Below are 54,265 nucleotides of genomic sequence, written 5' to 3'. Positions count from 1 at the left end.
GTGTCTTCTCCTCAGAGACGAGTACGTGTGGCTCAGTATAAAAATATATGGAACCAGATCATCGTCTCAGTCTCAATAGGCTGTATATTTCGTCTCGAATCTCTCTCCCATTAGTAGTATTATCATGTATCTTTAAGAGGATAATACCAGGTGATAAAACACCGCTTTGACAGAATCTTCATGCCAACTCAAATTTGATAAAATTGGGGCAGAATATGAACAAAATAAGAAATGTTTCAAGCTTCTGAAAAAGTGAATGGAGGATACGTCGAGGTGTTTCAATATGGTAAATATCTTCTGCTGCATCGAAGATATCCGCCACGTGAATCTTGGTCAAACCAAGTAAGTAATGTCACGTGTCCAAGTGAGAACAATGTCAACAACATCGGAACTCCTCGTTATACTAACAAGCAGTAAACACGCCCGACTTCATGTCGTAAAGTTAGGTAGAATGTTTCCTAATGAAATCATTCAGACGACCGTGAAGCTGCACGACGTACGCGGACACAGCTTGTTATACGTTAGGTCGGTTATTGGACATATTGTGTTCATTGATGTGTAATATACATGGGCTTACAACATACCGGATTATATCACAGATCAACACACTGTAGCACTAGTTTGAGCCATTTAATGTGTGATAACAATCAACTCGATAACAATACACAGGTATCCCAGGTAGGTTTACACAGGTATCCCAGGTAGGTTTACACAGGTATCCCAGGTAGGTTTACACAGGTATCCCTGGTAGATAACAATACACAGATATCCCAAGTAGATTTACACAGGTATCCGAGATAGGTTTACACAGGTATCCCAGGTAGGTTTACACAGATATCCCAGTTGGTTTACACAGGTATCCCAGGTAGGTTTACACAGGTATCCCTGGTAGATAACAATACACTGGTATCCCAGGTAGGTTTACACAGGTATCTATGATAGATAACAATACACAGGTATCCCAAGTAGGTTTACAATGGTATCCGAGATAGGTTTACACAGGTATCCCAGGTAGGTTTACACAGGTATCCGAGATAGGTTTACACAGGTATCCCAGGTAGGTTTACACAGGTATCCGAGATAGGTTTACACAGGTATCCCAGGTAGGTTTACACAGGTATCCGAGATAGGTTTACACAGGTATCCCAGATAGGTTTACACAGATATCCCAGGTTGGTTTACACAGGTATCCCAGGTAAGTTTACACAGGTATCCCTGGTAGATAACAATACACAGATATCCCAAGTAGATTTACACAGGTATCCCAGGTAGGTTTACACAGATATCCCAGTTGGTTTACACAGGTATCCCAGGTAGGTTAACACAGGTATCCCAGATAAGTTTAAACAGGTATCCCAGGTAGGTTTACACAGGTATCCCTGGTAGATAACAATACACAGGTACCCCATGTAGGTTAACACGGGTAACCAAGGTAGGTTTACACAGGTACACCAGATAGGTTTAAACAGGTACCCCATGTAGGTTTACACAGGTACACCAGGTATGTTTAAACAGGTATCCCAGGTAGGTTTACACAGGTATCCCTGGTAGATAACAATACACAGGTATCCCAGGTAGATTTACACAGGTATCCTTGGTGGATAACAATACACAGGTACCCCATGTAGGTTAACACAGGTATCCCAGGTAGGTTTACACAGGTATCCCTGGTAGATAACAATACACTGGTACCCCATGTAGGTTAACACAGGTATCCCAGGTAGGTTTAAACAGGTATCCCAGGTAGGTTTACACAGGTATCCCAGGTAGGTTTTCACAGGTATCACAGGTAGTTTTACACGGGTACTCCAGGTAGGTTTAAACAGGTATCCCAGGTAGGTTTAAACAGGTATCCCTGGTAGGTTTACACAGGTACCCCATGTAGGTTAACACAGGTATCCCAGGTAGGTTTACACAGGTATCCCTGGTAGATAACAATACACTGGTACCCCATGTAGGTTAACACAGGTATCCCAGGTAGGTTTAAACAGGTATCCCAGGTAGGTTTACACAGGTATCCCAGGTAGGTTTTCACAGGTATCACAGGTAGTTTTACACAGGTACTCCAGGTAGGTTTAAACAGGTATCCCAGGTAGGTTTAAACAGGTATCCCTGGTAGGTTTACACAGGTACCCCATGTAGGTTAACACAGGTATCCCAGGTAGGTTTACACAGGTATCCCTGGTAGATAACAATACACTGGTACCCCATGTAGGTTAACACAGGTATCCCAGGTAGGTTTTCACAGGTATCCCAGGTAGTTTTACACAGGTACTCCAGGTAGGTTTAAACAGGTATCCCAGGTAGGTTTACACAGGTATCCCTGGTAGATAACAATACACAGGTACCCCAGGTAGGTTTACACAGGTATCCCAGATAAGTTTTACAAAGGTATCCCAGGTTGGTTTACACAGGTACCCCGGGTAGGTTTACACAGGTACCCCAGGTAGGTTTAAACAGGTATCCCAGGTAGGTTTACACAGGTATCCCTGGTAAATAACAATAAACAGGTATTCCAGGTTGGTTTCCACAGGTATCCCAGGTAGGTTTACACAGGTATCCCAGGAGGGTTTACACAGGTACCCCAGGTATGTTTTACACAGGTATCTCAGGTAGGTTTACACAGGTAACCCAGGTAGGTTTAAACAGGTATCCCAGGTAGGTTTACACAGGTATCCCTGGTAGGTTTACACAGGTATCCCTGGTAGATAACAATACACAGGTACCCCAGGTAGGTTTACACAGGTATCCTTGATAAGTGTTACAAAGGTACCCCATGTAGGTTAACACAGGTATCCCAGGTAGGTTTACACAGGTATCCCTGGTAGATAACAATACACAGGTACCCCATGTAGGTTAACACAGGTATCCCAGGTAGGTTTAAACAGGTATCCCAGGTAGGTTTACACAGGTATCCCAGGTAGGTTTTCACAGGTATCCCAGGTAGTTTTACACAGGTACTCCAGGTAGGTTTAAACAGGTATCCCAGGTAGGTTTACACAGGTATCCCTGGTAGGTTTACACAGGTATCACTGGTAGGTTTACACAGGTACCCCAGGTAGGTTTAAACAGGTATCCCAGGTAGGTTTACACAGGTATCCCTGGTAGGTTTACACAGGTATCCCTGGTAGATAACAATACACAGATACCCCAGGTAGGTTTACACAGGTATCCCAGGTGGGTTTACACAGGTACCCCAGGTAGATTTACACAGGTACCCCAGGTAGGTTTAAACAGGTATCCCAGGTAGGTTTACACAGGTATCCCTGGTAGGTTTACACATGTATCCCTGGTAGATAACAATACACAGGTACCCCAGGTAGGTTTACACAGGTATCCCAGATAAGTTTTACAAAGGTATCCCAGGTTGGCTTTCACAGGTATCCCAGGTGGGTTTACACAGGTACCCCAGGTAGGTTTACACTGGTACCCCAGGTAGGTTTAAACAGGTATCCCAGGTAGGTTTACACAGGTATCCCTGGTAGATAACAATACACAGGTACCCCATGTAGGTTAACACAGGTATCCCAGGTAGGTTTAAACAGGTATCCCAGGTAGGTTTTCACAGGTATCCCAGGTAGTTTTACACAGGTACTCCAGGTAGGTTTAAACAGGTATCCCAGGTAGGTTTACACAGGTAACACTGGAAGGTTTACACAGGTACCCCAGGTAGGTTTAAACAGGTATCCCAGGTAGGTTTTCACAGGTATCCCAGGTAGCTTTACACAGGTATCCCAGGTAGGTTTTCATAGGTATCCCAGGTAGGTTTACACAGGTACCCCAGGTAGGTTTAAACAGGTATCCCAGGTAGGTTTACACAGGTATCCCTGGTAGGTTTACACAGGTATCCCTGGTAGATAACAATACACAGGTACCCCAGGTAGGTTTACACAGGTATCCCAGATAAGTTTTACAAAGGTATCCCAGGTTGGTTTACACAGGTATCCCAGGTGGGTTTACACAGGTACCCCAGGTAGATTTACACAGGTACCCCAGGTAGGTTTACACAGGTATCCCAGGTAGGGTTACACAGGTATCCCTGGTAGGTTTACACAGGTATCCCTGGTAGATAACAATACACAGGTAGCCCAGGTAGGTTTACACAGGTATCCCAGATAAGTTTTACAAAGGTATCCTAGGTTGGTTTATACAGGTATGCCAGGTGGGTTTACACAGGTACCCCGGGTAGGTTTACACAGGTACCCCAGGTAGGTTTAAACAGGTATCCCAGGTAGGTTTACACAGGTATCCCTGGTAGATAACAATAAACAGGTATTCCAGGTTGGTTTACACAGGTATCCCAGGTAGGTTTACACAGGTATCCCAGGAGGGTTTACACAGGTACCCCAGGTATGTTTTACACAGTTATCTCAGGTAGGTTTACACTGGTATCCCTGGTAGGTTTACACAGGTACCCCAGGTAGCTTTACTTACTTACAAATATTTATTGTTGTTTATCAGAAAAAAAATCTATTACATCATGAGATCCGCAAAATATTTTCCCAAAGAAAAAATGCTGATTGAAATTACATCACAACATGAATATAGTCAGTTTTTATGAAAAAGTCACACTTTTGTCTATGTTCATGAATGTGTGAACTGCAGCCCAGCATGTTATAGGTGACGGACGAGGCTCGTGTCAGATAATAGTAATGTCGTTTGTAAAGTAAAGGTGAACACTGCTCGGATCAGTGAGATCAGGTCATTAGTTTTCCTCGCTTCGTCTGTGTCGCGTGGGAGCTTAATCTACGCTGCTCTAATATACTACAGTACATAATAACTTCATCAAATTATGGGGCTGAATTCTGGAGTTTTCATAAAGCACCAGATATTGAGAAACTACATGTAGTTATTGTGAAGGATTATTGGGGAATAAAGAAATTTTCTGCAAATTTTATAGTCTACCAAGAACTAGGCAGAGTTCTTCTAATTATCAGAAAAATTCGTATTTTTAAATATTGGATGAAAATTAAGCATTCTCACAACTATATCTGTCTGTTTCCAGGATATGTTAGAAAACGGAAGTAAATGACTGTATGGTGTGAGAGATGAAGTTTTAAGACTTGGTGTGGGGTACAAGTGGCAATATGATTATATTATAAACAATATCAAAACTAGACTGTTCGATATCTTTACACAAGAGAGTAATGAAAAGATAAATTCATATTTCAATTGTTCTCAGTATAAATATATCGGTGATTTTTAATTTTTTTTCAAACTTATCTTACAAAATTTATTCTAATTTGAAGGAAAATAGCAAAAATTATAATGTCATCTCACAAATTGAATATTGAAATTGGGAAGTATGATGATATGGAATAATATAATTTGCACTTTTTGTAACAGCGGTGACATAGTAGATGTATTTCATTTTACAGTATAATGTGAACAATATGCAGATTTTAAGAAACGTTTCATTAAGAAATATTATTGTAATAATATACCTAATATGTTTAAATTTATCCAACTTATGAAAACCTGTGAACCGGAAAGAATGATCAAATCTATCATTATTTGTCACAATGAATAACAAGAAAAGAAATGATTTAATTGCACATGGGTAATATGTTGAATTCCCAGCACACTATGTTAATAACGTGTTTGTGTTTTGGATGAGAATATTTGTGTTGCATTGTTGTTCACACCTGCTTACGTCATCCTGAACTGATGGGCTGTAAGGCTCAAGGTAATAAAGAATTGAATCATGAGTGAAACTAACGTCGATATTTACATCATTACTATACACAATAAGCTTTTACATTTAAGGGATCTTAGTAAATAAAACATATTTATTTCTTATAGCATGCTTTGGAACTTAAATACGCCACTTCTTGATAACTTGAGAGTAATTCTGGGTGAGGATTGTAAGAAGGTTGTAACCAGGGCCCCAATTCTGGTAATCTTCCATAATTGCTACTGTTGGAAGATTTACAATACACGCAAGTGAATAACTCCTTTTCAATATCAGCATAGATAAGATACAGTAGTGTCAGGCAATGAATTTAACTATATCATACAACTGTTTCGTCCTTCTAGGACTCGTCAGTGATGCTACATCATACAGCTGTTTCGTCCTTCTAGGACTCATCAGTAATACTACATCATACAACTGTTTCGTCCTTCTAGGACTTGTCAGTGATACTAAATCATACAACTGTTTCGTTCTTCTAGGACTCGTCAGTAATGCTACATCATACAACTGTTTCGTCCTTCTAGGACTCGTCAGTAATGTTACATCATACAGCTGTTTCGTCCTTCTAGGACTCGTCAGTGATACTACATCATACAACTGTTTCGTCCTTCTAGGACTCGTCAGTAATGTTACATCATACAACTATTTCGTCCTTCTAGGACTCGTCGGTAATGTTACATCATACAACTATTTCGTCCTTCTAGGACTCGTCGGTAATGTTACATCATACAAATGTTTCGTCCTTCTAGGACTTGTGAGTGATACTACATCATACAGCCGTATCGTCCCTCTAGGACTCGTCAGTGATACTACATTATACAAATGTTTCGTCCTTCTAGGACTCGTCAGTGATGCTACATCATACAGCTGTTTCGTCCTTCTAGGACTTGTTAGTGATACTGCATCATACAGCTGTTTCGTCCTTCTAGGACTCGTCAGTGATGCTACATCTTACAGCTGTTTCGTCCTTCTAGGACTCGTCAGTGATGCTACATCATACAGCTGTTTCGTCCTTCTAAGACTTGTTAGTGATACTGCATCATACAGCTGTTTCGTCCTTCTAGGACTCGTCAGTGATGCTATAGGCCTTTATTTTAAACCATGGAGGCGAATGAAGGTAATCCAAAGCGAAGGAAACCACTGTCAAAGTCTTGCAGAGATGCACTAGCTCCATAATTTAGTAAATTTCAAATTTCTGATACTTTTAGGAGAACGTCAATCACATGTGAATATTCTGTACCTTTCCAATAGTCGAATGAATTAAAACATTGAAACACCTTATTGTTGAAAAATAAATAATGACAATGTTTTCATGCCTGTTGACAGTTAACACAGACACACACTAGGCTTTTGATAAATATTAAATATGGTGAATGTTGATGAAACCTGTTTGATAGATAAGAACCAACGATTTAAGGCGTTTTTATACAAAAGTTACAAAGTAAAGAGATTGTGTATCACATTTCCCTTTTCAAAAGTTACGGATTGGTGGCTCTAAGGTTCTGACGACATCAGACAACGATAAAGGAAAAATTACAATCTACAGAAGCTTTGTTTCTAACTATACAGCGTATTAAATAAACTCTATAGACTGCAAAAAAAAAAAAAAAAAAAAACAGGCAACTATAAATTATAAGCCCGGTGTTTGTAATACTTTGAACGATAACCCTTTCCTTTTGTTTTAGAGGCGGACGGACGATTGGAGGTAGTTTTGGAGGCGGACGGACGATTGGGGGTATTTTTGGAGGCGGACGGACGAATGGAGATATTTTTGGAGGCGGACGGACGAATGGAGATAGTTTTGGAGGCGGACGGACGATTGGGGATAGTTTTGGAGGCGGACGGACGATTGGGGACAGTTTTGGAGGCGGACGGACGATTGGGGGTAGTTTTGGAGGCGGACGGACGATTGGGGACAGTTTTGGAGGCGGACGGACAATTGGGGACAGTTTTAGAGGCGAACGAACACAAGGTGAGGACTAGGACAAAGTTTTTGTGTACCGACTAATGCTGATACTGTGGGTGGGAAAATGGCTTTGAGGGGTCCGAGTATGAAGGGGTATATATATGTAGCACACCTTCGGAGAAACAAACAAAAGTACAACGCTTGAACAACCATAAACAAATACTGACATCAGGTGATGGACAGTGACCCGAAGGACGGACAATGGCCGGTAATAAAATATGTTCAATACATTCTGTAATTCTTAGCGATATTCGGCTCTGACGGGAGTTTATCTATTGTACATCTATAAATCAATCCAGTGACTAAGTACAGAGTTAGTTACCCTACCTTCAGTGTGGATATCTCAGCGCCTTGGTCACTCTGGTTTAGCGTCACTATATTATGATAACGGACTTGTGGTTTATATTCTTCTCAGCACCGTCTGAATCAACCAACAGTTCGCCACATCGGGATATCACTAGAGACATTAGTCTGTACTCCGACTTACATGTAGTCCGCGAGACCTAAAGTGTCAATGAAGTGATGGGTTCTTTAACAGGTCCAAAATGTTGAAAGATGACAGAGTTTCTAGGTTTAAATATGTCACGAGTTTACATGATGTGGTTTTATGTTTTGTAGTTCTGCTGTTGTGAAACACGTTCCTTCGGTTGGCATGAGGCGAGCGATTGTGTGTAGTAATAGAAAATTCACAGACGTTTGTGTATCACAGGTCCACCGCTGACATATTCATACATTCCAAATATAACATTCATTCATTTGCATCCTATTCTAAAACAAGGCCAGAACGCCTTCACTGTGACATAACGAGCAGTCAGTGTGTCTGACATTTCATTCCAAGGTCAATATGTGGCTTGCTTATTTTCTAGATGGTATTTCCTTAATGGCAGAACATAATGTATATATGGCTAATAATGCTACAGGTTTTGCTCTCTGGATTCCAGACGTGAACAAGAAACACAATTCCTGACACTGCACAACGAGAAGATGCGACTGCAGTCAGCTCAGAAATGTTTTAAGATATCCGAACGCCAAAACCTTACTTAGAAAATATCGTTGTAACCTTTTTGATAAGTTTAAAATTTACATTCAAAACACGATCAGCTGTTCTCACGCTGATACAGAACTGTTGTGCGTTACTCTTACGACTATGCGTTGTCTTGGTTGAATGTTTTTGCGCTGTCTTGGTAGAATGTTTTTGCGCTGTCTTGGTAGAATGTCTTTGCGCTGTCTTGGTAGAATGTCTTTGCGCTGTCTTGGTAGAATGTTTTTGCGCTGTCTTGGTAGAATGTTTTTGCGTTGCCTCCGTACTATGAATGAATGATACCCACGGTATCATTTTACGTTACATTTTAACAGCATTTTCCGTTGTATAATTTCCATGTATAGTTATAAAGATAATTAGTTACAACACCAGCCTAAACCCAGACATCAGCAAAACGATTACCTTTGGTTGTAGTGGACGGACGGACGGAAGGTCAAAGCGGACGATAATCTCCAGTCTGTCTTGACGGCAGTAAGCGTGAACTGGGACTAGTTTACACAGGCGGTCAGTATAACTGTATCCTTTTCAAACTCTTTCTTGTCTCACAATAAGTACCTGAGGTAGTAAGGACATGGTAGACAAGGCCTGTACGACTGGACACTGGTCAATTCTGACCTTTACTGTTGGAGTTCCGTCCGCCCGCCTGTTAGAACATACTCCACTGCAGTTAGTTCTACAGACAACCAAGGGCGTACTTGTTTGATATACTCTGTGCTTATCCGTGCATGCGTTTCCTATCTGACCCCGTAATCGATCTGTCCTGACCGCTGTTCATCGGTCCAGCACGCCCTCCGGTCTGATCACCTCCCAAATCTACAGTTTTACTTTTAATGCCGTGATTTTGGGTTCAGTATTTAAGTCATGTATCGACAAATCTAAACAACAGAGACGTTCAAAACGTTCAATCATTCACAGACTGAAATTTATGTGTAATTTAAGGTAACTTTTTTTCTCTCTAAAAATCGTGCAGTGTTGAGACAGACATTTAAACTTATAAACAATCAGATTAATATGGACACGCCCGACGAGACAGAGCACGTGTTTTTGATTGATTTTCGGCAGAAAGGACGAGATCAGGGGAACTGACGCCTGAACAAAAGGAACATTCATTTCCATCAATGTTTCTCTAAAAATTTTACTTGTGCGGTTTTCGATTGCCTGTCCGCACGTCATTGTAAAGTTTCCTTTTTTAAAAACCCACGAAAATTTGATTTCCACGAAAACGTTTGATTTTACGGTAAATTTTTAGCATGCTATCAGTTCAGTGCTTTAAGTTCAGTAGCTTTGTCAACTACATTAAGATCGTGACTTGTGGTGGGCATGCTTTAACGTATAGCCAATTATTGTAGCGGGGATGATATTTTCGCTATTTCGCGGAGCATTAACCTGACAGTAGAAAAAATAATAAATAAAATATTGGTGACCACGAAAAGCATTATCTGTGACACATCCAGATCGAGACGTTTAAATTTGTTAAAATATAATTCGATCGTTTATTACAAAGTCGCGAAAAAATTGACCCATGGAAATTACCAGCTATACGACAACATTAATCGCTTTTACTTACGTTTTGTTCGGGGATTCTGTCTTCCATTTTAGATTTTCAATATTTCTGAAATAATCCTACGCCATCTTGTTTAACACTCGACTTAACATCGCATGTGATTAAGAAATCAATTTAAAATCATCATTTTTACCGAAATTCATGCGTGTATTTATACATACATCTACATATATATTACTTATCCATCGTTCACATTTTCTCACGTTTAAACTGAGGTGTACAATTTACTTAAAAAAAATTTTTTTTTGCTATTTTAGTCATCCATCGTTTTTGTCTACTTTGCTTTCAAGCACAAAAAACATTGTTTATTATACTCTATGATAGAAACATGTTTACAGACATGTTTACAGACATGTCTACAAATATGTCTACAAATATGTCTACAAATATGTCTACAAACATGTCTCCTACATGTCTACAAATATGTCTATAGATATGTCTACAAATATGTCCATAGATATGTCTACAAATATGTCTATAGACATGTCTACAAATATGTCTACAAACATGTCTCCTACATGTCTACAAATATGTCTATAGATATGTCTATAGATATGTCTACAAATATGTCTACAACTATGTCTACAAACATGTCTACAAATATGTCTACAAATATGTCTACAAATATGTCTATAGATATGTCTATAGATATGTCTACAAATATGTCTACAAACATGTCTACAAATATGTCTACAAATATGTCTACAGATATGTCTATAGATATGTCTACAAATATGTCTACAACTATGTCTACAAACATGTCTACAAATATGTCTATAGATAGGTCTACAAATATTTCTATAGATATGTCTACAAATATGTCCATAGATATGTCTACAAATATGTCTTTAGATATGTCTACAAATATGTCTACAAATATGTATATAAACATGGCGCTTATGTAGATAAATACTTATAAAATCATGGGTTTAATGTCATTTATGAATGTTCCACATTTATTTTATTTCTTTGTTATGTTGACTAAGTTTATAGATGGAAATATATAATGTTTGTAGTTACGTTATGTGTGAGCGGATGCTGACCGTTTGGAAGGAGGTGATAGGTCTAGGGATGCAGTAATTTGATGCTATTTTTAGCATGCTATATAAGTAAAGGGCACTGACCACCACTGGTCAGAGACCTTTCGGACATTATGGAGGAACAAGGTCAGTAGCATCTTTCATTTAAATGATTTGCTGTCAAAGTTTATTGACATTTAAATTCCTTTTCCCACCTCCTCCCCTGCAGTCCTCCCGTCATCTTAATTAATTGTGTACTTATTTGTCTGTTGTTTTGATCGGCGTTTTTTGATCCCCATCTTAGACTTGTTAAATAATTTTTCATAACATTGTTAACAGGAACATTTGGTATATGATGTACATTCATGAGAGTTTACATATGTACATTTATATATACACGTCGTTAATAAAAACGGCCAATTTCAATTCATATTGAGTCTTTGTTTATTTACAAGTCTAACAGGCTTGCCATGGTAGCTGTTCATAGTGGAATCATTTATAAATGATATTTTTATTCATTCTCATTTGTCTAATTCTGTTCATTCCTTCCACAGTTTGCCTTCCTACTGATTTCGATGGTTTTCTGAATCATGATTTTACATTCTTTAGTCCGTACATCGCGCGTGGAGGATATAGGTATGTTCCTTACTTGTCTTTAATTCCTTATAATAAATAAATTAGTGTATTTTTACTTTATTTCTTACGCTTTGCCCAGACATAATCTTGACTTCCTTTAAAGTTCCTACGTTCATATCCATGGTTATCACTGTTTGGCTGGGTATCCCAGCCTCATTATCATTACATGGTTTTAACGTTGTTGTCTAGTATGTCCTTTTACTTAGCTATCTTATCTATATAAACAGTATATTAAAACCTGGTTTCTGTGTTATGTTCTGTATGTCGGTATATTAAACCTGGTTTCTGTGTGTAATGTTCTGTATGTCGGTATATTAAACCTGGTTTCAGTGTGTTATAATCTGTATGTCGGTATATTAAAACCTGGTTTCTGTGTGTTATGTTCTGTATGTCGGTATATTAAACCTGGTTTCTGTGTGTTATGTTCTGTATGTCGGTATATTAAAACCTGGTTTCAGTGTGTTATAATCTGTATGTCGGTATATTAAAACCTGGTTTCTGTGTGTTATGTTCTGTATGTCGGTATATTAAACCTGGTTTCTGTGTGTTATGTTCTGTATGTCGGTATATTAAACCTGGTTTCTGTGTGTTATGTTCTGTATGTCGGTATATTAAAACCTGGTTTCTGTGTGTTATGTTCTGTATGTCAGTATATTAAAACCTGGTTTCTGTGTGTTATGTTCTGTATGTCTGTATATTAAAACCTGGTTTCTGTGTGTTATGTTCTGTATGTCGGTATATTAAAACCTGGTTTCTGTGTGTTATGTTCTGTATGTCGGTATATTAAAACCTGGTTTCTGTGTGTTATGTTCTGTATGTCGGTATATTAAAACCTGGTTTCTGTGTGTTATGTTCTGTATGTCAGTATATTAAAACCTGGTTTCTGTGTGTTATGTTCTGTATGTCAGTATATTAAAACCTGGTTTCTGTGTGTTATGTTCTGTATGTCAGTATATTAAAACCTGGTTTCTGTGTGTTATGTTCTGTATGTCAGTATATTAAAACCTGGTTTCTGTGTGTTATGTTCTGTATGTCGGTATATTAAAACCTGGTTTCTGTGTGTTATGTTCTGTATGTCGGTATATTAAAACCTGGTTTCTGTATTATGTTCTGTATGTCGGTATATTAAAACCTGGTTTCTGTGTGTTATGTTCTGTATGTCGGTATATTAAACCTGGTTTCTGTGTGTTATGTTCTGTATGTCGGTATATTAAAACCTGGTTTCTGTGTGTTATGTTCTGTATGTCGGTATATTAAACCTGGTTTCTGTGTGTTATGTTCTGTATGTCAGTATATTAAAACCTGTTTTTTGTGTGTTATGTTCTGTATGTCGGTATATTAAAACCTGGTTTCTGTGTGTTATGTTCTGTATGTCGGTATATTAAAACCTGGTTTCTGTGTGTTATGTTCTGTATGTCGGTATATTAAACCTGGTTTCTGTGTGTTATGTTCTGTATGTCGGTATATTAAACCTGGTTTCTGTGTGTTATGTTCTGTATGTCGGTATATTAAAACCTGGTTTCTGTGTGTTATGTTCTGTATGTCGGTATATTAAAACCTGGTTTCTGTGTGTTATGTTCTGTATGTCGGTATATTAAAACCTGGTTTCTGTGTGTTATGTTCTGTATGTCTGTATATTAAAACCTGGTTTCTGTGTGTTATGTTCTGTATGTCGGTATATTAAAACCTGGTTTCTGTGTGTTATGTTCTGTATGTCGGTATATTAAACCTGGTTTCAGTGTGTTATGTTCTGTATGTCGGTATATTAAAACCTGTTTTTTGTGTGTTATGTTCTGTATGTCGGTATATTAAAACCTGGTTTCTGTGTGTTATGTTCTGTATGTCGGTATATTAAAACCTGGTTTCTGTGTGTTATAATCTGTATGTCGGTATATTAAAACCTGGTTTCTGTGTGTTATGTTCTGTATGTCGGTATATTAAAACCTGTGTTTCTGTGTGTTATGTTCTGTGTGTTATGTCTGGTATATTAAAACCTGGTTTCTGTGTGTGTTATTAAAACCTGTTTCTGTGTGTTATGTTCTGTATGTCGGTATATTAAAACCTGTTTTTTGTGTGTTATGTTCTGTATGTCGGTATATTAAAACCTGTTTTTTGTGTGTTATGTTCTGTATGTCGGTATATTAAAACCTGGTTTCTGTGTGTTATGTTCTGTATGTCGGTATGTATATATTAAAACCTGGTATATTAAAACCTGGTTTCTGTGTGTTATGTTCTGTATGTCGGTATATTAAAACCTGGTTTCTGTGTGTTATGTTCTGTATGTCGGTATATTAAAACCTGGTTTCTGTGTGTTATGTTCTGTATGTCGGTATATTAAAACCTGGTTTCTGTGTGTTATGTTCTGTATGTCGGTATATTAAAACCTGGTTTCTGTGTGTTATGTTCTGTATGTCGGTATATTAAAACCTGGTTTCTGTGTGTTATGTTCTGTATGTCGGTATATTAAAACCTGGTTTCTGTGTGTTATGTTCTGTATGTCGGTATATTAAAACCTGGTTTCTGTGTGTTATGTTCTGTATGTCGGTATATTAAAACTGGTTTCTGTGTTATGTTCTGTATGTCGGTATATTAAACCTGTGTTTCTGTGTGTTATGTTCTGTATGTCGGTATATTAAAACCTGGTTTCTGTGTGTTATGTTCTGTATGTTTATATTAAAACCTGGTTTCTGTGTGTTATGTTCTGTATGTCGGTATATTAAAACCTGTTTTTTGTGTGTTATGTTCTGTATGTCGGTATATTAAAACCTGTTTTCTGTGTGATGTTCTGTATGTCGGTATATTAAAACCTGGTTTCTGTGTGTTATGTTCTGTATGTCGGTATATCAAACCTGGATTCTGTGTGTTATGTTCTGTATGTCGGTATATTAAAACCTGGTTTCTGTGTGTTATGTTCTGTATGTCGGTATATTAAAACCTGGTTTCTGTGTGTTATGTTCTGTATGTCGGTATATTAAAACCTGGTTTCTGTGTGTTATGTTCTGTATGTCGGTATATTAAAACCTGGTTTCTGTGTGTTATGTTCTGTATGTCGGTATATTAAAACCTGGTTTCTGTGTGTTATGTTCTGTATGTCGGTATATTAAAACCTGGTTTCTGTGTGTTATGTTCTGTATGTCAGTATATTAAACCTGGTTTCTGTGTGTTATAATCTATATGTCGGTATATTAAAACCTGTTTTTTGTGTGTTATGTTCTGTATGTTCCTGTATGTTCTGTATGTATATTAAAACCTGTTTTTGTATGTCGGTATATTAAAACCTGTGTGTGTGTTATGTTCTGTATGTCGGTATATTAAAACCTGGTTTCTGTGTGTTATGTTCTGTATGTCGGTATATTAAAACCTGGTTTCTGTGTGTTATGTTCTGTATGTCGGTATATTAAAACCTGGTTTCTGTGTGTTATGTTCTGTATGTCGGTATATTAAAACCTGGTTTCTGTGTGTTATGTTCTGTATGTCGGTATATTAAAACCTGTTTTTGTGTGTTATGTTCTGTATGTCGGTATATTAAAACCTGGTTTCTGTGTGTTATGTTCTGTATGTCGGTATATCAAACCTGGTTTCTGTGTGTTATGTTCTGTATGTCGGTATATCAAACCTGGTTTCTGTGTGTTATGTTCTGTATGTCGGTATATTAAAACCTGTTTTTTGTGTGTTATGTTCTGTATGTCGGTATATTAAAACCTGGTTTCTGTGTGTTATGTTCTGTATGTCGGTATATTAAAACCTGGTTTCTGTGTGTTATGTTCTGTATGTCGGTATATTAAACCTGGTTTCAGTGTGTTATGTTCTGTATGTCGGTATATTAAAACCTGTTTTTGTGTGTCATGTTCTGTATGTCGGTATATTAAAACCTGGTTTCTGTGTGATATGTTCTGTATGTCAGTATATTAAAACCTGGTTTCTGTGTGTTATGTTCTGTATGTCGGTATATTAAAACCTGGTTTCTGTGTGTTATGTTCTGTATGTCGGTATATTAAAACCTGGTTTCTGTGTGTTATGTTCTGTATGTCGGTATATTAAAACCTGGTTTCTGTGTGTTATGTTCTGTATGTCGGTATATTAAAACCTGGTTTCTGTGTGTTATGTTCTGTATGTCGGTATATTAAAACCTGGTTTCTGTGTGTTATGTTCTGTATGTCGGTATATTAAAACCTGGTTTCTGTGTGTTATGTTCTGTATGTCGGTATATTAAAACCTGGTTTCTGTGTGTTATGTTCTGTATGTCGGTATATTAAACCTGGTTTCTGTGTGTTATGTTCTGTATGTCGGTATATTAAAACCTGGTTTCTGTGTGTTATGTTCTGTATGTCGGTATATTAAAACCTGGTTTCTGTGTGTTATGTTCTGTATGTCGGTATATTAAAACCTGGTTTCAGTGTGTTATGTTCTGTATGTCGGTATATTAAAACCTGTTTTTTGTGTGTTATGTTCTGTATGTCGGTATATTAAAACCTGTTTTTTGTGTGTTATGTTCTGTATGTATATTAAAACCTGTTTTTGTGTGTGTTATGTTCTGTATGTATATTAAAACCTGTTTTTTGTGTGTTATGTTCTGTATGTCAGTATATTAAAACCTGGTTTCTGTGTGTTATGTTCTGTATGTCAGTATATTAAAACCTGTTTTTTGTGTGTTATGTTCTGTATGTCGGTATATTAAACCTGGTTTCTGTGTGTTATGTTCTGTATGTCGGTATATTAAACCTGGTTTCTGTGTTATGTTCTGTATGTCGGTATATTAAAACCTGTTTTTTGTGTGTTATGTTCTGTATGTCGGTATATTAAACCTGGTTTCTGTGTGTAATGTTCTGTATGTCAGTATATTAAACCTGGTTTCTGTGTGTTATGTTCTGTATGTCGGTATATTAAACCTGGTTTCAGTGTGTTATAATCTGTATGTCGGTATATTAAAACCTGTTTTTGTGTGTTATGTTCTGTACTAATGCTTATCAAACAAGTCAATTCAGTTTCAAGCATGCTCACTGATCAAATTATTGTCGTGATCAGAATATCCGTATCTTATGCTTTTTTCCCACAGTTCACCAAGACTCCACAGTGTCTTGATGTACTGTGCTAATTCATTCTGATTAATTCTTTTGATTCAGCTAGTTCAGTTTACAGATTAGTTTCCATGTAATCCTTAAGTCTACAGCAGTTTATAATTTCACATCATGAACATTTGATATAATAAGTTATTATTCTGTTATTACGATAACCTGTCCACCTTCGGGAGTGTTAACAGGGAATTTCGAGTTACCGTTATTTGGACTATAATCGTTACGTCATCAATAACAACATACCTATATACGCTGAGGAACCAAAAAGTCGCTTTGGAGTAAAAATTAATTTTAATTTCAAGTAGACTGCACTTTCTTATTTGCGAATAAGCTATTGTTATTGTTATTAATAAAACAGCTGTTACAAGTACAATTGTTCAGAATCTTTCATATACAAAATTAATTCAAAGTAAGCTGAATTTGAAGAAATGTTTCATATAATAAAACAATCATTGACTACGGCCTCGGTGAATATCGCTTCTGCGGGTTGATCAATCCTTGTATCAACCTAATAAAGAGTCGATAATTGTATAGTGTATATAGATATCACTATTATAATGATATGTTACATATATACAGAATACGTACGAACTGTTTGTGTATTACCTACAATCACCCTACATAACATTGATTATTGGAGCCGAAAGTGGTCACACCAGTATATTCATCAAATATACATATATGATACCATATAATTTTTATAATGTTTGTTGATGAAACATGTCTTATAAAATATACTATATAAACATCCATCATTCATCTAGGTCCTGTCACACAAAGTCCATACTAAATGTTTACAGACCTCCGTGAACGTTTGTTCTGTCGTCTCCTGCTTATGGTGTACTTTGTAAGCTCCATATTCCAACATTCTTCGTGAACTCCATGTTTTGACCTCCTACGTGAACTCCATGTTCTGACCTCCTTCGTGAACTCCATGTTCTGACTTCCTTCGTGAACTCCATGTTCTGACATCCTACGTGAACTCCATTTTCTGGACTCCTTCGTGAACTCCATGTTCTGACATCCTACGTGAACTCCATGTTCTGACCTCCTTCGTGAACTCCATGTTCTGACATCCTACGTGAACTTCATTTTCTGGACTCCTTCGTGAACTCCATGTTCTCACTTCCTTCGTGAACTCCATGTTCTGACCTCCTTCGTGAACTCCATGTTCTGACATCCTACGTGAACTCCATTTTCTGGACTCCTTCGTGAACTCCATGTTCTCACTTCCTTCGTGAACTCCGTGTTCTGACCTCCTTCGTGAACTCCGTGTTCTGACCTTCTTCGTGAACTCCATGTTCTGACATCCTACGTGAACTCCATTTTCTGGACTCCTTCGTGAACTCCATGTTCTCACTTCCTTCGTGAACTCCATGTTCTGACCTCCTTCGTGAACTCCGTGTTCTGACCTCCTTCGTGAACTCCATGTTCTGACATCCTACATGAACTCCATTTTCTGGACTCCGTGAACTCCATGTTCTCACTTCCTTCGTGAACTCCATGTTCTGATCTCCTTCGTGAACTCCGTGTTCTCCCCTCCTTCGTGAACTCCGTGTTCTGATCTCCTTCGTGAACTCCGTGTTCTCACCTCCTTCGTGAACTCCATGTTCTGACCTCCTTCGTGAACTCCATGTTCTGACCTCCTACGTGAACTCCGTGTTCTGACCTTCTTCGTGAACTCCATGTTCTGACATCCTACGTGAACTCCATTTTCTGGACTCCTTCGTGAACTCCATGTTCTCACTTCCTTCGTGAACTCCATGTTCTGACCTCCTTCGTGAACTCCGTGTTCTGACCTCCTTCGTGAACTCCATGTTCTGACATCCTACATGAACTCCATTTTCTGGACTCCGTGAACCCCATGTTCTCACTTCCTTCGTGAACTCCATGTTCTGACCTCCTTCGTGAACTCCGTGTTCTCCCCTCCTTCGTGAACTCCGTGTTCTGATCTCCTTCGTGAACTCCGTGTTCTCACCTTCTTCGTGAACTCCATGTTCTGACCTCCTTCGTGAACTCCATGTTCTGACCTCCTACGTGAACTCCATTTTCTGGACTCCTTCGTGAACTCCATGTTCTCACTTCCTTCGTGAACTCCATGTTACCTGACCTCCTTCGTGAACTCCGTGTTCTCCCCTCCTTCGTGAACTCCATGTTCTGATCTCCTTCGTGAACTCCGTGTTCTCACCTCCTTCGTGAACTCCATGTTCTGACATCCTTCGTGAACTCCATGTTCTGACCTCCTTCGTGAACTCCATGTTCTGACATCCTACGTGAACTCCATGTTCTGGCCTCCTTCGTGAACTCCATGTTCTGGCCTCCTACGTGAACTCCATGTTCTCACTTCCTTCGTGAACTCCATGTTCTGACATCCTACGTGAACTCCATATTCTGATTTCCTTCGTGAACTCCGTGTTCTCACCTCCTTCGTGAACTCCATGTTCTGACATCCTACGTGAACTCCATATTCTGATTTCCTTCGTGAACTCCGTGTTCTCACCTCCTTCGTGAACTCCATGTTCTGACATCCTAAGTGAACTCCATGTTCTGGCCTCCTACGTGAACTCCATGTTCTCACTTCCTTCGTGAACTCCATGTTCTGACATCCTACGTGAACTCCATATTCTGATTTCCTTCGTGAACTCCGTGTTCTCACCTCCTTCGTGAACTCCATGTTCTGACATCCTACGTGAACTCCATATTCTGATTTCCTTCGTGAACTCCGTGTTCTCACCTCCTTCGTGAACTCCATGTTCTGACATCCTAAGTGAACTCCATGTTCTGACATCCTACGTGAACTCCATTTTCTGGACTCCTTCGTGAACTCCGTGTTCTCACCTCCTTCGTGAACTCCATGTTCTGACCTCCTTCGTGAACTCCATGTTCTGACATCCTAAGTGAACTCCATGTTCTGACATCCTACGTGAACTCCATGTTCTGGCCTCCTTCGTGAACTCCATGTTCTGGCCTCCTACGTGAACTCCATGTTCTCACTTCCTTCGTGAACTCCATGTTACCTGACCTCCTTCGTGAACTCCGTGTTCTCCCCTCCTTCGTGAACTCCATGTTCTGATCTCCTTCGTGAACTCCGTGTTCTCACCTCCTTCGTGAACTCCATGTTCTGACATCCTTCGTGAACTCCATGTTCTGACCTCCTTCGTGAACTCCATGTTCTGACATCCTACGTGAACTCCATGTTCTGGCCTCCTTCGTGAACTCCATGTTCTGGCCTCCTACGTGAACTCCATGTTCTCACTTCCTTCGTTAACTCCATGTTCTGACATCCTACGTGAACTCCATATTCTGATTTCCTTCGTGAACTCCGTGTTCTCACCTCCTTCGTGAACTCCATGTTCTGACATCCTACGTGAACTCCATATTCTGATTTCCTTCGTGAACTCCGTGTTCTCACCTCCTTCGTGAACTCCATGTTCTGACATCCTAAGTGAACTCCATGTTCTGACATCCTACGTGAACTCCATTTTCTGGACTCCTTCGTGAACTCCGTGTTCTCACCTCCTTCGTGAACTCCATGTTCTGACCTCCTTCGTGAACTCCATGTTCTGACATCCTAAGTGAACTCCATGTTCTGACATCCTACGTGAACTCCATGTTCTGGCCTCCTTCGTGAACTCCATGTTCTGGCCTCCTACGTGAACTCCATGTTCTGACCTCCTTCGTGAACTCCATGTTCTGTCATTCTCCGCGAAGTTTTAGTTTCAACTTACCGTCTATGGGAACAGTTTACTATTTTCTTTACTGTCAGTTAACTCCGAATTCTGCTTGTCCTTCTCATATGTTACATCCAGCCATTTTTGTACAGACTAGAGTGATAACTGACTAGTATAAAAGGATTCCAGGTTATCTAGGATTTGAAATCTCGTCAAAGCGCACATAAACAATACAAAATCTTCGTTAATGCCATTAACACAACAATATCTTTGATTTTGGATGAAATATATAAAATGGTTAGTACTTAAATCTAGGCACACTATGCTTAGTTTGGATGGAACTTGATTTTGGGCGTGGTTATTATTTGTTTTCCCTGACGCTGCCAGTTTCCGAAAGATAATGACGTATTATTAGCACAGTTCCATGTTCTGTAAGACGTTCACTTCCGGTCTAAATATCATGCCTGTTCAGGTGGAATCCCCAATTCGTGTCTCTGAGAAATGAAAAAAAAAGGTATTCCATGATAGCAGTTGAAAGATTGAACAAAAGACATACAAATAAATAACACCTTTCAATACAAATTTACATAGATGCAGAACCGACAGATATATTTGCATCATACAGCTGTTTCGTCCTACCAGGACTTGTCAGTGATGCTACATCATACAACTGTTTCGTCCTTCTAGGACTCGTCAGTGATGCTACATCATATAGCTGTTTCGTCCTTCTAGGACTCGTCAGTAATGTTACATCATACAGCTGTTTCGTCTTTCTAGGACTCGTCAGTAATGTTACATCATACACCTGTTTCGTCCTTCTAGGACTCGTCAGTAATGTTACATCATACAGCAGTTTCGTCCTTCTAGGACTTGTTAGTGATGCTACATCTACAGTTGTTTCGTCCTTCTAGGACTCGTCAGTGATACTACATCATACAGCTGTTTCGTCCTTCTAGGACTCGTCAGTAATGTTACATCATACACCTGTTTCGTCCTTCTAGGACTCGTCGATAATATTACATCATACACCTGTTTCGTCCTTCTAGGACTCGTCAGTAATGTTACATCATACAGCTGTTTCGTCCTTCTAGGACTCGTCAGTAATGTTACATCATACAGCTGTTTCGTCCTTCTAGGACTCGTCAGTAATGTTACATCATACAGCTGTTTCGTCCTTCTAGGCCTCGTCAGTGATGTTACATCATACACCTGTTTCGTCCTTCTAGGACTCGTCAGTAATGTTACATCATACAGCTGTTTCGTCCTTCTAGGACTCGTCAGTAATGTTACATCATACACCTGTTTCGTCCTTCTAGGACTCGTCAGTAATGTTACATCATACAGCTGTTTCGTCCTTCTAGGACTCGTCAGTAATGGTACATCATACAGCTGTTTCGTCCTTCTAGGACTCGTCAGTGATGTTACATTACACAGCTGTTTCGTCCTTGTAGGACTTGTCAGACCTAGGAGATGACTAAGGTATGTTAAAATTTATGGAATAAAATGGATTGGTTTGGGGACGCATCGGGTTCAAAATTCAATCAATCTTATTTTCATACATCTAATGATTTGAAGAGAAAAGTACATGCGTATATTTTGAAGTGAATTAAAAAGTGGCATACAGGATTCATATTCACAGGAATGTAGTAATGACAACAAAGTACGTTAAAGGGGCATTGAATGTTTAGTGATGTTTTATAAGAAAACACCAAAAGATATACCCATGTTCTTACATAAATTATACGCCTCAATTCACCACGTATACACATTGTGTGTATATCTAGACAGACCGATTCCCATTTTTGTTAAACCGACAAGATTAAATCCAAACAAAACAATGGAATTCCAAACTTATTTTCAGAAATTATAATTGAAGTGTACAGACTTGTGAATTTACCCAACACTGTACATAAAATCTAGGATTTAGTCAGTGACTGATTTCCGGATTCCCCAAATTTATTCAGTCTAATTTTATATCAATATAGGGTATTTTCATCAGTTTCGTCTGTCCAAACTGACCTTAGGAAAGATAATTTTATGCCGACAATAATTTTAAAAGTCATTACAAAAAGATTTCTCAAAATGGTACAAAACATGCAGGTATGGAAGGCATCCACTAAGGTCCTGGAATAAACACGTATTAACTACCCTGTACACTACATTGTCCGTTACTGTTTTCACACAAGTCTTTAAAAGCTAGGAACATTGTCCGTAATTGTTTTCACACAAATCTTTAAAGCTAGGAACATTGTTTTCACACAAGTTTTTAAAGCTGTTTTCACACACAGTCTTTAAAGCTAGGAACATTGTCCGTTACTGTTTTCACACAAGTCTTTAAAGCTAGGAACATTGTCCGTTACTGTTTTCACACAAGTCTTTAAAGCTAGGAACATTGTCCGTTACTGTTTTCACACAAGTCTTTAAAGCTAGGAACATTTTCCGTAATTGTTTTCACACAAATCTTTAAAGCTAGGAACATTGTCCGTTACTGTTTTCACACAAGTTTTTAAAGCTAGGAACATTGTCCGTTACTGTTTTCACACAAGTCTTTAAAGCTAGGAACATTGTCCGTTACTGTTTTCACACAAGTCTTTAAAGCTAGGAACATTATCCGTTACTGTTTTCACACAAGTCTTTAAAGCTAGGAACATTGTCCGTTACTGTTTTCACACAAGTCTTTAAAGCTAGGAACATTGTTTGTTACTGTTTTCACACAAGTCTTTAAAGCTAGGAACATTGTCCGTTACTGTTTTCAAACAAGTCTTTAAAGCTAGGAACATTGTCCGTTATTGTTTTCAAACAAGTCTTTAAAGCTAGGAACATTGTCTGTTACTGTTTTCACACAAGTCTTTAAAGCTGGGAACATTGTCCGTTACTGTTTTCACACACGTCTTTTAAGCTAGGAAGTGTGACGTCAGTCTAATCATTTGCTCATATCACAATGAGTTTCCGGTTAGAGAGTATTATGTCAAGGGAGATAACTCAGAGAGGTAAAGCCATAACGATAGGAAGACGATATAGTATTGTAGCATATATTTGCGTATTTACATGCCGAGATCGGTATACTTTGTAAATATGATAATTTCTTCAACTGCAATTACATTTGTAAAGGAAAACTGAGAGCAAAGTATGTTTTGGAAAGTAAATATGAACATCATAAAGTTAAAGAGAATTGCACTTAAATATACGGTGTTAATTTGTTCTTTCCTCAATAAACATTAGGAAATGATCTCGCATGGAATATGTATATGTACGTATTGATAAATATAAAGATGTTAGTAACACTGCCATCCATACTTAAGATAGGAAGTAAAATGACACATCATGCTGACAGTCACGTGATACATACACAGGGCGCCACAGGAAGGGGTCACGGCCATGGAATAGAGCTCTCCTGTTGACAGAGGAACAAAAACTAATAAGGCCCGAATAAAACATGGAATGATTTATGAATGTGACAAATCACGTGGTCAATGGTTTGTTTTTAACTCTCAATGTTTTAATATAAATGGTGTTTCACCTTCGTAAAACTAAGATATCTTTGTAGCAATTGAGATAAACGAGGATTTAATTCCAGATTAACATATTTTACAGGTATATTCACTTTCATGAACATTCGGTTGTTTGTTTTTTCTAAAGAAGAGAACTTTATACACGTAAATTAACGGATGTAACTAAAAAGAAAATGTTAAACCTTGAAAGAACGTAGCCTTTGATAAATTGCATTTGTGAATTTTTATTTCTGAAGCCGGAAGATGCTGAAACTAAACATTAACAAAACAAATTATAAGTAGGTGACACTGCGGATTGCTGGATTGATTACATAGAATGAACGCTTGAGTCACTGTTTTATGTCTGACAGACAAAAGGCAATTCGCACCCACTACCAACATATTTTTATAGAGTTACCTCCCTTTTATGATGTTGATACAGATGTCGCTGTAATCGGACCTGTATCCCTCTGTAAACTGAGAATTATTCAACGATGTATGTTGACTAAAACTCAAATATTTTGTATTTGTAACTTCTTGATACAGAGGAACTATTTACAATTTTCCATTTATAATCCTCACATCACGTGATTTTGTGTGAAGTTGTTACCAACGATACTTGATGTTATAACACCTAGTGAGGTCGTTCTAATTGTAAATAAAGGTACCTGATGTTCACAGTCACGTCTCGGTAAATCCTTACATGTAATAAGTACGTTTATTGCGAGACAAACAGATTCCAGATAAACTGGTACTCACAATGTGTTGTAAAATCATACAAGCGATAAGTCACTTACGTGTTAAATTCGTCCACATATCTCATGTCTGTCTGGGATGACCAATCCGCCCTTACCCTGAAAACACATTGTCACGTGATCAATGGTTAATTACATAAATGTAGGTCTTGTTTGGTGTTCAAGTTTTCTTATATTTAATCAACACGATAGATTTTCTGATCAAATCCTGAAGTAAACCTCAGTTATTGTATGTTACTTCACATCAAACCTGCATCATTTCACATCAGTTCGCCATGATTTTAACAATAACCGCACTTTAGATTATAAAATCTTTCATGCTATGTTCAAATCGGAACGACCTAAGAAAAGTATCCATATTAATGATATATCGAAACACAATCTGGATACATAACTAACCATGCAGGGGTTTCAATACGCGAAACATATAAATAACTGTTTTATAGAAATATGATTAAAATAGTACAAAAGACAAAGGAATGACGACTTTTAATAATTTAGAGTCAGACAATAAATTAAATTGATTTTGGTTAATCTATTTCATAAACATTGAATGTACCGGATCAAGATTGGATTCAGATATTCAGCCTAAAGATACGTGTCGGATGTGGAATGATAAAGTTTGTCGGATGTGGAAAGATAAAGCTTGTCGGATGTGGAATGATAAAGTTTGTTGGATGTGGAATGATAAAGCTTGTCGGATGTGGAATGATAAAGTTTGTTGGATGTGGAAAGATAAAGCTTGTCGGATGTGGAATGATAAAGTTTGTTGGATGTGGAATGATAAAGTTTGTCGGATGTGGAAAGATAAAGCTTGTCGGATGTGAACAAGATAAATTTTGTCGGATATGGAATGATAAAGTTTGTCGGATGTGGAAAGATAAAGCTTGTCGGATGTGGAAAGATAAATCTTGTCGGATGTGAACAAGATAAATTTTGTCGGATATGGAATGATAAAGCTTGTCGGATGTGGAAAGATAAAGCTTGTCGGATGTGGAATGATAAAGCTTGTCGGATGTGGAAAGATAAATCTTGTCGGATGTGAACAAGATAAATTTTGTCGGATATGGAATGATAAAGTTTGTCGGATGTGGAAAGATAAATCTTGTCGGATGTGAACAAGATTAATTTTGTCGGATATGAAATGATAAAGCTTGTCGGATGTGGAATTATAAAGCTTGTCAGAATTGGAATGATAAAGCTTGTCGAATTTGGAATGATAAAGTTTGTCGGATGAATGAATCATATGACAGATCAATAAGTTAAAGAGGCGTGACTTTGTTATAGATACAAGTCAACTGGTACAGTAAACGACCGCAAGAGGGCGTGAGGCTAAATGTGACTTCACAAAGGGAGGCCAGCTTTATAACAAACAGTTATTTGGCAGGTATAAGACCTACATCTGAGTAGATCAATCAACAGAGAAACACGGTTAGTAACAGGTAAAACGGGAAGTCTGTGGACAATGGTACGACACTTCAGAAAATGTCAGATACCATTAGAAAAAACCTCCTTAACAAAGTCCACGAGGAAAAGCGTTTAGTGTGGGCATATGAATGTAAGAAATAAAGAGAAAAGGATTAGGAATATGAAGGGTGGAAAGATGAAGGAGAAAAAGAGAGACGTTCCAGCAGAAATATAAAGACATGACTGTAAAACACGTGACAAGTGACCATGTTAAGGGGGTTTCATAAACTCTCAGTTCGTCTGTGTTCTGAAAACAATGCATTTTGGAATATTGAAAATTAACAAAAGGAAATCGTAAATGGCCTTCACTAAGTATGTGTTTCAACAAGATTTAGCATATTTCCATAACTCATACTCCACTTGTGTGCTTTACTACAGGATAAGATGATACGGGTATTCCACATGACCAAAGCGAGTAACAGCAGTGATCGAAGCTAAAGGAGGTGTTACGATGTGCTTAGTTTAGTTCAAAATGTATTCTTCAAATAAGATATACAATAAACTGCCTTTAAAATTGCGTTGATATTCGTCTCGTGAATTCAAACACTGGATGAAGAAATTTCTACTGTTACGTCTTCTCTGTCATTTCTCTATCTCACAGGGTAAATAGGAGTTAGTGTCTGTAAACGTCCTGTTTAATTTGTATTCGTTACTGTCCGTGCATTTACGTGTTTGTCCTTATTTGGTGTGTTACAGAAGTGTACATGTCCAGGTGTGACAGGTGAAGAAGTCGTGCGAGAGTGAGTGTGTAGGGTTATAAAACTAGGGATACCCCTGGGTGCTGGGCAGAATCACAGACTAACCACGTCGCTCTGGACGTCCTCGGGAGTCCAGGTGCCACATATAGCTACGGTTAAGTTACTGACACGACCCGACGGTCGGTGTAGTGAGGTGGTTGTAATCCTAAACCAGGGGTATTAATAAAAACGTTCAACACACAACGAATTCGAGTTGATGGTGTGACATCTAAATGGTCTGTGAAAGTATATATATGAAGTATGTTTGTGTGTAACTGAATATATGGAATTTGTTGTGTGCAGGCATGTATCTGTATGATTGCCTATGTTTGCACAGCAATACTTGATGTGCGTGGTGTGTTTATATGTGAACCACTGCAGAAATATGAATGGTTGATATTGTGAATTGGTGAGTTTTATGTGATACAATCTGAATTCGAAATAAAAATTCAAACTTTTTTTGTAAAACAATCAAATGTTCATAGACAAGCATATGGACGACAACCAATTCCATCCAAAGGTACGCCAAATAGAGGCGTTTAAAAAACTTTGGTAAATGGCCATATAGAATGTAGTTACAGTAGAATCGAAAGGTGAAACGGTCCTTGTATGAAATGTTATCGAAGTTTTTCTGTTTATCTCCTGGTTAATCATCTTTTTTAGCTTAATTTTATTGCATACGGAACGCAACCTGTTCTCCAGTAGTTCCCTAGATCTACAACTATAACTTAAATATAAAATCTACAGATTAATTACATTTCCGCATTATGATATTCCGATATGACGTATCTGAAGATCTCATACTCACAAGTCAGAGTTATTCCGTGGAAGACGAGAAACTGGTGCGGAGCGTTCGGAACTCCCGACTTGTCCTCGGTAAGGTGGATTTCTCCAATTTCCAACCTGAAAACCGTAATCACTCTGAGCTTTTTCCTGTCTGTTGTTAATCTCGCTTACAGGTCGATCCCGTTCTTTGTCTCGATGACTTTGTTTCCGGTTCCGGTCTGGGTCACCTTTATAAATATAGAACATCTGGGCCCCGCGGGTGCCTTTAGTCAATGACCCTGTGACAGAGTGGGCTTTTTGTGGCCGGGTATCTACGGGACGACTGTAAATGGAAATTAATACATTGCTTACCCAGATATATCAAACTTCATGTGACACGATCAGCATTGAGAGTGGAAGATCCTAACTCGTTATTGTGTACAAACATCACTATCGAATCCGGGAACGTGCAAGGGAGATTGGAGTAGTAAGTGCAAAAACATGGACAAAATCATGAGCGAGACAAAATCTTGGAAGGAATGCCAATAATCCTACCCATGAACATTCCAATGTTGTACGCCATATCTTCTGTAAAGTTGGTAATATTCTTGAGGGATTTAGTTCGCTTTATGTACCACCGAACATTTATACATTACAGAGAACATATCTAATGCCTTTCTCCATGGACACAAGTTCGTAGATATACGTATAAGTAAGTATCCGCGAACTAGCCAGGGTAAAACTACGAAAGACCAGCCCTACGAACGCAAACACATTTACGTATTCAGCTTGAAAGAATGACATTCCAGACGACAAGAACAACAACAGGTAGGAGCTAAAATCATGTCATCTCGCTAGACACAGCGGCAAGGCGAACTGGAAAAGGTCATCAATATTTGCAAACTTTGAGAATGATACCTACAAGATGACGACTCAAGAAAAAGTTTTGTGCAGATGGCAAACCCATCCTTCGAACAGGACTTTTGAAACACGTTAGAATGTTATTTCATCAGAATAAAGAAGTTTCAGAATCCTGGGATTGTTACAAAATTCCTTCTGTAAATATTTTCTTATTTACTCGCTTTAATGATAAGATCTTGATTTAGCACAGAAAACAACCAGAAAAGGCAGGGTAACCATAGCAACGACGAATGTGTTAGTGGGTTTTTACTTTATCAACCAAGTGCAATGGAATTTCTGAAGTTTTTATTGCTGTAGTAACCCTATCTCCTACTTTAAAAGTAGTTTTAATGTTCTCTGAGACTAAGTCTTCGTTACTAGAAAAAACAGCAATAAGCTATAATAAACAAGTTACAAAACCACTTTTCACTGATATAGGCACGGGTTCACTGATAAAGGCATGAGTCATTTATAAAGGCACGGGTTCGTTGATAAAGGAGCAGGTTCACTGAAAAAAGCACGGGTTCATTAATAAAGGCATGGGTCCACTGATATAGGCACTAGTTCATTGATAAAGGCACAGGTTCACTGATATAGACACGGGTCCACTGATATAGGCACTGGTCCACTGATAAAGGCACGGGTCCATTGATAAAGGTACTGGTTCACTGATAAAGGTGCGGGATTGAAAAAAGCTAACATTTTCCCCAAAATATTTGTGTAAGAATCGCCGATAAAAGAAGTATTCCCTAACAAAATGTATTGGTAAATATAGTGGGTATAACCAGTTGACAGGGGGTTCCGGGTAAGGAGCTGGGTAAGTGGGTTAGAGCTCACCTGTTTGTTAAAATAAATAATCAGATGCTGAATACATCTTGTAATAAAACGGAGAGCAACACTGGCAACGAAATTATCATTTTAGGTCAGACATTCTCAGGAGAACTGGTTCACTAATTTTGGAATGAAAAAACGACCTGCAATATTTCCTAAAACTATATATAGCTAAATATTTTACTTTTAACACTTCTAACGGCTGAATAACTTATTTCACCCATATACTGTCCATCAGATGTATTTACCTTCCTTTTGTTCTGGAAATATTGTGATCGCAGTAAGACCGTATTGTCTCATTTCCAATTAGTTTATAAATTGATCTTACTCTTCCCTCTAATACCGATTTTAGTGGTGATTGTCACATATTTACCACGTACCGTAGACAAAATACTTATCATCCAACGTTTCACCTACTAACCTGTACGTGACGTCAACACTTGTACTTCGAGGTCTGTAGCGGTTATCGTTCTTGTCAAGGACAGATTCATCTCGTCGGTAAGACGTTTCATATCCACTGTATGGATTATCTCCCCTATACGGGTTATCGGTCCTGTATAAGTTGTCGGCACGGTATGAGGGAGGGGCGCTGGACATCGGAGGCAAAACGTAGGAAACCTCTTCAGTGTAACCTTTGTTTGTTTGGAAACCTTTGTTTGCTGACCTTCAAATAACCAGGAAAACAACACAAAATAAAGGTGAAACAACTTTAACGTTTCGTTAGTAAGTATTGAAGACGTCATCAATAGATGGATATGTATGAATTATCTCCCCTGCCTGGTTAATGTATAACACACTGCGTGCCAGTGAAATAATTACTAATAGACATAACAGTTAGGATTTAAACAAGTTAGTTTCTAAATATCAATGGAATTCAATGCTCCTGTTCACTTCAGTAGTAACTAGTTATATAAATTAGGCAGGTCCCAAGTCTTACAACCCTGCTTAATCAGGAATAGCAAAACACAATACTTACTTCACCATTACCAACACACAGCTTTAAACTTGACACGAAGCAAACTCCAAATTCAACCAATGAAATAATGAAATGAAGTAACTACTACATATACGCCAAATTATACAACAAAACACAACAAACAACCCCTATAGAAGGCCCCACCCAGGGAGGATGGTAAACAGAAACGTTAGCACAACGTTTGCTGAACGTTGTCAAACTCACGTACCCGGCCCAGAGATATCTGTATGGGCCCAAAATGTAATGATAGGACCTCGCAAGTGAGAAGAAAGGATGCCACTTTTTCACTTTTACTCAAGATAACAGCAATATAAGGCCATTGTCATCAAGATCTCCGATAATCAAACTTAAGAAAGTGGTACGGGTACTTAGTCTGTTTAGCAAGTCTTATAAGAATATAATATTCCTTTGGAAGAAGTGTAGAAAGCGATCCTCAAGACTGTGTCAAGAAATCAGCCAATCAGATAAGAGCAACATGATTAAATATACATGGAATTCACGGTTGATTAAACAAATGTGAGGAGATTATGTAATAAGTTTTACCTAGCAAGTCTAATGAAAACTCATTTGTTCCTTCAAAAGGCAGTATGCGAAAAAACATTCAGTCTTTGTGCCGAAGGTAACAAGTGTACCAACCAAGTTTCGTTAAAATCAAACCAGTCCTTCAAAAGATATCGGACGGACGGACGGAACCCATTTGAATATTCCCTGCCCAACAAATAATGACGTAGTACACATACCTTTTTTGTCGTCGAGACTTGGCTGTTCCCTGGACAACACACACGATACATAAGAGTACCATGACGACGACAGCACCCACACCGACCAACACGCCAATCAGAATCTTTGTTTCGTCAGTCATACCTTCGTCAGACGGGGCTTTGTCTGAAGCAATATTGAACGATACGTTTTATAAGAAGCGGAGAAATCTGTAAAAGTGTTTTCACCGAAGTTCTCGCTTTAGTAAAAAAGGGTTTTTTTTTTGTTATCCATACAGACATTCGTAGGAGCTGTTATTTAAACAAGTAGTGTTTATCACGGAAGATTTATCAGAATTTATTTAAAAGATGACAAAATTTATGTTTCGAGCACCGACAACAAAGGGATCTACAAAAAGTATTTCACACACGGAAAAATACTCTCCACCAGAAATGATTTTTAATAATGTTTATATATAACAGAGTGAAACCCTATCATCACGATACAAACAAACCTGTACAGTAAGGGATGGTGTTTACATTCCACGTTCCGTCCGACTGACACGTGACTTTGGACTGACCATTGAGGACGTATGGAGAGTAACAAGACAGTGTTACTTCTGTGCCCTCTGTCCGGTTGTACGATGACAAGACCAGCTGTTTGTGGTTGGCGGAGCTGATGATATCAGGCTGACCGTCTTGGGTGTTCAGTTTAGAGCATTCTGGGAAAATAAACATTAAGCACAACATTGTTTAGACCGTAAGATTCAAACATTATGTAGACCATTTAATTACTTTTAAGAGTTATAAATTAGATTCAATTTGCTGTAAACCATTAAGTTGATACTAAGAGATGTTCCCTAGATTAAAACATTCTGTAGACCCTTAAATTACGACAAATAGTTATACATTAGATTCAATTGGCTGTAAACCATTAAGTTAATACTGAGATGTTCCTTAGATTAAAACATTCTGTAGACCATTTTATGACTAGTACAAGATATTTGTTAAAATCAAGCGTGCTGAAGACCAAGCCCTTCGTTAAGGGACATATTGGATTCTCCAACATTTTATATATACACAAAACCAGTAAATAATTTGTCTTGTAAAATATCAAGTATTCCAAAGATCACCCAGTAAAAGGGCTTTATGGTGCAAATGAGGCAATTAATTTTGATTTTAAATCTGTTTGATTTATTTCCATGGACGAATGTATAGCGAACCTGTCGTTCATTGAGTTACCGTGCTACCGTTCTCCATCCAATATCTAATATTTATCATGTTCATGTTTCATACAGCACAGAATAACAATATTTTAACAGATGTCTTTAATAACGTAATGCAAAATTAAGTTCTCATTTTTTCTTTTTTGTTTTATTTTCAAGATGTTAGGACATATAAACATATATATATAGTATTTATATACACCCACTCACACAACTACACACCATCCATACTCACACACTCAAACATATTTTCTCATTTTTTCTTCTTTGCCTTCATCATCATCATTAGCAGCAGCAGCAAAAATTCTTAAACAGCTTAAATATGTGACCAAACCTGATTGATACATCTCACCAAACATGGTTGATACATCTCACCAAACATGGTTGATACATCTCACCAAACATGGTTGTTACATCTCACCAAACTGATTGATACATCTCACCAAACATGGTTCATACATCTCACCAAACATGGTTCATACATCTCACCAAACATGGTTCATACATCTCACCAAACATGGTTCATACATCTGACCAAACATGATTGATACATCTGACCAAACATGGTTGATACATCTCACCAAACATGATGGATACATCTCACCAAACCTGATGGATACATCTGACCAAACATGGTTGATACATCTCACCAAACATGGTTCATACATCTCACCAAACCTGATTGATACATCTCACCAAACATGGTTGATACATCTGACCTGACATGATTGATATATCTGACCTGACATGGTTGATACATCTCACCAAACATGGTTGATACATCTCACCAAATATGGTTGATACATCTCACCAAACATGGTTCATATATCTGACCTGACATGGTTGATATATCTGACCTGACATGGTTCATACATCTCACCAAACATGGTTCATACATCTGACCTGACATGGTTGATACATCTGACCTGACATGGTTGATATATCTGACCCGACATGGTTGATACATCTCACCAAACATGGTTCATACATCTGACCTGACATGGTTGATATATCTGACCTGACATGGTTGATACATCTCACCAAACATGGTTCATACATCTGACCTGACATGGTTGATATATCTGACCTGACATGGTTGATACATCTCACCAAACATGGTTCATACATCTCATCTAACATGGTTCATACATCTGGCCAAACATTGTTGATATACCTTAAGACTGGCCATGAAAATGCAAACTTCGATAAACAGAATTTACATCACCAACATGCGTAGAAAAACACCCGGAAAATCATCGCATTCACTTAATCGATGAAATTAACGAAAGAAAGATCAACTTAGGGATGTTTTAGTTGTACAGGGAGAATATACTGTGTGTTTTGGGAGGTTAGCCGTTTTTTGTTTATATAAATATATAGAGAGGATAAACTGTGTGTTTTGGGAGGTTAGCCGTTTTTTGTTTATATAAACATACACGGAGAATATACTGTGTTTTGGGAGGTTAGCCGGTTTTTGTTTATATAAACATACACGGAGAATATACTGTGTTTTGGGAGGTTTTCTGCTTCACTGATGAAGATACCCGCCAGGTAAGTTCTCTTCTTGACAACAGATTCTTCGAATTTCGTAGAAGATCTTCCAACAGACTACTGTCATACCTATACATGTGTAACTTATTTTGCCCCTCTGTTGGCTAACTTTGTTCTGAAGAGCTTATCATAAATGTCACAAAGACCTTGTAAATTCTATATTTCGCTTTCCGGAATGTTGATAACGACTTGTTTTTAAATGACAATAACTTCATTAATCACGTAGATCCTATATAATTGAAAATCATGGACATATTCTTCTACATCAGCCACTTATCTCGATATTTTCATAACGAAACTAAGCAGTATGATAAGCGTGATGAATTCAATTTTCCATCGTGAACTTTCCATTTCTGGATAGCAATATTCCTGCATCCAGCCTATGGTATATACATAACGCAGTTAATTCGATGTTCAAGGGCCTGTCCCAAATATCACGATTTTTCATGAAAAATGTCGACAAGGGATAGACAAACTCAAATGCATTATTTAAAGAGATGGAGGTCGGTGGAAACTATGGGGAGGTTTTTCTACCGTCATGGTTATCTCATTGAAAATATTCCATTTCTTGTTCGAAGCTGGACGCGTTCGATGAAAATTAACAACTGCAAAATGGCAATTGATAATCAATAGTAATGAATAACCGAGATGCATTTTACCTTTGAGTCTGTTTTGTTCTGTATTTACTTTTTATAAAATCCAAGTTAGAGGTTAGAGGTTAGAGGTAAGAGTTTAGAGGTAAGAAGACAATTACAGATGATTTGACGCCCCTGGAAACATTAACATGTGACATAATGTAGACTTAATTTTCTAATTTAAATGAAAGGTAAATAATTAATTTCTTGTGACGCGTTTCATGTCTTATATTTATCTATAGTGTCATACTTACCTGTCGCACCTGTTTCTCCTCCATAGATCACGTGATATATAGTATACATTCCAGACTTACCTCCGTTGTATTGAATAGCTACAATGGTAGCGTAGCTAACGTCTGTGCGGTCAAAGTATACAGCCTTTATCATGGATTAGATATGCATATATTATCATAATGAATGCAAGAAGATTTCATTTTTCTTTAATCCATTGATAAGAGCCCAAGGCACACATACATCAATGTATGAATATGTATGTGTTTGTGATATCGCGAGTATTTCTGGAGTACAGGCGCAAAATTCTACTCTCCACACGTAAACAGAAGGTACTTACCTATCATATTGGTTTCGTCACTGCCGGCTTCAGGTGATCAATTGGTCACTTGATGTTGTGCGATTAGTTTCTGAGGGAAAAATCAAAACATTGAATAACATGTATATATATATATATATAACCAGACAGGTGTTAGAGTTAGACAACACCTGGTGAAGTTTCCGCTACTTGTGAAGTAAAATATGCTTCAAAGTGTTGATTGCTTTCTCAAATAACACGAATCCATGTATAACAAAAAGTGAACGAAAGATATAACAACTGCATGCGACATTTTTGTTTATGCAAACAGTAACATAGTTCAACACATACCCTTGACGTTCATATAAAAACCCTGATATATGAAAATTAGGAAATGTATCTTATAATGGGGCTGGTGTACTTCCCTATAAATATTTTGACTTTTCTCTCTATTACTTTGGGTTTTCCACAGTCGCCTCCCAGACTTAAAAATGAAGACCTTAGCATCACTGCCGAGTGCCGAAACAGCTGTATGATGTAGCATCACTGACTAGTCCTAGAAGGACGAAACAGCTGTATGATGTAACATCACTGACGAGTCCTAGAAGGACGAAACAGTTGTATGATGTAGTATCACTGACTAGTCCTAGAAGGACGAAACAGCTGTATGATGTAACATCACTGACGAGTCCTAGAAGGACGAAACAGCTGTATGGCACAGTTTACTACATGGTTTGGCCTCTTTACTTGTGTGTGTTTTGTATAATCATTTGTTCTGGTGATAAAGAGGTAGAAATCTTTTTTTGTTCTTTTTTTTTAAAATCATTTTTATAGTTTATGTAGATCTAATAATGATGAATCACTTGGCCATAAATTTTCTAAATCAAATAACCCGTTAAACTGTACATGTTTTATAAACGTACTGAAGAAGTGAAGTGATTCATAGGATTATCTAATAAAACGAATTATTCACATCACATTGATAACTTAAATATCACGAGGAAACTTTAATGTGTGATGGATATTACACCTGTATCAGAGATACAATGAACAATTTACGGTTTAATCGGTGTGTTACAGTGGCGAAGCCAGGATCTAAAAGGGGGGGGGGGCAAAAATCTGATTCTGTTACCTGAGCTGAGTGTAGTTTGTGTGGTGTTAGTTTCGACAGAATGCAAGTAGAATCGATAAAATCACTGAAATATATGAAAAATACAGATGCAGAAAACTGAAAAATGGGACCCCCACCCCCCCTACCCCCACCCCCCTCTCCCCCCCCTTCCCATAAAAAATACTCAACGGATTAACACGTTTCACAAAAGTCACCTCTGGGACAATTGGGGGGGGGGCAGTTGCCCCCATTGCCTACGCCAGTGGTGTGTTACTACAGGTCGTAATCTTTAATACGAAACTGGTTCACTTTGTCCATCATTATAATGTCAGCATATGCAGAATGAAAACTATGATAAAAAAGAAATGACGCCCAGATAAAAACATATTTCTAGCAAGTGTTGATAGAATTAAGTAATATTTAGACCATAGAAGGAACTGTAGGAGGACACTGTTTTGTACAGAGAGAATTTATGCCATAATAACGTATAACTGACGAAAGATCATACCTGTTAAGTGAAGATTCGCCTCTGAAGTGGAATGTTAAAAACTATATGTGTCTGAAATTAAAAAGCTAAACGATCGTTGACTAAAAATTCCTGAAATTTTGATATATGGAGGAGACAAACCACAATTTTTTCGTGATTCTGAAGTACTTATGTACGAATTTTCAACGTTTGTTATAAAAACGATACGAAAAGGACCTACCTTCCCAACAATGATAAGTTGTCGACTGTAGGTCGTGCCATGAGACGTCTGATAAAGATGTTAGTACAGTGATTAACGGGTATTGATCTGCTGTTAAACCTCATACCCCCTATCGCCGCTCGCCAACTAATTATAACCGGGTCGAGGTGCCGAACGGGAGAGTTCGGCTGTAGTCCAGTGTCCCGTCCTCATCTGTGCGTGTTCTTTTTGTATGGTAGGGTATAACTGATCGGAACCAATGTTAGACATGTTTTTACAGTTTAGTGTTGTCATGACAGGACAGACACTTATGTGTTCACGACCAACTTTTAGGGTATCAAAGATTTGTCATTCACTTGTGTGTCTGTTGTACATTCTTAAACATCGGTTAACAGTGTTTCTTTAGAGTCGAAATTCCTGTACATAGATTTCCCCTACTCAACCGGAAAATGTAGGTGACATAGGGGAGTTACTCCTTCTTAAGAGTAAATATTCACCTTATTTGTGCCAATTCTTCTAGTTGTGATCATATCACGATATTTGGATTACCTTTTTGAGAGGTACATATAAATACTGAACGAACGAAAGGGAATTCCCTAAGGATGCTCCACCACCTCCTAAATATGCAAGCAATTATGGTGTTTATCGTATGTGATAATATTGTTTTGTAAATATTCAGACACACATTTGATCCATTAAGATAGATTGAAAGCCCGACATTTTAACTTTCTGTTGTTGTTGTTGTTGTTACATTATATTGTTTGTTTGTGACAGTAAACATTATGTTAATGGGATAAGCCAGAACACCCTGTACATCAGCTCATTGTAGAGGCAGTGTACTTTGTTTATAAACAGCTGTTTGGGTTACATACTTAGATCAGATCAATGCCTGAAAACTAATGAAGAATTGATCGTGATATTTACGTACAGGGTTTATCAAAGAATTTATTGTGATATTTACGTGCTGGGTTTATCAAAGAATTTATTGTGATATTTACGTACTGGGTTTATCAAAGAATTTAATGTGATATTTACGTGCTGGGATTATCAAAGAATTTATTGTGATTTTTACGTACTGGGTTTATCAAAGAATTTATTGTGATATTTACGTACTGGGTTTATCAAAGAATTTATTGTGATATTTACGTACTGGCTTTATCAAAGAATTTATTGTGATATTTACGTACTGGCTTTATCAAAGAATTTATCAAAGAATTTATTGTGATATTTACGTACTGGCTTTATCAAAGAATTTATTGTGATATTTACGTACTGGCTTTATCAAAGAATTTATAAATTTTTCAGTTTTTATTTTTATGAGTTTTTAGATTTATTGGTTTTCATAAATATCGAAACCTCGGATCTGATATATTGCTTCCGCCTTTTGAAACACATACCACTGTTAAGATTTTCTTGCTTTCTTGTTTAAAGCTTGTTTCTTGGTACATCATTCAGCCCTAACAACTGGTTCTAGATTTACATCAATATTGATACTCAGATAAAGTATACAGCATACCAGAATACGGATCTGTAATAGGAAGTTGATGGAACGTATGCTTGTCTTCAATATATACAGCCTCGTCCACACCAAAGTGAACATTTCAGTACGATTTCAGAACTACATTAATGGAACCGTACAATAAACTCTGTTATACCTTGTAGGACCAGTCAGTGACAGTAAAGTTTATATTTTGAAATCTACAATACGACCGAAATAGTAAATGGTATGTCTTAAGAAAGAATTCAACCTTGCAATAGTTATCTGTTATCTTTAAATAAGGACTCTTGAGAGGTAGCTACGTTTAAATAAGTGTAAACTGTGTTTACAGTATTATGAGATAGATTTGATCGACGGAGATGGTATGTCAAAATGACCACACCCTGACGACAGGGTAACACTACAACGTTTGCGGTGAGGTGTCGGTTGTTAGTAGGTGTAGACAGTTAACAGGTAACCACTGGTACAATATGTTGGGAGGGGATCATAGCACACCTAGTGACATCGTGGAAACCAAGGGGACAGTGGTTAAGTATGGGGACTGGACAAATTGGGGCTGAAACTCTCTACACGTACCTGTACATAACCAAAAGGTACTAGGCAGATTCAGGGGAATGATTTAAACTATAGCACTGAGATTAGGAAGATGTAAACATGAAATAAAACACAAGGAGTTAGGATCACTAGTTAGAACATCTGCCATTAGAAATATTCCTGAGTCTAGAAAACAGTTGACGGTGTTTACAAGATTACCGGCACTATTCTGTATTACGGATCAAATGAAACCTATTAGGACAGATATACAAACGTATGTATGATACAACTACATATACCTACCAAGGGTATAAGTACACTACATACAAGATAGGTAATTTTAATCACGATAGATGATGACAGCTAATCATAGTTAAAGTGATAGTATCAGACAAGGTGCCGCCCAGCATGTTGTAATATAACCCACCTCTTACCATCCTTAAATATCTGTATTCAATATGTATTCTGTAAAAAAAAATCTTTCATCGAATATGAATTATATATCGTGTTTACCTGCCGTTCTGATTACCTCCTAATGTTCCATCCTTATGTGTACCCGGCTATTGAGAGTTCCTCCCTTGTATGGAAGATGCTTCCCTACTGTTCTGAGTCGTTCCAGAGTTTGTTATGGTCGGGCTGTCAAGCGTGAATGCTACACAAATTTAAATGACGGAGATGACGTGATGAGAATTATGTATTCCGTTAGCGGTATGAACTTTAAGGAGCACCGTGTCGCTGTGGAAGTGACAAAACAGGCATATTTCACCTGCATCACTGATACAGGGCCAGCCTTTACATTGTGTAGAGTTGACAATATTGTTGAAGACAGGTATAATATTTTGACATGACGCTGTGAAATTCTCGTTAGTCTAATACTGAAGACACAACCCTTAAATTTTGCACGTGTTATACAGCGCAGCTGGAAAATTACAATTTATCATTAGGTCTGACATTAGTAAGAAACCAAAGGAAATATATCTTAGTTAAATAATTTATAATACAAATTAATCTGCACGTGTTGCTACCTGTAACCAGAGATGTATATAACCCGTTATCTAAGATATTAAATGCACTATGATAATATTCACTTTCTTTTAAGTTATTCGTAAAATATTCGTGAAGACATGAACCGAAGTCACACTCCCGGCAACATATTTATTTTATAGTCAGGTTTAGAGAATACACCCTCTGGCTTGAATACATTTCTGGTAGCGAGAGTGTGTGGAGAAGCTTTATATAACACGACATTATAATCTTGTCCATCAGAGTTACCACCCTTGACTAAACTCTGTCAGTCTGTTCTAGTTTGACTTTCGTGACAGTAATTTTTTTACACACCTACTTTGTACGCCTAGATAATAGAGCTATTGTCTTCGTCTATCACTCATGTTTAACGTTCTGTAGTCAGCAATGAATTCCTTTTCCACCAACACATCTGTCTTTATACGCTTTCTTTTGTACAAAAGACAAACATATATATTACAATTACAAATTTAGATCAAGTGGAGGCAAACAATGAATTAGCATGCATCATACAGCTGTTTCGTCCTTCTAGGACTCGTCAGTGATACTACACCATACAGCTGTTTCGTCCTTCTAGGACTCGCCAGTGATGCTACATCTTACAGCTGTTTCGTCCTTCTAGGACTCGTCAGTGATACTACACCATACAGCTGTTTCGTCCTTCTAGGACTCGTCAGTGATACTACACCATACAGCTGTTTCGTCCTTCTAGGACTCGCCAGTGATGCTACATCTTACAGCTGTTTCGTCCTTCTAGGACTCGTCCGTGATACTACATCATACAGCTATTTCGTCCTTCTAGGACTCGTCAGTGATACTACACCATACAGCTGTTTCGTCCTTCTAGGACTCGTCAGTGATGCTACATCTTACAGCTGTTTCGTCCTTCTAGGACTCGTCAGTGATACTACACCATACAGCTGTTTCGTCCTTCTAGGACTCGTCAGTGATGCTACATCATACAGCTGTTTCGTCCTTCCTGATGCTAGCTGTTTCGACTGTAATGCGATGTTAACTGTGTAACGTGTGATGAATCATACAGCTGTTTCGTCCTTCTAGGACACTGGATGATAAAGTTGTTTTGTTCCTCTGGGACTGTAAGCGATGTTAACTGTGTAACGTGTAGAATTCTGGGGTATCCATTAGACTGTTATAAAAACTTTCGTTTCTGTTATATATGTATTCGAAAAATGCCCACAATTTTTTATGACCTAAGGTCTTCCAACAGGTTATTGACACACTACGGGAAAACATGTCTCTTTTTGGCCGCTTTGATTTTGTTTTCATACGAGCACGAATTTGTCTCGGAGTTAATCAAGATCTCAAAGATTTTGCGAAGTCATTCAATGTGACTTTAATCTGTTGTATAGAGAATGGTTTTTGGGGACCTTGGCGTGAGTTGTTTGACTAGAACACGTGTTTCTCAATCTCTTGGGCATACCAACACACAAAACGGTAAATCCCGGATATTCATTGATGGTGCATATATAACAAACCTATATTGAAAATGTCTATAAATAGCAAAGAAATTTTATTGCCCAAGTCCACGATATATCACCCACCAGAACTAGAAATCAAGGACGTGGCTCTTCGACTTAAGCCACAAACCCCGCTATTTCCTACAGCTACACCAACACGGACAGCATTCCAACAAGTTGTGTGATTAGCGTGATTGTTTTCCTTTTGTCAATTATCCATTCCTTGATAGAAACCATCCTGCATCCCCAACTTATAGTGTTGTATGTAGTAATTGATTCAATATTTAAAATCTTGTTCCCAATATCACGATTTCTTCATCATGACCTTATTAAAAATGCCGTGTTACCCTATCGAATGATATTGAGTGTGTTTGGTGCTCGTCAGTGTGTCTACCGTCTCACTAAATGTGAACTTAAGTCTCGTTTGAGAACGTGATCTTGCTTACTTTTATTGACGACAGTTTGCGTGGATGACGTCATTGATGAAGCGGAAGACGATTTCCCTTTAACACCTGGTCTCTTGTTTTTTGGTTTTTTGTTGTTTTTTTTTTTTTTTTTTGGGGGGGGGGTGCGGGGTTATGGGTCTCCGAGTAAATATTTCACTTTGTTTGTGACTAGCAATCGTGTCATCGAATTTGAGTCTGAATTAAGATTAAGTTGACATGCTTGTTGTTCTTCTGTAAATCTAAGTTTTGGTAATTTCGTTTTATTGCCAGCTTCTTTCCCGACTGCTCAAAGTTGTCAATACCTAGAAACAAGTTATCGCATAAACCGCTTCAGTGAAAAACACGTTCAAACAGCATACGCCTGTATTTTCTTATGAGTGGTCAGTGATGTTTGGAACCTCGCGCGTCGAAAATATGTTCAAACAATTCACAATCGCACGTATAAAATATTCAGATGTAGATAAAAGGTTGAGGATGGTCCACTAATCACGAGAGACAACATTTAATATGAAATGTTAAATATACATAGTCATGTTCTGCGATTGTCGCGTAAAGATTTTTGACAACTGGTCTTTATAGTATTTTATATATTTTATCTTCTGAACAAACATTTTTCTTTCACCTCGAGACAAACGTTTGACTTTAGTTTGATTTATGTGATATTTTAATGAAGCAGATTCTATCTGGAGGCAGTGACTGTACCTCAATGTCATTGGTCAAATCCCTCTCTCTACGATCAGATTGAACCAGGCAAAAAGTAAATTTGTCTCTGTCAAGGATTATCCGACAAGAATGTAATTCATATAAAAAGAATCTTACACCGGTGACATCTTCAACAAGCTGTCCTTTCTTTTAAACTGATTGCAATCTCTCTAACATATGTTATAAGGAATCTTTTGGATCCAATTTCAATAGTTCTAGTTTCATTTAATGTCAGATTTTCCATTTTTAATAAAAAAAAAAAAACATTTGACTTGAACATTTTTATGTTATTTTAATAGTTGAAGGCGATTGTTGTGTTCTTTTTACCTTAAAGTATTATGTACCGTTTATTTAATGAGGGTAGAGAGAATTATGTACCGTGTATTAATGAGGACTTGAGAGAATTATGTACTGTGTATTAATGAGGGTAGAGAGAATTATGTACCGTGTATTAATGAGGATTAGATAGAATTATGTACCGTGTATTAATGAGGATTAGAGAGAATTATGTACCGTGTATTAATGAGGATTATAGAGAATTATGTACCGTGTATTAATGAGGGTAGAGATAATTATGTACCGTGTATTAATGAGGGTAGAGAGAATTATGTACCGTGTATTTAATGAGGATTGGAGAATTATGTACCGTGTATTAATGAGGATTAGAGAGAATCATGTACCGTGTATTAATGAGGACTAGAGAGAATTATGTACCGTGTATTTAATGAGGGTAGAGATAATTATGTACCGTGTATTAATGAGGGTAGAGAGAATTATGTACCGTGTATTTAATGAGGATTAGAGAGAATTATGTACCGTGTATTAATGAGGGTAGAGAGAATTATGTACCGTGTATTAATGAGGGTAGAGAGAATTATGTACCGTGTATTTAATGAGGGTAGAGAGAATTATGTACCGTGTATTAATGAGGGTTATAGAGAATTATGTACCGTGTATTAATGAGGACTAGAGAGAATTATGTACCGTGTATTAATGAGGACTAGAGATAATTATGTACCGTGTATTAATGAGGGTAGAGAGAATTATGTACCGTGTATTAATGAGGACTAGAGAGAATTATGTACCGTGTATTAATGAGGGTAGAGAGAATTATGTACCGTGTATTTAATGAGGGTAGAGAGAATTATGTACCGTGTATTTAATGAGGACTAGAGAGAATTATGTACCGTGTATTAATGAGGACTAGAGAGAATTATGTACCGTGTATTTAATGAGGGTAGAGAGAATTATGTACCGTGTATTAATGAGGACTAGAGAGAATTATGTACCGTGTATTTAATGAGGACTAGAGAGAATTATGTACCGTGTATTAATGAGGATTAGAGATAATTATGTACCGTGTATTAATGAGGATTAGAGAGAATCATGTACCGTGTATTAATGAGGGTAGAGAGAATTATGTACCGTGTATTAATGAGGACTAGAGAGAATTATGTACCGTGTATTAATGAGGGTAGAGAGAATTATGTACCGTGTATTTAATGAGGGTAGAGAGAATTATGTACCGTGTATTTAATGAGGACTAGAGAGAATTATGTACCGTGTATTAATGAGGGTAAAGAGAATTATGTACCGTGTATTTAATGAGGACTAGAGAGAATTATGTACCGTGTATTAATGAGGGTAGAGAGAATTATGTACCGTGTATTTAATGAGGACTAGAGAGAATTATGTACCGTGTATTAATGAGGATTAGAGAGAATTATGTACCGTGTATTAATGAGGATTAGAGAGAATTATGTACCGTGTATTAATGAGGGTAGAGAGAATTATGTACCGTGTATTAATGAGGACTAGAGAGAATTATGTACCGTGTATTTAATGAGGGTAGAGATAATTATGTACCGTGTATTTAATGAGGGTAGAGAGAATTATGTACCGTGTATTAATGAGGGTAGAGAGAATTATGTACCGTGTATTTAATGAGGGTAGAGAGAATTATGTACCGTGTATTAATGAGGGTTATAGAGAATTATGTACCGTGTATTAATGAGGACTAGAGAGAATTATGTACCGTGTATTAATGAGGACTAGAGAGAATTATGTACCGTGTATTTAATGAGGGTAGAGAGAATTATGTACCGTGTATTAATGAGGGTTATAGAGAATTATGTACCGTGTATTAATGAGGACTAGAGAGAATTATGTACCGTGTATTAATGAGGATTAGAGATAATTATGTACCGTGTATTAATGAGGGTAGAGAGAATCATGTACCGTGTATTTAATGAGGACTAGAGATAATTATGTACCGTGTATTAATGAGGGTAGAGAGAATTATGTACCGTGTATTAATGAGGATTAGAGAGAATGAGGATTAGAGAGAATTATGTACCGTGTATTTAATGAGGGTAGAGAGAATTATGTACCGTGTATTTAATGAGGACTAGAGATAATTATGTACCGTGTATTAATGAGGGTAGAGAGAATTATGTACCGTGTATTAATGAGGATTAGAGAGAATTATGTACCGTGTATTAATGAGGACTAGAGAGAATTATGTACCGTGTATTTAATGAGGGTAGAGAGAATTATGTACCGTGTATTTAATGAGGGTAGAGATAATTATGTACCGTGTATTTAATGTGGGTAGAGAGAATTATGTACCGTGTATTTAATGAGGACTAGAGAGAATTATGTACCGTGTATTTAATGAGGGTAGAGAGAATTATGTACCGTGTATTAATGAGGACTAGAGATAATTATGTACCGTGTATTTAATGAGGGTAGAGAGAATTATGTACCCTGTATTAATGAGGGTAGAGAGAATTATGTACCGTGTATTTAATGAGGGGAACAGCGATAATAGACAAGGTGTTTAGGAAGAGTGAGTTTTTATCGACGATATCTGCCATTGTAAAAATCTGAATCAAAATAAGTAATGTCAGGTTCTTAAGTGAGAACAATGTTAACATCAACGAAACCACTAACTGGCATCACATTTAACTTCAATAGAAAAACGGGATGTTTCCCAATGGCGGCGACTGTACTGCTTTCTGGCTTGCATCAAAATTACGGTTTTATCACTTAGATAACAAGGAATAAATATGCCTAGTTTAACATCAGAAACCATATCACATACTCTTGTATGTTCTATAATCACACATGAGGGACAAGATCTCAACAAAACATACTATCAGTCATTTACGTCCATCACTGATTTCTATATTCGTACGTCTTAAATGTTTTCCATCCAGGAAGAAATGTCGGTTGAATTATGACCACATTTTTCCTGATGATATAGAATTAGGGTGAAGCAGGACACTTTCTCGATATTTCTCAAAAAAAAAGCAACAAAATTGTAGTCGGAACAAGACAACTATAAAATAAAGGCAAATCATGAACAAAAAACGATATATACGGAGACCTTTGAAAAAAACAGCGATAATAAGACCAAGTGTTTAGTAAGAGTGAGTTTTTATCGAGGATATCCGGTTTTTGTCTCAGTATGTTACTTTTGGCTCGTTCTGAAATAAATCTGCTTTCCTCCTAGTCGTATTGCTGTCATGAGAATTTGACGATATATAACTTTTTTGCACTTCCCACCTCTCTCTCCCCACCCCCCTCTTCTTGCATCAAAGTTTGAAATTATTGCAATGTTAAGCTCTCTAAAACCTAACATAGTACATATATCTTTGCTGTGTGTTGGTAATTTTTGAGTATTTCCCTTATTCATGTGTTCTAAAACGAATTAAGTATTTCTTCGATCTCACACGTTCGAATTTCAGATTTTACGTCAATAACAAGTTTGAGATTTCTTGTTTGAAGTTTGCTCTGATACCTGATAGATATGAAACCTTTTCATCACTGTACAAATAACACACATTTGAAACAACGCCTTTCAATAGAAATTATAGTTTACCTTAGTTGTTGATTAACTGCATCATACAGATTTTTCGCCTTTCTAGGACTTAATCCGAGATCATTGAGACACTTGTTTGTGTACAAAAAATATTGATCTAATTGTGGAAATAACCTCGTTTGCCAAAACAAACAAATAAAAAGTCTCATTTCTCATCATTTTATTACGAGTTGTGTCAGCGATCATGTAAACATATAGCACACGTTTAGAAAGAGCCTGTCTTTTGTTAAACCATTAAAATTACACTGAAGATCAGTTATCTCCCTTGTCATGCATCTTAGTGTAGACATAGATATAGTCTGTCCTTTGTTTAGGCACTATAATTACTCTGAAGAGCAGTTATCTCCCTTGTCATGCATCTTAGTAAAGCCACATATATATATAAACATATAGAACATGTTTAGATATAGTATGTCCTTAGTTGAGGCACTATAATTACTCTGAAGATCAGTTATCTCCCTTGTCACGCATCTTCGTAAAGACATAGATATAGTCTGTCCTTTGTTTAGGCACTTTGATTACTCTGAAGAGCAGTTATCTCCCTTGTCATGCATCTTAGTGTAGACATAGATATAGTCTGTCCTTTGTTTAGGCACTATAATTACTCTGAAGAGCAGCTATCTCCCTTGTCATGCATCTTAGTAAAGCCATATATATATATAAACATATAGAACATGTTTAGATATAGTATGTCCTTAGTTGAGGCACTATAATTACTCTGAAGATCAGTTATCTCCCTTGTTACGCATCTTCGTAAAGACATAGATATAGTCTGTCCTTTGTTTAGGCACTTTGATTACTCTGAAGAGCAGTTATCTCCCTTGTCATGCACTCTAGTAAAACATATATATATATATAATCTGATATATACAAATACATATGATAAGCCATCTAGCACCACCACACATAATGATATGTAAAAATAACCATGATATTTTGTCATAGCTAAGAATACGACAGCCTGGCAAGTAAAGAAACTATCGAAAAAAAAACAAATGCTAAATAATTATTTTTGGTGATTTGAATATAAACTATCGCATAATATATCAATCATTTACTACAAGCCACAGCCAAACCTCGTTATCTCGAAATCTTATAACTTGAAGGCCCTGAATAATTCGAAGTATTTTTTCAGTCCCGGCCTAACTTTACACTAAACATATTTTATTATTTAAATGGAACAATCGGATAACACGAATTTTTCCCACCGACATCGAGATATCGAGGTTCCATTGTTATGTTTTTCTTCAATTGGTACATTTATCCTGCATGATAAGCTGTCAGGTATCAGAACCATATATTAGTCTATTCTCGAGATGAAGTACTTGATTTTTCAGTTTTATGTTTTTGTGGTTATATTGAATATTCCATCGCCTATTCAAGCTACAGCCTGCAGGTTTAAGTCGTCAAGAAACAGATTCACAAAATTATTAATGTTGGTACAATCTCCTCAGGTACAGTAAAACTAACCATTCAACATGTACCGAACCGATTCTTTTGAAACAAATTTGAAGCACTTTCACAAAATATATATCAATTTATAAAAAAGATGAATAAATATATACATCACAAACACATCATGATGAGCCCAGGAAATCAGCTACCTCCGCGGTGATATCCCTAGATCCCGATCTGTAACAACACTACATAGGTGTTACCAGAATCACGAAAGGTTTGGCCATCATGTATTGGAGTCTTAGATTTACATCACAACAGGACGTGACTTTGGTACGTCTCATACAGGTGTGATAAAGAGGTTAAAATGCGGTCTGCTTACTATCGTCAAGCATGCGGCGATACGTCTGATAAATCTTCATAAAATTGTCCCGCTCCATGCCATTCATTTCCCTGAAAATAATTTACATATTTATACTGTATCCGGTAAGATGCCACAGAAAAGTCATTGCAGAATGATAATGAAATCCGACATCCGGGGGCCATTTCATTCCAGAATTCGGTCTTCTACTTTAACGCCTAATTAATATATAGTACAAATCTTCAATGATTTAAAATTCTACATGAATACCTGGGATGGGGGCCAACCACTTATAGAAGTCTTACTAAACTCCTGACTGATCGTCAAGTCGTCCAAGGGCTACCTGTACCCCCGATGGGGGAGGACACCCCCCCACAACCCCTCAACCCCCCCCCCCCCATCTCCTTTCTTACTTTGTAAACTCCACCTATTATCCTTGATCCGGCCCTAATCTACATTAGAGGATCTGAACATAAAATCAATTATAGATGTTATATGTACGTCCCAAAAATTGAAGTCTCCCAATGAAGGACTAACACTAAATGGCAGACTTTATCAAATTAAATTAATTAATTATAACTGTGGAATAGTGTGACAGGAAATATGTCACCTAACACCTAGTAAAGTTTCTATACTTACTGCCGGAATTCCCGTTCGTATATATACTCCTGTTCTGGAAGTTCAGATGCTGCTATGTTGATCTGTCGAGTTGTCTCCCATTCCAACACTTGTCCGCCATCCCGACCGGAAGTAGACGTAGAGAACACTTGTCCGCCATCCCGACCGGAAGTAGACGTAGAGAACACTTGTCCGTGTCCACCGCCAGTTCCGTAACCACCCGAGGTTTCCATCGTCATGTTCCTCTCCAGGGTCTGCATGTCTCGTCCTTCCTCGTGCCCGCCGTGACGACCTTCACTTCTATGCATGTCAGTTCCCTGCCAATTTGTGGCCTCTAGTTCTTGTAGACGGCTGTCAATCTGATCATCCGGGACACTGCGGAATCAATCACTACCAGGTTATCATGTCATTGTCAAGGCAATGTCAATTATACAACGTCTCTACACATCAGGTGTCAATTATACAACATCTCTACACATCAGGTGTCAATTATACAACATCTCTACACATCAGATGTCAATTATACAACATCTCTACACATCATGTGTCAATTATACAACATCTCAACACATCAGGTGTCAATTATACAACATCTCTAAAAATCATGTGTCAATTATACAACATCTCAACACATCAGGTGTCAATTATAGAACATCTCTACACATCAGGTGTCAATTACACAACATCTCTACACATCAGGTGTCAATTATACAACATCCCAACACATCAGATGTCAATTATACAACATCCCAACACATCAGGTGTCAATTATACAACATCTCTACACATCAGGTGTCAATTATACTACATCTCAACACATCAGGTGTCAATTATACAACATACCAACACATCATGTGTCAATTATACAACATCCCAACACATCAGGTGTCAATTATACAACATCCCAACACATCAGGTGTCAATTACACAACATCCTAACACATCAGATGTCAATTATACAACATACCAACACATCATGTGTCAATTGATATTGTATCCATGCTACAGTCGATTGAATTTCTTCAACCAATATATCAAAACATTGGAAATAAATTAGATCAATTTCTCAATAAGTTTAAGATTTAGAAAAATAAAACGAAAATTTGTCGAATCGGAAGCTGGTTTTAAAATGAAGAAATTCACAAACACCTTCATACTTACCCTCTTAATGTCTCCAGCCAGACACGTGGTAATTTCATATCCCTGAAAGTCAAAATGACGAAATGACATCGTTACATGTTTTTTGATACCCAATTCATATGTTGAGCAAATGGACGTCTTCTATAAAATTTAAAAGTGTTATGAAGTGATCTTTCCCAACATTTCAAAGTCATATAAACATGTCACAAACCATTGCCTTATAAGGACACATCATTGTTAAAGTAAAATAACTCAATAATTTTCTCTAATGTTTTGAGGTATGTTAATTAGATGTTTGATACTGATTTTCCGATAAATGCCGCGGTTCTTTTTTTGAGGTTAGAGTTAGACATATAACTTTATGTTCTACTTACACTTCATACAAGTTGTCGTAGTCCACTTTGTCCAGCTTGTCCCAATTCTTATCGAAAGACCGGAAGCTCATAATTGACTCCACGTCAGTACTGCGGCCACTGAAAATGACAACAGTGACTACACTCTTCTATCTACTACAGAGAACTACCGACCTCAATTGCCAGTAATTTACAAGATAGAATGCTTTCAGATACTCAGAAGTGTTTTAATTAAGAGATCTTAATCAAATACAGGACATATTTCGAAATATATTATTGTTGGAAACAATATAATATACTAAAATTATTTACCTAATACCATCATGCATGTGTTTCTCCTTCCGCTTGGTGGCGCCACCCGCTGCTGCGGCCATCGCCTTGCTCCCTTTACCGCCAGCTCCTCCACAACAAAGACAAGGGAATGGACAGAGGCAACAGAGGATCGGGATAGCCAGAAAAAGGAAGGTTGCAAGACCAGTGAGAATTCCCGCCAAAATAGCGGTGTCCTGATGACTCAGGCCCGGAAGTACGCCCATTCCTGCCCCATACAATAGTGGGCTTTTGACGATACTAGTTACTTCCCCTGATGAGGATAAAAAATAAAATAAAAAGAAAAGCGTTCTGTTTTTAAACGAGACTGAAAACTTTATGAAATTGAAAGGGGATCACATAAAATGTGAAGTGTTGCACCGTCTGTCAATGGGAGTTACGTCCCCTGTAACGTGTTTGTCATTCACAAATTCTTCTTCGAGAATTTTATAAATTATATAAATTTCAATCCGTGATGTTTAAGTCAACATTATACTATTTAATTGGAATTATCATTGAAAATTTCAGTTATATAAAACCGATAAGAGTGATGTATCTATGTTTAGAAACTGTTTCCGACACGATTTTGTATCTGAGTGCGACATGTAGTGATTAAAATGCATGTATGTTAAGCGTCGCAGTCTCTCCATGTTTTACTGTATCGGCATGTTTTTCTGTGTGTTGTCGCTGCTAATGGGTTCTATCCTTGTGTGAGGTGTGTTCTATCCTTGTGTGATGTGTGTTCTATCCTTGTGTGATGTGTGTTCTATCTTTGTGTGATGTGTGTTCTATCTTTGTGTGATGTGTGTTCTATCCTTGTGTGATGTGTGTTCTATCCTTGTGTGATGTGTGTTCTATCCTTGTGTGATGTGTGTTCTATCTTTGTGTGTGTGATGTGTGTTCTATCCTTGTGTGATGTGTGTTCTATCCTTGTGTGATGTGTGTTCTATCCTTGTGTGATGTGGGTTCTATCCTTGTGTGATGTGTGTTCTATCCTTGTGTGATGTGTGTTCTATCCTTGTGTGATGTGTGTTCTATCCTTGTGTGATGTGTGTTCTATCCTTGTGTGATGTGTGTTCTATCCTTGTGTGATGTGTGTTCTATCCTTGTGTGATGTGTGTTCTATCCTTGTGTGATGTGTGTTCTATCCTTGTGTGATGTGTGTTCTATCCTTGTGTGATGTGTGTTCTATCCTTGTGTGATGTGTGTTCTATCTTTGTGTGATGTGTGTTCTATCCTTGTGTGATGTGTGTTCTATCCTTGTGTGATGTGTGTTCTATCCTTGTGTGATGTGTGTTCTATCCTTGTGTGTGTGATGTGTGTTCTATCCTTGTGTGTGTGATGTGTGTTCTATCCTTGTGTGATGTGTGTTCTATCCTTGTGTGTTGTGGGTTCTATCCTTGTGTGATGTGTGTTCTATCCTTGTGTGGTGTGTGATGTGTGTTCTATCCTTGTGTGATGTGTGTTCTATCCTTGTGTGATGTGTGTTCTATCCTTGTGTGATGTGTGTTCTATCCTTGTGTGATGTGTGTTCTATCCTTGTGTGTGTGTGTTCTATGTGTGATGTGTGTTCTATGTGTGATGTGTGTTCTATCCTTGTGTGTGTGTGTGTGTGTTCTATCCTTGTGTGATGTGTGTGTGATGTGTGTTCTATCCTTGTGTGATGTGTGTTCTATCCTTGTGTGATGTGTGTTCTATCCTTGTGTGATGTGTGTTCTATCCTTGTGTGATGTGTGTTCTATCCTTGTGTGATGTGGGTTCTATCCTTGTGTGATGTGTGTTCTATCCTTGTGTGATGTGTGTTCTATCCTTGTGTGATGTGTGTTCTATCCTTGTGTGATGTGTGTTCTATCCTTGTGTGATGTGTGTTCTATCCTTGTGTGATGTGTGTTCTATCCTTGTGTGATGTGTGTTCTATCCTTGTGTGATGTGTGTTCTATCCTTGTGTGATGTGTGTTCGATTCCTTGTGTGATGTGTGTTCTATCCTTGTGTGATGTGTGTTCTATCCTTGTGTGATGTGTGTTCTATCCTTGTGTGATGTGTGTTCTATCCTTGTGTGATGTGTGATGTGTGTTCTATCCTTGTGTGGTGTGTGTTCTATCCTTGTGTGATGTGTGTTCTATCCTTGTGTGATGTGTGTTCTATGTGTGATGTGTGTTCTATCCTTGTGTGATGTGTGTTCTATCCTTGTGTGATGTGTGTTCTATCCTTGTGTGATGTGTGTTCCTTGTGTGATCCTTGTGTGATGTGTGTTCTATCCTTGTGTGATGTGTGTTCTATCCTTGTGTGATGTGGGTTCTATCCTTGTGTGTGTGATGTGTGTTCTATCCTTGTGTGATGTGTGTTCTATCCTTGTGTGATGTGTGTTCTATCCTTGTGTGATGTGTGTTCTATCCTTGTGTGATGTGTGTTATATCCTTGTGTGATGTGTGTTCTATCCTTGTGTGATCTGGGTTCTATCCTTGTGTGATGTGATGAGTTATGTCCCCTGTAACGTGTTTGTACTTTGTATTTTTGATATTTTTATTTTGTTTTTTGCGTATTGACGAAAAATCACGGTGTTTTTATTTCTTTCTTTAAATTTTTCTGACACCATGAAATTAAAAACAGACGTAAGACCTGAGCAGATTTAGATTTCGAGTTTACTCTTAAATATAAAAAAAACTGTTTATATTACTTCAAGTGATACAGAGACATTCTGTTTTTTTTTTTTTTTTTGATTCTTACCAAATCCTCCCTCACATACACAGTTCGGGTCAACCGACATACTCTGCCACGTGCCAACACCTGCTGTAAAAAAAAAAAGAAAAAAAGAAAATTAGCATAAACAGGTATCAATAAAAATAATCTACATCCATTAGGTTAATATCTAGAATATTGCGTGTACCAACAACCATTGAAAAGCTTCGTCTCAGAAACTGTTACCGTAGAACGGACCAAGAACTTTCGTACTCTAGATTGATTACAAGTAGTTTGACACATATGTACACAATATCCTGAACAGATTTCAGATGAAAAAAAAGACACAACAGACGTCCTAAATAAACTTAACAAGCTTACGTTTCATTGATTTGAAAAGCATGTTGTGAAAAACTTGGTAAAGAAAGTGAAACGTTATCCAGTCAGAATTGAAGAATTTCTGATTTCACGTGATTTTCGACGTAAGCGATCTGGTTACCTCGTGACTTTCCGTAAGCATTCTCTTTTACGGAAAATGCCGAATGTTACCGATTCGAAATCATTGAAACTGTCACTTCGGTGTTTGCATTTTATAACAGATTATCTTAATTTAACTGTGTTGGATTATTTTTCTAAACTTTTTTAACGTGGTGCGATGAAGCCGTTAAACAGTCACTTCAAGACGTATAACATTGATCAATGATAATAAAAAGGTATACACATCAAAACAGCATGTCACTGGGCCAGAAACAAGTAATTAGTATCAATAAGTATGATTATGTTGTATTCACTGTCGGTATGTCAATATTGCTGGTCCTTGTT

At 37.6% G+C, this 54,265-nt stretch overlaps 2 protein-coding genes across 2 annotated transcripts; both read right to left on the bottom strand.

Moving 5' to 3' along the window:
• Window positions 1-21,116: 21,116 nt before the first annotated feature.
• LOC132554827 (uncharacterized) lies at window positions 21,117-31,869 on the bottom strand. The gene is given in 8 exon segments (XM_060219149.1): window positions 21,117-21,159; window positions 24,015-24,059; window positions 24,954-25,010; window positions 27,924-28,223; window positions 30,033-30,275; window positions 31,328-31,472; window positions 31,801-31,815; window positions 31,818-31,869. Coding segments are annotated over 8 exon segments (900 nt in total).
• Window positions 31,870-48,344: 16,475 nt separating this feature from the next.
• Window positions 48,345-53,846, bottom strand: LOC132554834 (uncharacterized). Its single transcript, XM_060219157.1, has 7 exons — window positions 53,825-53,846; window positions 53,492-53,554; window positions 50,767-51,037; window positions 50,476-50,574; window positions 50,123-50,164; window positions 48,983-49,336; window positions 48,345-48,435 (listed from the first exon to the last, which is right to left on the bottom strand). Exons 1-7 carry the CDS (start codon window positions 53,844-53,846, stop codon window positions 48,345-48,347), a joined length of 942 nt encoding a protein of 313 aa, XP_060075140.1.
• Between the last annotated feature and the right edge of the window lie 419 nt (window positions 53,847-54,265).

The sequence above is a fragment of the Ylistrum balloti genome, unplaced genomic scaffold, assembly GCF_031769215.1.
Source record: "Ylistrum balloti isolate Yb309-2 unplaced genomic scaffold, AGI_CSIRO_Ybal_v1 Utg370448, whole genome shotgun sequence".
Taxonomy (NCBI): Eukaryota; Metazoa; Mollusca; class Bivalvia; order Pectinida; family Pectinidae; genus Ylistrum; species Ylistrum balloti.
Note: the sequence above shows the minus strand (reverse complement) of the source record. Positions and strands in the feature narration are given on the sequence as shown.

Excerpts from the sequence above, each read along its gene's own strand:
- LOC132554834 (XM_060219157.1), bottom strand. The coding sequence starts at position 53,846 with ATGCTTTTCAAATCAATGAAAC. Across the intron at positions 50,575-50,766 it reads CACATGCATGATGGTATTAG|TGGCCGCAGTACTGACGTGG; the intron begins GTAAATAATTTT and ends TGTCATTTTCAG. Across the intron at positions 48,436-48,982 it reads TACGAACGGGAATTCCGGCA|GGAAATGAATGGCATGGAGC; the intron begins GTAAGTATAGAA and ends AATTATTTTCAG.